Raw genomic sequence first — 72,089 nt, forward strand, 5'->3', positions numbered from 1 at the left:
AATGAGTTAATATATGTAAAAGCACTTAACGCCACGCTTGGTACCTAATATGTGCTATGGATGTTTTACCGGCTATAATCATAGTAATCAATAGCAAAAAACCTAAAACCAAAAGCCTGTCGGTTTGTCTTCACACATAGGAAGAAGGGGCTGGAGGGATCCGGTCTAATCCACAGGCACACTGCCAGAAACAAGGGACTCCCAAGGGAAAACGGGATGTGCAAGCAGAAGAGAGACAGAAGGACCGTGGAGCTACCTGCTGGGACAAGAATAGTGCAGGTTCACAGGCTAAGAACGACGAGGGTTGGGCGAGTTTAGAATGAGCAGATCCACGAAGGGTTCGAATTATACATGTCTATGGATCTCTATGCACTGCTCCGGGAAACAGGAGCAAGAGAGGCAGGCCTAAAATGCCGTCGCGGATGAAGCGGGCCAGAACTTCACTGCTCCCGCTCAGACCGAGGGCCCCAGGTGTCGCGCGGGTCGAAGCCCTAACCTCCGGGGACCCCAGACCCCAGCCAGTGACCCAAACCCCACAACTCGCGGCCAGCACAGCCTTCTCGTCTCCGTCGCCACTGTCGCCGCAACTTCCGGCGCACCTCGGCCTCGCGAGGGCGCTCGCGCCCGGCGACGGCCGAAACTGGCTCCTCGCGGCCTCCGTCGCCGGACTTTCGTCAATGTTGTCACCGTCTTTTCCTCCTTTCCCCCCGTTCCCTTTTACTTCCGGGGTTGCTCTGGATCCTCTGGTTCCGTAACAACATCCCGTTGGCTTCCCTCAGGCGGCGGGACCAGTGCAGCCGCCGCCTCCCAGGTGCGCCCGCCGGTCAGGGCCCTTGCCCTCCCCGGCACAGGCCGCCATGGCCACCAACCCACAGCCGCAGCTGCCTTCCATATGCTGCTGCCTCCTCTGCCGCAGCTGCAGAGCACTGGCTGCCGCTGCTGCTGGCTCCTGGGCTGGCCTCCTTCTGGCGCGGGCGGTGCGCGCGGGCGCTGGGGACCCGTGGCTATGATCGTGAACCACCCTGGGCAGCCAGCTCTTCGACCAGTTCCGCAGAGACTGCCTGGCCGACGTGGACACCAAGGTTCGGAGCCGCCGGATTTGGGGGTCTGCGAGGGAAGGGGAGGACCCAAGGGCGCGCTTCTTTTGCTGTGGCTTCCTTTTGGAGCTGCAGCTGTGTGCCACACGCTGTGTAAAGCACAGCGTGTTCATTCGTTAGCATGTCCATTGGTTCGTTTTACCGACTAGTGTTTAAGTACCTACTACGTGCCAGTCACGGTTTCGGCGCAGTGATTACGCCGGTCTGGTGAGCAAGACTAAGGCATTGTTCTTACAGGAACTGGTTTGGAAATAGTAGCGCTAACAGTGGCTAGTTTTGTATTCATTCTCATATCTGATGATTTTACTTTGTATCGAAGTTATGTTTGCCTTCTTTCTTGAAGGTTTCTGGGCGGTAAGGGCCATGAACCTTTATCCTTTGGAGAAATCACAAAATGGTAATTGAATCAAGTTATGTGCAATATGCTTTGCTGGACATCGTGGGGGTGGGAGCGCCAAGGTAAGGAGGCAAACCTGAGAAAGGACTTTAGTATGGTTTCTAGCAGTGACTACCTGATTTAGGTAACTTAGGCCATGTCACCATTCTAAGGTAAGAAGGGACAGGAAGGTAGGGTAGAGAGAACCGAGTCATGCAGTGGAGAAAAGATGCAGGAGAGGTGACAGCAGATACTGAAGTGGAGAAAGGACAGGAAAGAACAGATTCAGGAGAGTAATGTAGAGAAGGGAAAGGTCAGCAGCGAGGTTCCCTGTCCAAAACGAGAGGCTGGAAAGGGGAATGGATTTTGTACCAAATGTCAGAGTGAAAGAGAAATTAGCAGGAACAAATAAACTTAGCTGGATTGGCAAAGAATTAGCCAAAGACACCAGGAAAGGGCAGTCAGTGAGGTGGTGGGAAAACCACAGTAGAGTCTAGATTTCTGGAAGCAGAAAGCATGTTGGAAAATTAACTGGTTTGTAGGGGTTGCTTTTGTCTGCTTGTTAAATCTGGTTGGGTCCATTGGTAGGAGTTTTGATGAAATGAGGGTTTACTTTTTTTTTCTTTTTTCTTTTCTTTTTTTTTTTTTTTTGAGACGGAGTCTCATTCTGTGGCCAGACTGGAATGCAGTGGCGCGATCTCGGCTCACTGCAACCCCCGCCTCCCGGGTTCAAGCGACTCTCCTGTCTCAGCCTCCCAAGTAGCTGGGATTACAAGCGCGCGCCACCACGCCCCACTAATTTTTGTATTTTCAGTAGAAACGAGGTTTCACCATGTTGGCCAGGATGGTCTCCCATCTCCTGACCTCGTGATTCGCCCAATAGGCGTGAGCCACCGCGCCGGCCGAGGGTTTTCTCATAGTATGTTTAGTTGTTGTGAGGAGCCTTGTTTCTTTGAGAAATGCATGTTTACAACATCTGCAGATTCTTCTAAATCTTTCAGGTGAACTACACACAGTTCCACTATCTCTTCTGGGGAAACTCTCTTGAATATCCTGGTACATCTTTCTCTATAAGGACTCATACTGGGCCCACTATGTAAAATGTGTTTTTTCAGAATATTGGAGGTTTTGCACCACAGAGAATTCAATTCACTTGGGAGTGTTCATCTATTTAGGAAGTATGGTTTTTTTACTTTTGTCTTCAGGAATATGCACTGCTACCTTTTAGAAATAATGCCTATTGCCTTTATTATTTTTGTTATTTAGTGGGAAAAGGTTAGACATGGCCAGGTAAATGTTACCAAATAAAGGTAGTTATTCGTATTCAACAAATAGAATTTTTACTTTGCTGTACTCGGAAACCCATGAATCTGTGTGTTATCATTATGTATACAAATTAAAAATTGTAATGTACTGCTGCAATGTCTAAGGCTCAACTTTTTTATTCTATTCCCACAAAATGTTATTGGTATGTGTCTATAATATCCCTGCCAGATCCTTCAAAGTAAAGGATTAAAACCGTTTTTGGAGGGAAGGAGGGAAGCACAGTAGCTCTGATCATCTAATGAAAGTTAGGACCTTCTCTCGAGAAAAATGCACAAATAACACATTAAAACGCTGTTTTTCTGCTTGAAAATGGTCAGCTATAGACAATTTCATGAGAATCAATCTAATAATGTATACAGTTTCAGGGATCTCAGAAACCATGGAATAAGAACCCATTTTAATGTTCTTAGCCTCTTTTTTGAGGTCAAGAAATGAATGATATTGTTACAACAAAGCTCTTCCATTCCCAGGCACAGTACTTGTTTATATGAACAGGTTTTCTCAGGGCACATGACTATAACAATTAGAAATAGGAATAGAATTGATGATCAACCCTACTTCTAGTAATAAGACATATTCAGCCACAGATGTAGGAACTTTAAAAAGCGGTGGCTAACGCCTGTAATCCCAACACTTTGGGAGGCTGAGGCGGGCAGATCATTTGAGGTCAGGAGTTCAAGGCCAGCCTGACCAAAATGGTGAAACCCCATCTCTACTAAAAATACAAAAAAAAAATTAGCCATGTGTGGTGGCGGGCACCTATAATCCCAGCTACTCGGGAGGCTGAGGCAGGAGAATTGCTTGAAGCCGGGAGACAGAGGTTGCAGTGAGCCAAGATTGCGCCACTGCACTCCAGCCTGGGAGACAGAGCAAGACTTGGTCTAAAAAAAGCAATTTTTTAAAAAGCAACAATAATTTTTCAATACAATTACAAATACTATTTAATAATTATGAAAATTTCTAATATTTATGTTGCTTTGAGAAATTAGAACTGAAATGACACCCTCCTAGACAAAAAAGAACACTCGTTATGGTTGAAGTTGTCGCTCAGACGCTAGCTTAAACTTTCCCACAAAATCTCTCTCTCCCCCCGCTTGCCCCCAACATCTGTACCTGCTCCTGGTTATGTTACAGGTTAGGTTCTGGTGCTTCCTTCCCCCCATGACTCTCTCCTTCTCTTCCACTCCCTTAATTAGCAATTAGTAGATTTTAATTTGATTTAAAAGATTTGTTCTCGTTGAATACCATTTTATACTTCATTTTCTTATTTGGAAAAAAAAAGTTATTCCCCCCCTGCTTCCCAAAAAGCCAAAGTTTTTTTCATCAGAACATAACATTCATATCAATGTGATGAGTGGGCCAAAGTAGAAGATTCCCTATTCATGCAAAGAACCATCACTTTAATGGAATCCTTGAGTTTCATCTGCCACTTGAACCTCAAAGACTGACCTGCTTTCTGTCAAAAAGTCTTAACTTGTAGCATATAGAGTTATAGTGGATTATGTCAGTCACATACATATTTAAGAATCAAGACATTTGTTACCTGCCAGGTGCTATCTAAGAGCAAAACTGTCGTCCAGTTTAGTGTTTAAACCAGGATGAGAAGTACCAAAGTCTGCTGCTACACTGGAAGACCATAGAACCCCCCTCCTAACTGTCCAGGGTCATTGATAGTCCTTAACCAGGAGAGAGATCTGACTGTAGCAGACCAAATCAACCCTTCCCACCCAAAGAAATGGTACCACGGGCAACCCTAAGCTCCAACTACTACGAAGACAACTCCACTATAGACTACCAGTTTCCAGATCTCTGGAGCAAGCTTAGTGGTTACAAAGCCATTCTGTCTCCTTTGCACTGATTAGCATCTGGAGAGTGTGAGGAGGGATGATCAAGAGGCCCTTCAGGGAGTTCACCAACCAGGTAAATATGACACCTCTTTTTTCAAGTAACAAAGTCTGATTTTTTTGAACATTTTCTTAGTTATAAATGGCCCCTGGTCAATTTATTCACCCAACAAACATTCATTCAACAACTCTTATGTACCAGTCATTTTTTTAGGTGCCAGGGATACAGCAGTGAACCAAACATCCCTCTGTTATGGAGCTTACATCCTAGTGGAAAACAAAATAGACAACAAATAATGTATGATAGATCTATGGAAAAAAGCAAGATGAGGATAGATGGGCTTACTGTTTTATTTTGAGTAAGCTGTTCAGGGTAGGTTTCAATGCGATGATACCTGAGCCATCTGTGAAGGAATTGAAGGGGCAATGCAGCTGTCTGGGGCTTTAGCATTCCAAGAAGAAAGCATAGCAAGTATAGAAGACCTGAGACCCGCTAAGGGGAAAGTGACAAGAGGTGAGGTAGGTATGCCTTCACAGATCTGGCAGGTCTTGGGAGCCATCAGAAGAGTTTGGCTTTTACTCGAGCTCAGAACCCATTAGCAGGTTTTGAGCAAAAGAAGGACATGATCTGACTTCCATTTCAGATGGGTTGGCCATGTGTAATGGCTTCCCCTTTCATGCTAAGTTGTGATTTGAATGGGTCAGTGAATTACATGGTTACCCTATTTTTAGACTTACTTTGCTGTAGGTAAGGATAGAAGCATGAGAGCAGTTATTATAATTCAGATAGGAGATGAGAATGCCTTGGAACAGAATGGGGTCAGTATAGTTAGTGGGAAGTGGTCAGATTCTGGGAGTATTTTCATGCTAATGTTGAGAGAATTTGCTAATGGTTTGCAAGTGAAGTAGAAGACAAAGGGGGGACTCAAGGATAACTCCAAGGCTTTTCACCAAAGCACTGGAAAAGGAAGAAAGGGTATAAATATTTGTAATTGTGTGTGTGTGTGTGTGTGTGTGTGTGTGTGTATATGTACATGTGGGTACATATATGTTCGTAGGAGAATACTTCTCAATGAATACTTAATATTTCTCTAGTCACTCAACTTTTTACTTAAAGGAGAACTTGAAAACAAGGAAAATTACATGTTGAGTAGTTCAAATTTGAACTTGTTACGGGAAGACTAGACTAGAATGCCAAATGCATTGTGATGTTAAAGCCTAATGAATATGTGTTAGATTTGAGAATACTGGAAAGAAGAATTAGGCTTTAGAATCATTGGGGAGAAAGAATTAGTTAAGAATTAGTTTTAGGGCTGGGTATGGTGGCTGACATCTGTAATCCCAGCACTTTGGGAGGTCAAGGCAGATGGATCACTTCAGGTTAGGAGTTTGAGGCCAACATGGCCAATATAGCAAGACGTTGTCTCTACTAAAAATACAAAAATTAGCCAGGTGCGGTGGCACATGCCTGTAGTCCCAGCTAATCGGGAGCCTGAGGCACTAGAATCACTCAAGCCGGAAGGTGGAGGTTCCAGTGAGCCGAGATCACACCACTGCACTCCAGCATGGGCAACTGAGCAAGATTCTGCCAAAAAAAAAAAAATTAATTTTAGTTCATATTGATTTTGGATAAATGGACAGGCAGGTGGGAAATGATCATGAAACTACCTTGTAGGATAGAAAATAAGTATCAGCAAAGGCCTGAAAATTGGAACTGATGTAAGGGCATCAGAGGGATAAAATCTTTATCATTCTGTGTTAGAGATGGTTACCCATTCAGCTAATGGACTGTATTTTAATTGCTCATTTGCCAAGCAGTGTGATACGCTACATGAAAACAAAGAGTAAGAGAGGTAGAGGAGGAGGCTTACACTTCAATGGAGGATAAATATGCCTTGCTCCCGAAAATACAATGTAGTACAAGAATTGCTCGAATGGTAAAATGTATAGAAAACAGTAGGAGCGTGGATGAAGAGCCCATAAGTGTCAAGATGATTTCACAGATTAGGGTGAGCTCTGGAAGGTGAGAAATTTGTCAGATGGACAACCAGAGGGAATGGTAGTTGCAGGATGGTAGGTGCAGAGATGAGAGTTTATCACTGGAGTATAAACTTTGAAGCTAAAAGGAGGCAAATGGCAGAAGGTGAGGCTGTACAGTGCTTGCTTAGTATCAGTCAGGAACACTCAAACTCATCCCCATTGAAAGCTATACAGAAGAAAGGTAGAAAGAACATCAGTGGTGGGGGACAGCCTCTAGAAATGGAGTGCAGTCCTGAGTGTGTGGTCACGTATTCCTTCCAGGCAGTGCCCCTTCAAGTAGAGATGATATAATATGTGTTCCCCTCCATGCTCGCCTCAGGGAGCACATCAAGGGTTCTTCTCGGACTCAGCACTGTTGACATTTGGGACTGGATAGTTCTTTTCCTGTCAGGGGATTGTCCTGTGCATTGTAGGAGATTCAGTAGCATCCTTACCCTTGACCCACTAGATGCCGATAGCACTCTCATCAGTTGTAACAACCTAAAATGTCTCCAGACGTTGCCAAGTGTCCCTTGGGGGATGGGACTGAAATCCTTCTTGGTAGAGAACCATTGCCTTACCTCACATTTAATGCCTAGTTCAAGTAGTTGCCCCTCAGTAATTTCTCTTGGGTCTACGCCATTAGCTGGTTTCTGCCACCCCAGTACAGACTGTCCTCACTGTAGTTATTGCATGCTTTCCTAAAAGTATTTTGTGTCTGTTTACTCTTGCGCTGTAGGATGATTAACCATCAAAAAGCTTAGCTGTTTTATCACTCTGCCCATATGTGCAGTGGGCTCCCATTCTCTACCCCATAATTCCAAACTTCTTGTACAAGTACCCAAAGCCTTTTAGCACCTGGCCCCAACCTCTCTGTCTTAACCTCATTTCTCTGCTTTTTGTATTCTCTTCTGTAGCCAAATTGGACCACCGATTTGGGGGCTCACTAAATGCTCCTGGCCTCCAGTTCTCTCATCCACTTGCTCTTTGTTTACATTGACTGTATGAGCAAAGCCAGCCATTCCCATTCCCAGCTACCTTGTGCAATTGATTTTTCCAGCTCAAATGGCACATTTTTAATGAAGGCATGCTTCCTCAGATCTTCTCCTTTTTTTACTCCAAATCATCTAATAATAACACTTGTTTGTGTCTTATTTTCCAGTCCTCTGTCTATAAATAAGAGGTGTATCCTTCTTCTTTGTATTCCTCATATCTCCAAACACCTTGTCTTACACAAAATCAGTAGTATATGAATGAGTGTAAGTTATCTTGAAGCAGAATTGTCAGAAACTGTGAAACTTTGTTATCCCATGGTAAAAATAATTTTCTGAGAGGTGAATATTGATACTGTATAACACTGAAGATTTAACCTTCGTTTTTTTCTCTCTAGCCTGCCTATCAGAATCTGAGACAGCGTGTTGACAACTTTGTTGCAAATCACTTGGCAACTCACACATGGAGTCCCCATCTCAATAAGAACCAGCTAAGAAACAACATTAGACAACAAGTCCTCAAGTAAGTGTCAGAAATAAGAGTTCTGGGCAGGTTTTAAAATGTCCTAACCTACTTTGCCTGAAAGCGGAGAAATTACATACAAGTTTGTTCACCTAATGATGTTGACAATTTTACTTGATTTGGTGTGGCTATTTCCTGTGATGTAGCACATTTTGGATTTGGGTCTAATCACTTCACATTTTCTTATACATTTTAACAGTCTGATTGTTCCTGTAGACCTTTGGAAATATTTGAAAGAAGGAAATAACAATATGACTTTCTAAAAAATCTAGATGTAATATTAACAGATGATATACACAGTTGCCTTCACAACTATTTTCTTGACCCTAAGAGAGCAAGCAGGCTTTATTATTCTTATTTTACAAATAAAGACATTAAAGATTACTGAAATTAAAATATTTTCTCTTGATTTGAGGCCATGTCTTCTTTTAATACAGTGCCCCCATCTTTTGCATTTGACTATGACTTTTAACTGCTACTTATGGATGATATAGCTCCCCACCTCCCCTCAAAGTGTTGGACCTGTCAGAGCCATTTTGAGTGAACATAAGGTAATGAGAATTAGAAGAACTGGAATATTTGGAGCATCCTTAGAAAACTAGATTTACAGTCTTCTACTTTTTTTTTTGTGAGACGGAGTCTCGCTCTGTCGCCCGGGCTGGAGTGCAGTGGCCGGATCTCAGCTCACTGCAAGCTCCGCCTCCCGGGTTTACGCCATTCTCCTGCCTCAGCCTCCCAAGTAACTGGGACTACAGGCGCCCGCCATCTCGCCCGGCTAGTTTTTTGTATTTTTTAGTAGAGACGGGGTTTCACCATGTTCGCCAGGATGGTCTCGATCTTCTGACCTCGTGATCCACCCGTCTCGGCCTCCCAAAGTCCTGGGATTACAGGCTTGAGCCACCGCGCCTGGCCCTTTTTTTTTTTTTTTAAACGAAACAAAACAAAAAAGGGTCTCATTCTGTTCCCCAGGCTGGAATGCGGTGGCGTGATGATAGCTTATTTCTGCCTCAGTCTCCTGGGCTCAAGCAGACCTCTCAACGTCATCATCCTGAGCACCTGCCACCATGCCCAGCTTCTCGTTGTATTTTTTTGTAGAGACGGTGTCTCATTATGTTGCCCAGACTGGTCTCCAACTCAGGCTCAAGGGATCTTCTCTCCTTGGCTTCTAAAAGTGCTGGGATTCCAGGCATGGGCCACCTCGCCTGGCCACTACTTGTTCTTGAATGTAAATATTTGCAAAGACAAGAAAGCCTTCTACCCCTGCTGTACCCCTCAGAAAAAGGGTGACTAAGTTATTTAGAGAGCATCCAGTCTCCCTGACTTGACAAGTATTTATGTTCAAGTACATCTTTGAGAATGAAGTGTAGCTTTTAAACAGTTCAACCAATCTGTTTTATACCTGCCACCTGTTAATTTCCTTCTGTCCCATAGGAACCTCTGGAAAGCCTATCTAGTCTGATAGTTTCAACTAACAGGAAGTCCCACAAATCAAAATTCACAACCTGACTAAAAGACAAACCTATTTAGCCACAGGTAATACTAGAAACCAGGAGCCTAGGGGCTCAGACAGTGTCTCCTTGTGCATAAGAGAAGAGGGAAATTCACAATAGCTTTTTTGTCTACATTTTAAAGGATGTCAGAGGAACCTGTAAAAGAGTCTAGGTGAGATCAAAAGATGCCATTAGAAGGCTACATAATAATACCTGGTAGGAAAAGGTCAAAGCTGTTTCTAGAAAAAGTAGAAACAAAAGAGATCTGTTGGGTGACAGGCCTGCTGCCTGTGTTTCCACAAAGGCCTTCAAAGAGAACAGTGACCAAAATAACTTAGAACTGGGGGATAAGGGAGTGGAGGTAGGGTAGAGCACCCCTTCACACACACTTATACAGAGCTCTACTGATTACTTTCATTCAATGATTTGCATAGCCACCTCCCTGTTCACAAATGATCGCATTGCTTTAAAAGCATATTTTTTGGGAGTCTGGCATTTTTTTTTTTCATATATTGACACTCGGATTGAAGGCAAACTTCTTAGAATTGCATTTACTTTTATAGCGTACAAAATCTATAAGGTAAGGGAGCAGTCATTCTGTTCTTTTATTTAAGTGACCTAAGTTTTACACATGTGAAAATTAAGTGACATGCGCATCCGTGTGAAGAGACCACCAAACAGGCTTTATGTGAGCAATAAAGCTTTTTAATCACCTGGGTGCAGGCGGGCTGAGTCCGAAAAGGGAGTCAGCGAACGGAGATAAGGGTGTGGCCATTTTATAGGATTTGGGTAGGCAAAGGAAAATTACAGTCAAAGGGGGGTTGTTCTCTGGCGGGCAGGAGTGGAGGTTACAAGGTGCTCAGTGGGGGAGCTTTGTGAGCCAGATTGAGCCAGGAAAAGGACTTTCACAAGGTAATGTCATCGCTTAAGGCAAAGACTGGCCATTTTCACTTCTTTTGTGGTGGAATGTCATCAGTTAAGGCGGGGCAGGGCATTTGCACTTCTTTTGTGATTCTTCAGTTACTTCAGGCCATATGAGTGTATACGTGCAAGTCACAGGGGATACAATGGCTTGGCTTGGGCTCCGAGGCCTGACATTAAGCACTTAAAATTACTGCTGTACCAGTAAGACATTGTGATCACAAAATCATGTTTGGTGCGAGGTAAGGAGTTCTTGTGGCTGTGTCAGTGATTAAATGCTGGAGCAATTTGCCTATGAGTAATGAGGAATCTCTTTTTCTGGAGCCATTTTGAAAGAGGGAAGACAGCTGCCTTCTCTTGGATAATTTAGGCATTGCTTTTCCTGGGACATTTGTAAATTTTCTTCTAGCTGTATTTATTTTTTTAAATGAACTATTTTCATTTAATATCCATTAGTAACATTTTATGATACTGATAATAACATTTTAAAGCTTCCTTAAAAATGTTATTTAGTTGTGTTCACTCTGAAGGTATAGGGGTGGACTAGCCCCTGTAAATAAATATAATTTCAAACAGTTTTTCGTACGTATGCTTTGAGACATACTCACTTGACTCCATTAGGTTGAGCTATCTGCACTTGCCATTTTTGTAAGACAAAAATGGTCAAATATCAGCAATTTCAGATGGTTCAACTTAATAGCTGATCTGCTGACTCAGTAGGAGGGAAAATTTTATTCTACTTAAGCTTTTATTTGTACAACAGAATCGGAAAATCCTAGATAACTGAATAATGATCTTAGCTAAACATAATTTGAAAAGAAGACAAGGAAGTGACTTTAACCAGAAAACTGCCAGCTGTTGGCATTTTGACTTTGCCCTTGACCGAGGGCTGTAGCTTCTCCCCACTTGGGTGAGGCAGTTATGGCCGCTACGTGCAGTATGATCATTAGTACTGGACTCCATTTTTCTATAAGATACCAGAGCTGACCTCTGTGTGAGAAAGGACTAAAGTAGAAGTGTTTTGTTTGTTTGCAGGACAAGAGGCTAGAACATAGGCAGACAGAAAGAGACTGAAGCAAAAATTTGGGAGTGGATTGTTTTAATTTTTTTTTTTTTGTACTTTTTTTTCTTTTTCTTTTTCTTTTTGAGACAGAGTCTCGCTCTGTTGCCAGGGTGGAGTGCAGTGGTGCCATCTCGACTCACTGCAATCTCTGCCTTCTGGGTTCCAGCGATTCTCCTGCCTCAGCCTCCCAAGTAGCTGGGATTGCAGGCACAGCCAGCTAATTTTTGTATTTTTAGTAGAGATGGGGTTTCACCATGTTGGCCAGAATGGGTCTGGATCTCCTGACCTTGTGATCTGCCCACCTTGGCCTCCCAGAGTGCTGGGATTACAGGCATGAGCCACCATGCCCGGCCCTTTTTGTACCTTTTTACTTGTACCCTAAAACCTTTTTTAAGATTACTTTTTCTTATTTCTTTTCTACCTACTACATTTTAAATACACCTCTAAGATGTAACAATGTTTGCAAGATTTGCATTTTTTTTTAATCTTAGAACTTTAAAAAGCAGATAACCTACTTTGTGCCGAATTAGCTCAATTTTTCTCTATGGCCCACATAAGTAGAATTATAGTTTCACAAGGCGACAAGGTGCCTCCAGAAATGAAAAACTAATCCATCCTGCACTCCAGATGGAACTGCACTCAAAAATAGCATTTGTAAAGTGTAAGGAAAGATGGCTCCTCATCCATTCCATAGAGAGAAATTGAGGCTTAGAAGCTAGAAATGACTAGCACTTTGATCTTCCAGCCCTATCCCGGGTACCTTGACTTGTCCACTTCTTTTTTAGGAAGATAATATTTAAGTGTGTTTCTTAAAATAAATTCATGTTCTCTTATTTTACTGAGATGCCTTTGTGCAGAAGCACATTTCATAGCTAGTTGTCCTTATCTCTCTTTTGTCTCTTGTATATGATATTTCTTTAATTCCATGTACCTTTCTTCCCCTTCTCTTCTGTAGAAATCAAGACTTGGTTCAAATGTCTTCTCCTTTTTGAAGCACTCCTAAATTATCTTGGACATATCTAATAATTTCTTATTCCTCTAATAAGCAAATAATTTCTTATTCCTCTCTTTTCCTATAGTACATGATGTGTACTAGTGCCTGTCATCTCATGTCTTAATTGTGTATACATCCCCATCCAGAACAGGGACCAGGTCAGTTTGTAGCTGTCAGTGGCCAGCATAGTACCTGTTATATAGAAGACACTTATAATTGTTGAATGAATGAATCATCCAGTTTTTATAGCAGGAAGATAATAGAAAGCCAGAAGTCTTGTTTCTCCAAATATTTTCTCTAAAGTTTCCCTTCTTTTATTTTGTAATTTGATGAAATTATATTTTGTGTGTGTGTTGTTTGTTGTTTTTCTGGGGACTCTAATGCTTATAAAAAGCTTACATTTTTTTCTGTTAAAAAAAAAAGTTATGGAGACCATAGGTTTGTTTTATCCCCAGAACTCAGCTTTTTAATGAGCTTATTCCTATATGCCATGAGCAGAGCAGGGGTGAGATAAGCATCACTTCTATACTGGACCCTAGGTAGTGTACTGTGTCTAGTTCTAAGGGTGTTTTGTTTTGTCTGTTTCAGTATTTGCACTAGTGAAACAGTAGTAGAAAAGTTTACAGACTTTTATAGTATGGTATATCTAAAGCTAGTATAGCATGAAACTTAGTTTCCATTGTCTATCTATATCCAAGAAAATGGATTGGGACAATTTAAGTTGGATGGATGGATGGATGGATGGATAGATAGATGATAGATAGATAGATAGATGGATAGATAGATAGATAGATAGAGTGTTATTTTAAAGTAATTAATGCAAATAATATATTATTTTTTCACGTTTCCATAATTTATCTTGTGTTTCAGATCAGGAATGTTGGAGTCTGGTATTGACCGAATTATTTCTCAGGTTGTGGATCCAAAGATCAACCACACATTCAGACCTCAGGTGGAGAAAGCTGTGCATGAGTTTTTGGCCACGCTGAATCACAAAGAGGAAGCAAGTGGCAACACAGCTCCCGATGATGAGAAACCAGACTCTTCCCTTATTACACAAGGTGCTTTGCTTTTACTCTTGGTCAGTTCCGTTGTTTTTCTTCTTGAACTGAATATCAAGTTAGGGAGACTTGGCTCTTTAACACATTTTTTTAATTTGGCTATTCCAGTGAAATTGTACTTACTTTAAATATCTCCTAAGTTCCTCAATTGTCATAACATTTCATTTTTTAGATTAATAAAAATAATAAGCATATTATTAATGGGGTGTGTGAGTATGATAATAGAAGGAATAACTAAAATAATTAGAGAATATAGTCTTTTTCTAGGAGGTAGACAATTCCTCAGATTTGCATGGTGCTCTTCCTAAGATAATATATTAGAGAGAGAGATAATTCAGAATATGGTATATACTAGTACTGGTACCTGGAAGTCTGAAAGAATATACAGATGGTCTGCACAGCCTATGCATCGTATAAAGATGACAGTGGTATGTGGTATTGATTTAGCAGAGGTATCTTCCTTCTGATTAAATGTATTCTAAAACTTCTCTTTTTCTTTAAGGTGTTCCTGCTCCTGGGCCCAGTGCTAATGTAGCCAATGATGCCATGTCGATACTGGAAACCATCACTTCTCTTAACCAAGAAGCCAGTGCTGCTAGGGCTTCAACAGAAACATCAAATGCCAAGACCAGTGAGAGGGCATCAAAAAAACTTCCATCTCAGCCAACCACTGATACTGGTACTGACAAAGAAAGAACTTCAGAGGACATGGCTGATAAAGAAAAATCTACAGCTGACTCTGGAGGTGAAGGACTGGAAGCAGCCCCAAAGTCTGAAGAATTTAGCGACCTTCCCTGTCCAGTTGAAGAAATTAAAAATTACACAAAAGAGCATAATAATTTAATTCTGCTAAATAAGGATGTTCAACAGGAAAGCAGTGAGCAAAAAAATAAATCAACAGACAAAGGTGAAAAGAAGCCAGACAGCAATGAGAAAGGAGAAAGAAAGAAAGAAAAGAAGGAAAAGACTGAAAAGAAATTTGATCACTCAAAAAAGAGTGAAGATACACAGAAAGTTAAAGATGAAAAACAAGCAAAAGAAAAGGAAGTAGAGAGTTTAAAACTTCCTTCAGACAAGAACAGTAATAAAGCTAAAACTGTTGAAGGGACAAAAGAAGGTATATAAAAACTTACAAACATCTACAAAGTTTAAAGAACAGTATTTTGGGATCAGGGAAGTATCAAATTTGCCTTCATATTTTAATAAGTTTAATACTTTTGGAAACTTAAATCCCCTTTGCTTAAGAAAAAAACAAATATTTGTATTTTTGTATACTAATATATCTGTTCACAGAGTAAATTAACAGAAATTATGAATTTATAATTTGTCTTATAATTTATTCACATACATTATTTTAAGCAACTTAATTCATAGTTGGATATCCTAATCTTTATTAGGTAGTAAATACTTCAGTTACTTAAAATTCATTTTTTTATTATATCATACATTGTAAATTAATAGTTCAGTTATTTTCACAGAAGTCTACTTTGCCTTTGTATTTTCTGTAAACCGCTCTGCCTTGTTTGATAGTTTGACACGTATTTAAAGCAGAAAATTTTAAATGTAATTTAGTAATTGAGCTCTGAATATGTTCTTATAACGAGATGATTTTTTTTTCTGTTTTATTTTCCTCTTGAAGATTTATCTTTGATAGATTCTGATGTGGATGGACTTACAGACATCACAGTTAGCTCTGTTCATACCAGTGACCTTTCATCTTTTGAAGAAGATACTGAAGAGGAAGTTGTAATGTCTGATAGCATGGAAGAAGGAGAGATTACGTCAGATGGTAAAGCATTTTACATAATAATGCCTCTGAAGCATCCTGTCAAGCATTATTTGTATATTCTAACGGCTATATCCTGAAAAACTGTGTGGTATAATAGCAAGAGCATGGGATTTTGTAGTTGGAAGATTTGTTTCTGAGTCCCAGCTCCAAAGTTGTCTGTCTGGGCAAGCTTGGTAAGTTACTAAATCTCAACAACCTTTGGTTCTTCATTCTTTAACTCTATCCCCTAGTATGATTATTAACTTAAAATGTAGAGGAGATAAATATATGAAGATGCTTTTTATTTGTGTGTGTCACATTTGGGGGCAGCATAGTCCACAACACTGCCCTCAATTAATGGCACCAGTTGCAATGCAAGTTCAGGGTTCCCCAAGACCACCTTTAGATTTGATAATTTGCTAAAAGGGCTCATAGAACTTACTGAAAGGTGGTATACTCACAGCTATGGTTGTTTACAGTTAAGGTACTCAGATTAAAATCAGCCAAGGGAAGAGGCACATAGGGCAGAGTCCAGGAAAGTTTCAAACTTCCAATTGTTCCCCCTTGAATTACTTCCTCTGCATTGATGTCTGACGACATATGCAGAATATTGCCAATCAGGGAAGTTCACCAGAGCCTTGGGATCCAAAGTTGTCACCAAGACTCTAGCATGTAGTCAGAGTTGGCTGCCCACATGGCTGATCTGAGTCTCTAACCCCTCTAGAGGTCAAACTCATACTCCATGACCCACCACTCCAACCCTAAATCACATTGTTAGACTGTTTAGCTTGGCTCAAGAGCCTTTGGCACTCTGAAACACTCCAGTCAGGCCTAGCATTCCAGAGGCTTAGAGATTACCTCCCAGAAACTAATGGTAAAGGCCAGACCTCTCTGGGCAAGGCTGAATTCTTTGTAATAGTTTGTTTTTCAGAAAACCCCTCCTGAGCACTTACTATCTTCCAGGCACTGTGCTAAGGACGTTCGTGTAATAACTCCTGTAGTCCTCAGAACAACCCCAGGAAGTAGGTATAGGCAAGGAGACAAAGTCAGAGAGACCATGTCTTGTCCAGTCATGTAGCTAGTGAGCACTAGTGCAGATTTCAAACCTGAGTCTGTGCTTCTTACCGATATCTTATGCTGCTCTTACCACCTGATTAAATTCTGTTTAGGAGTAATAAAAATACTGAGTTTTATTTGCAATTGCCTGTAGAGAACATCTTATAAATTTGTTGCTAGCTTTCAGATAGGCTACCTAGAGAGAAAATCATAGAGGAGAAAAAGTATAAGCTTGTAACACCATAGATGAATGTGTCAGTCCCTCCCATTTTTTTTTCTTCAATTTCACAAACTAAAAAAAGCAGCAGCAGCACTTCCTAATTGTCATATGTGTCCTCATGAGGTCAGCTCTGTGTTACCTCTGTAGGAAGAGTGCTCCCTATCCTGTGAACACTCCACTTTCTCTACCCTAACTAAAGTTAATTCTTGATGCCTTTTTGGGTCTTCTTAAGTTTTTTCCTGGTAAGACTAGATTTTATATGTATGGAATTTTAAAAGTAAGAAGATGGCTATTTTAAGAGTACATAGTAGGAAATGAAAACCTTGTTTACCTTTTTTTCTTCTTCCTGTGTCAAAGCAAAACAGATTACCTTCCAGTTATTGATCCAGTTATTGATTCAATCCAGTTATTGATTCCCGCCTCTTCCCTAAATGAGAAATTCAGAGGTGGTCATTAAAATCTCAAGTTTACTTTAAAGTACAGCTTCCAGTGGATTTGTTGAACTTAACAATGGTAAAGCATAAATATCAAGTCCAGTGAAAAATAAGAATTGTTTGTCCAGAGAACACTGAGGCACAGATGGAGGCTTTTAGGCTGAGATAGCTCCAGTGCCTTGGGTTCCTACTAAAGGCAAACTGAAGCTCAGTCTAAATAGTAAAACAGAGATTAAACGTAGCTCGATCAGAAACCTCCAATTAACTTCTAACTAGGGACTTTCCACCAGATCATAGTCACATAAGGCACATACCTAGCTGTAGCCAATCCAGTCATGTATTTCGTCTGCTTTTGTGTTCAGCCTGTAAAAGCCCACTGCTTGTGTTGCCGAAGCAGAGCTCTCAGAACCTCTCCTCGTTCTGACGCCTGATTCATGAATCATTCTTTGCTCCAAAAAACTCTGTTAAATTTAATTTGTCTGAAATTTTCCTTTTAACAGCATAAATAACTATAATGTCTAATTTTTCTTTGTCTTATTTATGTGTGAGAAGCTGATAAGAAATAAAAATATGAATTATAGCCTTTAAAAGTCAATTTCTGAAATTTTCACATCCTAATATTTCCCCTTTTGGACCTCCAATTGATCTTGCCTTTGCTGCTTGTACAGCATAATGTTGATTTTATGCTAATTCACAGACATACTCCTCTTTCTATTAACTTTCTTACAGATGAAGAGAAGAACAAACAGAATAAAACAAAAACTCAAACTAGTGATTCTAGTGAAGGAAAAACAAAAAGTGTACGGCATGCGTATGTCCACAAACCGTATCTTTACTCAAAGTACTATAGTGATTCTGATGATGAGCTTACTGTAGAACAACGACGACAGTCCATTGTAAGTCCACTTTGTTCTGTTATTTTAACCTACTACATCAAGTTAACAAACTTAAATAGTCTATCTGCAAGGTACTGGTGTGCATATGAAGCAGAGACATACAGGATTTGCCTGTAGGAACCTTGTCATTTAACTAGGTAGAGTAGATGTAAACATGTGACAGAGATGTTTGTGTCATCATTACTAATACAAGCGAATATCCCTTATCCGAAATGGGTGGGACCAGAGGTGTTGCAAATTTTGGAATTTTTCACAATTTGGAATATTTGCATATACATAGTGAGAAATCTTAGAGATGGAACCCAAGTCTAAACATAAAATTCATTTGTGTGTCTTATATACCTATGCACATAGCCTGCCAATTATTCTATACAATGTTTTTCATAATTTGGTGCATGAAACAAAGTTTTGACTACAGTTTGACTGCCACCTGTCACATGAAGTCAGGTGTGGAATTTTCAACTTGCGACAGCATGTCAGTGCTAAAGAGTTCACATTTTCAGATGATGGTTGCTCAACCTATAGTAGTGAAACTGGCAACAACCTAAATGCTTCACAGTACGGAAATGTTTAAACCAAGTGTAGATCCAATCCTGCAAGGATATGGTATGCAGCTGTTAACATGCTATTGAGATGGAAATGCTATTCACCTATTTCTTGGATTCGAAAATATTTCTAATTATAAAATGTACCACTGAATTAATAACTGCTTTTTAAAGAAAATTACTACCTTATTGTTATATATGTATGTTAGTTTTAAGATAGCTTACAATTTTAGAAACATTAAAGTATGAAAAGTTGTAAAATGTGAAAAGTTCAGAATCAGGAAATATTGTTACATAGGAAAATGATTTGAAGAAACTGCCCCAAAATGCTAGTGGTGATCAGCTTTGCCTTCAGGCTTATCTCTTGAAAAGGTTACTTGGTTAGAAGTTATGCACCTGCTTAGGATTTTTGGCACTCCGGGCCAGAAAAGAGTAGTGGGAGTAGCACAATGATTGTGAATTCTTCCTGCTGTAAAAGACAACAGCTGCAAGTTCCAAGTCCCTTGGGTCCCAAGCGTATAACCATCAAGTCATATATGTTGTAGAACTAGCCTATCACTTGAATTTTTATTTCAACTGTTTTCTATAATAGTTGGAAAGTTATAAACACCTACCTATATATACTTAATGTTCATAGATATTTTCACAGCTGTCTTTTTAATTGAAACAACCAGCTTATTTAATCACTTTTTCCCAAAATAATACCTTTCCCATTCTTTAAACTAATGGCATTCTGAAAGAGTAATGGCAAATTTTCATAACTGTTTATTTTATTCTGGTAACTTTCAGATTGAAACATACACATATGTATGTATACACATACAGATAAATGTGTGTATATATATGTAGTGTATGTGCATTTTTTCAGAGTCCATTAATTTGTAAGAACATCTGAAGGGTAAACTAAAATTTTTTAAAAATACAGTTTTTCAGTGTGTTTCTGCCTTTGCCTAATAATCTGTTAGGATATTTTGTGGTTTTAGGCCAAAGAAAAAGAAGAGAGGCTTTTAAGAAGGCAAATTAATAGAGAGAAACTTGAAGAAAAACGAAAACAGAAAGCAGAAAAGACAAAGTCTTCAAAAACCAAGAGTCAAGGTATACATGTTAACTTTTAATATTTTAAACTATCTTATATATTTCATTATTTTCCAGGTACTCTTATGTTACTGATGAGACATGGATATAAAATAAAAGGATCTATTCTCAAATGTGGAAGATTTCCTTGGGTTTTAATCTCATATGTTTATTCATTTTTCTTTTTTATTATATTGCTAAATCTTAATTAAACATTTTATCAGATACCAGCTTACGCAACTCGTTTGTTAGCGGTTTATTTTTCTGTAATGATTTGATTATCACTGGAAAGTAGATTGTTAACAATGAGTTATCAACCCTTGCTGGTGATTAATGAAATTAATCTATGCTTATGTTAACTAAAATGTCAAACATTTACCTGTAATATTGCATTGAACAAAATTGTATTCCCTCTGGGCACTAATCCTATGTAATATATGAATTCACACATACATACACTTATGTGATCATTTGAAATAGGAAAGATAAGACTTCTTCATCCAAAATATTATGTCTGTTCCAGCACAGCTTAAGAATATTAAAGCCATTTTGGCTTTAACGATGATTAGAAAAATCTTAATGAAAAATTAATATTACACTGTTTATAAAACTTTTCTGAAATACATTTTATTGATTGCTTCTTTTCTAGGCAGGAGTAGTGTGGACTTAGAGGAATCATCAACAAAGAGTTTGGAACCTAAAGCCCCCAGAATTAAAGAAGTCCTTAAAGAACGGAAAGTTTTAGAAAAAAAAGTAGCCTTAAGCAAAAAGAGAAAAAAAGATTCAAGGTACATATTTTATCTGGTCATGTTTCCCTTGTAACACTCCCCTGGGTGCTTTCAGAAGAGAGGCGTTGAAGTGACACTAAAGAGTTGTACTTAGGATGTGTATGTTACTGCATATTTATGAAGGACCTTAGGGTTTCGTATTTAGCATCAAAATGTTAATATCTATAACATTTCTAAGTAGTGTATCTTAATTTTTTTGGGTGTCTCAGATCTTTTTGATAATTTGATGAGAGCTTTAGACCCTCTCCCCTGAAAAATGTACGTGCATAAGCTAACAATTATCCCTAGAGTTTCAGAGTTTATGGATCCTCTAGAAGTTATCTAGAAGTATTCCTCTTGTTGGGGTTCAGTAACCACTTGTTTACAATTATTATTTCCAGTCTTTCCAGCTTTTAGTTTTACCAGTATTCCATGATTTTCCCCCAACCCAGAATCTGAGCCAGATTCCTTGTTAACACTGCATTATCATGGTTAACTTTTTAAGAATTAGAAAGCTAAAGAGACTCTTGAGGGTAGCTATGAAGTCTTGTGAGCCATGGCTGCAATTTGTTTATTCCATCAAGTTGCATTTATGTAAATTTATCACAGACTTCAAGATAACTGATTTGATAATTTACAGAACTTGGAAGAGTAGTAAGCTCTCAAATTTCTTACTGTTATTGCATCTCATCCTTATTGAGCTGAATAAATAAGACTTCCCTCTTTACTCAAAAGATAGTAATTTTGAAGTGTAATTATAGCCCATAAAACATTCATCTTTAAGCAACAAATTAGGAATTTTTGTTTCGGCTGCACTTTCCTTTAGCACCAAGAACTGTGCATGCCATATTTGGGATTGTGCTCTCCTTTGTTGACCAATAATTGATAGGATTTAAATTGAAATGTAACAAGTCTCCATTTATCGATTAAGTGTATAAATTATAGTAAACGGCTGGGCGCTGTGGCTCACGCCTTTAATCCCAGCACTTTGGGAGGCAGGGGCGGGTGGATCACATGAGGTCAGGAGTTTGAGACCAGCCTGACCAACATGGTGAAACTCTGTCTGTACTAAAAATACAAAATTAGCCAGGCATTGTGGTGCATGCCTGTAATCCCAGCTACTTGGAAGGCTGAGGCAGGAGAATTACTTGAACTCAGGAGCGGAGATTGCAGCGAGCCAAGATTGCGTGATTGCACTCCAGCCTGGGCAACAAGAGCAAGACTCCACCTTAAAAATTAATAATAATAAAATAAGATAAATAAAAATTATAGTAAAGGAAAGCTTTTTATTGTTTTCAACCTTCCTGAAAAATTTTCACATTTGATCCATGCTTTATATTTGACTTTCACCCTTAGGAATGTTGAAGAGAACTCCAAAAAGAAACAGCAATCTGAAGAAGATTCCAAAGAAACCTTTAAAACAAGTGAGGTATGTCTTAATAAAACCTCATTTCAAATGCTGTTTTGTTAGATATAGGCTGTTTATTCCTTTGGAATAAAACTCAGCATGTCATTTGACTTTTTTCAAGTTAAATAAAAAGTCACTTACATTCAGCATTTTTGAAACCCCATTTTGTTATGTCCCAAATTGCCCATTTTGTTGAGTTGATTTATATATTTGTCTTTTATCTAGGTAATAGCTATTTTTCTTCTCTTTTCCCATTTCTTATAATTGCAATAACAAAAATGCCAGTAATGACAAAAAAAAAGAAAAAGGGGGGCTAAAATTAAAATCTAAAATCCCCCCACTATAACAAATTATCCTTTTTATTCCCTTTAATTCCTTATCCACAGGTCCACATAATTTTTTAGAGTACAAGTAATCTGGCAAACTGTTTTTAACATTTTACTCATTTCATGTCACCTTCTAGGCTTCCTAATTATTTAATGATTGTGTAGTGTTACATTTAATGTAGATACCATAATTTATTTAAGTATGTCCTTATATTTTAGCGCTTAGGTTGTTTCCAAGGTTTGATCATTTTGAACAGTAAAAGCAATGTACAATGTTTTCTTCCCCCTTTCAGGATTATTTTCGTGGGACAAACTTTTGCTTGCAAAATTATTATTTACAAAGCCACATTATCTATAGTTCTGTAGCTAAAATATCTTATTATTTCCAGAGGGAAAAAGCAATAGTTTAGTGATTATTTGTTTATCATCAGCACACATAAATTTATTTACTCAGAAATTAAAGGCGTATTTAGAAATATATAGTGTTGGTTTAATGACATATTTTTAAAGATTTAACTTTGTGATAATTCTCTATAAAAAATTATCTCATAAGATTGTATTCACATTGTTTAGAATTAGTTTTTTATTGTGAAGTTAGGTTGCACAAACTCCTGTTAGTTCTTTGAGTAATTTAATTTTAAGCTATTTAATAAGGTCTTGTTATGACCTGGACCCTATTATTAGTAGAAGCATATTAATCTTTGTGTTGACATTTTTTTTTTTGAGACGGAGTCTCGCGCTGTGTCACCCAGGCTGGAGTGCAGTGGCGCGATCTCGGCTCACTGCAAGCTCCGCCTCCCAGGTTCAGGCCATTCTCCTGCCTCAGCCTCCGAGTAGCTGGGACTACAGGCGCCCGCCACCACGCCCGGCTAGTTTTTTGTATTTTTAGTAGAGATGGGGTTTCACCATGTTAGCCAGGATGGTCTCGATCTCCTGACCTTGTGATCCGCCCGCCTCGGCCTCCCAAAGTGCTGGGATTACAGGCTTGAGCCACAGCGCCCGGCCTGTGTTGACATTTAAGGAGATGCAGTGTTAAACTGACCTAGAGGCACAAAGGTCTGTCTAAGAACTTTGGCCCATTATTTGCATAAGAATAATTATAGCAAGTAGTCAGTGGGTCTTTATTGAAGTAGATTTAGTCAACATCCCCTCATTAATATTAATCACCTACTTAGGGCCAAACCACAGGGCCAGGAGGAAGGTTTAGATGCTCTTGTCTCAGTATCTTTTTTGAATACATAAACATATGCATATGTTATATATGATATGGTTACTATGAGTTATTGCATACATTTGAAGCTTCGTGTATAGAATGTTGTACAAGTAGCCTAAATTCATGAGGTTTCCATACATATTTCAGGTTTCTAAATCAAACTATAGGAAATCTATATTTCAGTGTATTTCAATTTTAAATTGCCTTCATGTATTATGTTTTTGACTGTAAAGGACATTGGACTGTCATTTATTTAGCTTGTATTTATTATTGAGTACTGAGCATTAGTGAGCTCTAGTGATTCAGAATTGAAGAATTCATAGACAAATCAGTGCCTGTGGTATACTGGAAGGAGTACTAGACATGGAATGAAATAATCTAAACTCATTTCTAACACACCTACTTGAGGCCTGAGTGTCAAGTTATAGAATTATGCTGAGCTTCAATTTCCTGATGGTTTAATGGCATATTTTTAAGTATTTAACTTTATTTTGTGATAAATCTCTATGAGAAATAATCTCATAAAATTGTGTTCATATTATTTAGAATTAGTTTTTTTATTGTGAAATGTGGTTGTTGTAAACTCCTGTTAGTTCTTTGAGGAATTTAGCTTTTTAAAATCAAGTTAATAATATCTATTTTTTAAAATCAGGTGAGTTTTTGACACCTACACAGGCTGCTTGCAAGAATTAAGTGAGATGTTACATATGTGACAGCACTCAACATATTAAGTGCACCCAAATGTTACATTTGAATCTAAAAATTGATTTTGGTAGTTCTCATATTTTAATCTTTGTTTTCTTTCAGCATTGTGAAAAGGAAAAAATGTCTTCTTCAAAAGAGCTGAAGCATGTTCATGCAAAAAGTGAACCAAGTAAACCTGCCCGGAGACTTTCAGAGTCTTTGCATGTAGTTGATGAAAACAAAAATGAATCCAGAGTAGAAAGAGAACATAAAAGACGGACATCTACCCCTATTATCATGGAGGGGGCACAGGAAGAGACTGACACAAGAGATGCAAAAAGGCAAGTAGAACGTGCAGAAATTTGCACCGAAGAGCCCCAGAAACAGAAAAGCGTACCTAAAAATGAAAAACATCTAAAGAAAGATGATTCTGAAACACCACATTTGAAAAGCCTACTTAAGAAAGAGGTGAAATCCTCCAAGGAGAAGCCTGAAAGAGAGAAAACTCCATCGGAAGACAAATTGCCTGTGAAACATAAATATAAAGGTGATTGTATGCATAAAACAGGTGATGAGACTGAGCTTCACTCTTCTGAGAAAGGTTTAAAGGTAGAGGAAAATATTCAAAAGCAAAGTCAACAAACAAAGCTTTCTTCAGATGATAAAGCCGAACGAAAAAGTAAACATAGGAATGAAAGGAAATTATCAGTATTAGGCAAAGATGGAAAGCCAGTTTCTGAATATATTATAAAAACAGATGAGAATGTTCGTAAAGAAAACAACAAAAAAGAGAGACGCTTGTCAGCCGAAAAAACTAAGGCAGAGCACAAATCAAGAAGGTCAAGTGATTCTAAAATTCAGAAAGATTCTCTGGGTTCCAAGCAACATGGTATCGCATTACAGAGAAGAAGTGAAAGTTATTCGGAAGATAAATGTGATATGGACTCCACTAACATGGATAGTAATTTGAAACCAGAAGAGTTTGTTCACAAGGAGAAACGACGAACAAAGAGCTTGTTAGAAGAGAAACTTATGTTGAAGTCTAAATCAAAAAGTCAAGGCAAACAGTTAAAAGTTGGAGAAACAGAATTACAAGAAGGTGTCACAAAACAGGCAACCACTCCAAAACCAGACAAGGAGAAGAACACAGAAGAAAATGACTCAGAAAAACAGCGAAAGTCTAAAGTTGAAGACAAACCTTTTGAAGAAACTGGTGTTGAACCTGCATTAGAGGCTGCTTCTTCTTCAGCACATAGTACACAGAAGGATTCTAGTCACAGAACCAAGTTACCATTAGCAAAGGAGAAATATAAGAGTGATAAAGACTCCACTTCCACTAGGCTTGAGAGAAAGTTGTCAGATGGCCACAAAAGCAGAAGCTTGAAACATAGTAGTAAAGACATAAAAAAGAAGGAAGAAAATAAGGCAGATGACAAGGATGGTAAAGAAATTGACAGTAATCATGAAAAGGCCAGAGGTAATAGTTCACTCATGGAAAAGAAATTAAGTAGAAGATTGTGTGAAAATCGGAGAGGAAGCTTGTCACAAGAAATGACTAAAGGAGAAGAAAAGCTAGCAACAAACACTTTGAGCACTCCCAGCGGTTCTTCCCTTCAGAGACCAAAAAAGAGTGGTGATACGACATTGATCCCTGAACAAGAGCCAATGGAAATTGATTTTGAGCCAGGTGTTGAAAATGTGTTTGAAGTATCTAAAACCCAAGACAGCCGCAATAATAATTCTCAGCAAGACATTGACTCTGAAAATATGAAACAAAAAACTTCTGCCACAGTTCTAAAGGACGAATTGAGAACTTGCACAGCAGATTCAAAAACAACAGCTCCAGCTTATAAGCCAGGCCGTGGAACAGGAGTTAATAGTAATTCTGAAAAGCATACCGACCATAGAAGCACCCTGACCAAGAAAATGCATATCCAAAGTGCTGTGTCCAAACTCAACCCTGGGGAGAAAGAACCCATTCATAGAGGAACTAATGAAGTGAATATAGATTGTGAAACTGTTCATAGAATGTTACTGAGTGCCCCATCAGAAAATGATAGGGTACAGAAGAATTTGAAAAACACAGCTGCTGAAGAACATGTTGCTCAAGGAGATGCTGCTCTTGAACATTCCACAAATTTAGACTCCTCTCCATCCTTAAGTTTAGTGACTGTTGTGCCTCTGAGGGAATCTTATGATCCAGATGTAGTTCCTGTGTTTGACAAAAGAACTGTTTTAGAAGGTGGCACAGCCAGCACCTCCCCTGTAGATCACTCTGCTCTCTCTAATCAAAGTCTCACTGTTAGGGAATCAGAAGTCCTTAAGACAAGTGACAGCAAAGAAGGTGGTGAAGGTTTCACAGTAGATACACCAGCAAAAGCAAGCATTGCTAGCAAAAGACACATTCCGGAAGGTCACCAGGCTACTTTATTGGATGGTAAACAAGGAAAGGTAATCATGCCTCTTGCAAGCAAGTTAACGGGCATGATTGTGGAAAATGAGAATGTTACCAAAGAAGGTGGTTTAGTGGACATGGCCAAGAAAGAAAGTGACTTAAATGCAGAGCCCAATTTAAAGCAGACAGTTAAAGCAACAGTAGAGAATGGCAAGAAGGATGGCATTGCTGTTGATCATGTTGTAGGCATGAGTACAGAAAAATATGCTGAACCTGTCAAACTTAAGCATAAAAGAGGCCCAGGTAAAGTGAAAGACATATCAATTGATGTTGAAAGAAGGAATGAAAACAGTGAGGTAGACACCAGTGCTGGAAGTGGCTCTGCACCCTCTGTTTTGCACCAAAGGAATGGACAAACTGAGGATGTGGCAACTGGGCCTGGGAGAGCAGAAAAGACTTCTGTTGCCACTAGTACTGAAGGGAAGGACAAAGATGTCACCTTAAGTCCAGTGAAGGCTGGGCCTGCCACAACTACTTCTTCAGAAACAAGAGAGAGTGAGGTGGCTTTACCCTGCACCAGCATTGAGGCAGATGAAGGCCTCATTATGGGAACACATTCCAGAAATAATCCTCTTCATGTTGGTGCAGAAGCCAGTGAATGCACTGTTTTTGCTGCAGCTGAAGAAGGCGGGGCTGTTGTCACAGAAGGATTTGCTGAAAGTGAAACCTTCCTCACAAGCACTAAGGAAGGGGAAAGTGGGGAATGTGCTGTGGCTGAATCTGAGGACAGAGCAGCAGACCTGCTGGCTGTACATGCAGTTAAAATCGAAGCCAATGTAAATAGCGTTGTGACAGAGGAAAAGGATGATGCTGTAACCAGTGCAGGCTCTGAAGAAAAATGTGATGGTTCTTCAAGTAGAGACTCAGAAATAGTTGAAGGAACTATTACTTTTATTAGTGAAGTTGAAAGTGATGGAGCAGTTACAAGTGCTGGGACAGAAATAAGAGCAGGATCTATAAGCAGTGAAGAGGTGGATGGCTCCCAGGGAAATATGAGAATGGGTCCCAAAAAAGAAACAGAGGGCACTGTGACATGTACAGGAGCAGAAGGCAGAAGTGATAACTTTGTGATCTGCTCAGTAACCAGAGCAGGGCCCCGGGAGGAACGCATGGTTACAGGTGCAGGTGTTGCCCTGGGAGATAATGATGCACCACCAGGAACAAGTGCCAGTCAAGAAGGAGATGGTTCTGTGAATGATGGTACAGAAGGTGAGAGTGCAGTCACCAGCACGGGAATAACAGAAGATGGAGAGGGGCCAGCAAGTTGCACAGGTTCAGAAGATAGCAGTGAAGGTTTTGCTATAAGTTCTGAATCAGAAGAAAATGGAGAGAGTGCGATGGACAGCACAGTAGCCAAAGAAGGCACTAATGTACCATTAGTTGCTGCTGGTCCTTGTGATGATGAAGGCATTGTGACTAGCACAGGCGCAAAAGAGGAAGACGAGGAAGGGGAGGGTGTTGTGACTAGTACTGGAAGAGGAAATGAAATTGGGCATGCTTCAACTTGTACAGGGTTAGGAGAAGAAAGTGAAGGGGTATTGATTTGTGAAAGTGCAGAAGGGGACAGTCAGATTGGTACTGTGGTAGAGCATGTGGAAGCTGAGGCTGGAGCTGCCATCATGAATGCAAATGAAAATAATGTTGACAGCATGAGTGGCACAGAGAAAGAAAGTAAAGACACAGATATCTGCTCCAGTGCAAAAGGGATTGTAGAAAGCAGTGTGACCAGTGCAGTCTCAGGAAAGGATGAAGTGACACCAGTTCCAGGAGGTTGTGAGGGTCCTATGACTAGTGCTGCATCTGATCAAAGTGACAGTCAGCTCGAAAAAGTTGAAGATACCACTATTTCCACTGGCCTGGTGGGGGGTAGTTACGATATTCTTATATCTGGTGAAGTCCCAGAATGTGAAGTTGCCCACACATCACCAAGTGAAAAAGAAGATGAGGACATCATCACCTCTGTAGAAAATGAAGAGTGTGATGGTCTCATGGCAACTACAGCCAGTGATGATATTACCAACCAGAATAGCTTAGCTGGGGGTAAAGATCAACGCAAAGGCTTAATGATTTCCACCAGTACCACAAATGATTACACCCCTCAGGTAAGCGCAATTACAGATGTGGAAGGAGGTCACTCAAATGCTCTGAGAACTGAAGAAAACATGGAAGGTACCAGAGTAAACACAGAAGAATTTGAAGCCCCCATGCCCAGTGCAGTCTCAGGAGATAACAGCCAACTCACTGTCAGTAGAAATGAAGAGAAAGATGAGTGTGCCATGATTTCCACAAGCATAGGGGAAGAATTTGAAGTGCCTATCTCCAGTGCAACAACCATCAAGTGTGCTGAAAGTCTCCAGCCAGTTGCTGCAGCAGTGGAAGAAAGGGCTACAGGTCCAGTCTTGATAAGCACCGCTGACTTTGAGGGGCCTATGCCCAGTGCATCCCCAGAAGCTGAAAGTCCTCTTGCCTCAACCAGCAAGGAGGAGAAGGATGAATGTGCTCTCATTTCCACTAGCATAGCAGAAGAATGTGAGGCTTCTGTTTCCGGTGTACTCGTTGAAAGTGAAAATGAGCGAGCTGGTACAGTCATGGAAGAAAAAGACGGGAGTGCCATCATCTCCACGAGCTCGGTGGAAGACTGTGAGGGCCCAGTGTCCAGTGCTGTCCCTCAGGAGGAAGGCCATGCCTCAGTCACACCAGCAGAGGAGATGGGTGACACTGCCATGATTTCCACAAGCACCTCTGAAGGGTGTGAAGCAGTCATGATTGGTGCTGTCCTCCAGGATGAAGATCGGCTGACCATCACAAGAGTGGAAGACTTGAGCGATGCTGCCATCATCTCCACCAGCACAGCAGAATGTGTGTCAATTTCTGCCAGCATCGACAGACATGAAGAGAACCAGCTGACTGCAGACAACCCAGAAGGAAATGGTGACCTGTCAGCCACAGAAGTGAGCAAGCACAAGGTCCCCATGCCCAGCCTAATTGCTGAGAATAACTGTCGGTGTCCTGGGCCAGTCAGGGAAGGCAAAGAACCAGGTCCCGTGTTGACCGTGAGCACTGAGGAGGGGCACAACTTGCCATCAGTCCACAAACCCTCTGCAGGGCAAGGCCATCCAAGTGCTGTTTGTGCAGAAAAGGAAGAGAAGTATGGCAAGGAGTGCCCCGAAGTAGGACCATTTGTAGGAAGAGGAGAGCAAGAGAGCACTTCACACCTCATAAATGCAGAAGAGAAGAATGTATTGTTGAACTCCCTTCAGAAAGAAGATAAGAGCCCAGAGACAGGGACAGCAGGGGGCAGTAGCACAGCAAGTTATTCAGCAGGAAGGGGCTTAGAGGGGAATGCTAACTCACCTGCCCACCTGAGAGGACCAGAACAGACGTCTGGGCAGATGGTTAAGGATCCCTCTGTCAGTGTTCACTATTTGGCAGCAGTAAATACCGGTGCTATAAAAGCTGATGACATGCCACCTGTCCAAGGCACAGCGGCTGAGCATTCCTTTCTTCCTCCTGAGCAACAGGGGCCTGAAGACAGCTTGAAAACTGGTACCACCAAATGTATTACTGGCCAACAATCAAAAATTGCTCCTTCCCACACAATGATCCTTCCAGCTACCTACAGTGTAGCTCTGTTAGCTCCTAAATGTGAGCAGGACTTGACTGTAAGGAGTGATTATAGTGGCAAATGGACTGATCAAGCATCTGCTGAGAAAACAGGAGATGGTAACAGCACAAGGAAATCATTCCCTGAGGAAGGAGATGTAATGGTTACTGTGTCTTCTGAAGAAAATGTGTGTGACATAGGTGAGAATCTGTACCTAATTGCAAATTTTAACATTTTACAAGGATGATTGTACAACAGAGTGCGTTTAGGACAGTCTTCCAAAAGATGGTTTTGGTTCCAGAAAGATGAAATATCTATAAATTTTTTTCTCATATCATAATGTTGCAAAATAACTCATCAAACTTGAAGGTCAAACTTCTCTAAAAGGTACTTGTGTTTAAAAGTTTAAAACCTTTGGCCCATTTCTCATGTGTGGGGAGAGAAAAAGCAGGAGGCTGAGGCATGGGAAGTCCACATGTTATTTACATGACTGCTGCAACTTACTAAACCTCTTTGACCTACAGGTTTCTTGTCAATCAAAAGGAAGAGTACCCTACCACAACCCAATGAAAGCAATATATATATTTTTTACCACCCTCATTTTACAAATGAGGAAATACGGTCAGAAAATTTAAATAGCGTTGATGGTCCTCGGGTGACTTTTAGAAGAAAAAAAGCTTCCGAGCCTCCATTTCTTGTATAAAATGGGGATAATAAGATGGGATCACAATACAAAGGCAAACATGATTCCAACCCTCATCTGATTAGAGGTTTGCAGTACGTATTTGTTCAGTCTGCTGGTTCCTTTGAATCAAGGGAGCACATTATTCTTTTTAACTGAGCCTATTTTTCAGGTGAAATGAGTTTCTAGTTTAGAATATATTTGAAAGTGAAAGGAAACATTTTTCCCTGCTGATAGATTTTGGACAGTGCTGGTCTGTTAGAAATAGTTAATGACTTTCAAGGATATTATATCAGTCATGCCTTACACCATCCAACTTCAGATACTTTAAGTGGACAGTGACACTTTAAAGCGTGACAATTGCCTAGAATGGTATTAAGCACAGGATGCTGTAAGAACCAAAGGGTCCTTATGCGCTGGACTTGAAGGGGCAGAGGAATTCTTTTCCACTCTGACTGTATAAATTGTAGCATCCTGGACTTTTAACTGAAACAGACCTTAGCCATCAGCTAACCCAGTCTCAGGAAACTGAGGCCAATAGATTTAGTCTTGTTCATTACAGAGACTTAGGAGAGTTTAAGAAATGCTCCAAGGGTTGGAACAAGTAACTTTACAAGTTTCTGTTGAATTTAGCCTAGAGTAAATTGAATGCTTCAGAAGTTTTTATGACTCAATCATTGCTACAATTACTCATCCCTCTTTTTTTCCTGAAGAAGTGAAAATAGAAGGGTTTCTACAGAAGCTTCTACACAATCTACAGAAGGATATAGGAAAGAGGCAAGACCAGAGTAGAATCTCTCCACCTGACAAAATTTTATTTTCTTTTTGTCTACCTCACAGTTTAACTTTGTGTTCAATATTTGTGTTCAATGTGAAGCAAGTAAAGTGAATCTGTTAATAAATCACCTTTACTGAGAATAGACCTTAGTGACTCAGAATATTTTTAAGGACAAAATTGATGGAGATCGCTGCAGAAAAATACTTGGAAATGAAGATGTCTCCACAGATAATACTTTTGTCATTCTTTCTGGGCAGTTATCTTACTGTGCAAACAAGAATTTCACTCACCCAAAATGAGCAAGTAATCCCTGCCTTTCATCCAGATTCTTTTTATACAACATATTCCTTTTGGTCATTTTCTACTGACAGCAAAATAAACCAGAAAAGGAAGGTGGCACGGCATGTCAGATAACCACATTCCATTACTTTTGACCCCGGATGTATTTTGCAAGCAAATTCTTAAATTGTACTAAATGGCTTGAATTTTATTAGGCAATGAAGAGTCTCCATTGAATGTTTTGGGAGGATTGGAACTGAAAGCCAACTTGAAAATGGAGGTATGGCTTATAATTCAGCTGTGCTGAACTGTAAGTGATTAAATACTGTTTCATCACATATACACGTATTTATACTTATGTGATATATAGCTCCTGTTCTCATTGTACTTATGACACTTAGTTGTGTTATTGTCATATCCTGTGGGGGAGAAAGTTAAGAACCTCAGTAATCTTAGTAAATAGTGCCATCATCAGTTCCATTTACTCAAGCCAGAAACACAAGAGTCACCATAGGTTTCTCCGTCATCCCACATTTGATTTATCGCCATTTCTTACAGGTTCCATTTCCAAAATATAACATGAGTCCATCTATTTCTGTTTCTACAGTCACCACCTTAGGCTAAGCCACTACTTCAGTAGCCTCTCCATTAGGCTTATTTTGCTCCAGCCCTCCTCCAGTGTGTTTCACACTGCAGGTAGTCTTTAGAAACATAACTTAGGCCCTGTCATAGCTCTGCTTAAAATTTGTGGTGGCTTCCCATCATGCTTAGAATAAAATCTGCTTTTTTTTTTTTTTTTTTTTTAAGCATGGCTTTGGTGCTTACACAATTTAGTCTCCATATCCTCTTTCTAGCCTGATCTCAAGGCACCATCCAAGTATATGTGACAAGACGGCAGTGAACATGGGGGTTATGAACACCACAGAGGAAACACAACTTGCCCAATAGGAGCAAGGGGCAGGCAGACAGGAGGGCTTGCAAGGAGGACACTGAAATAGAATTTTGAAAGTAGAGTGGAAATTTCCCAGAAGAGAAAGAAAGAGCCTTCCAAGCAAAGAGAATGTTGTGTTCTAGACCCAGAGACAGGAGGGCACGTGGTGTGTCTCAGGCACTGCAGTGGTTCACGGTGAGCTGTGGTGAGACTTAAGCCTGGAAGGCAGTGGGAGCCCATCAGGAAGAGTCCTGTGTGGTGTGCTGAGTTGGGGGTTTTACCTTTAAAGCAATAGAAGACCCATTGATGGATGAAATACAAAATTAAATTGATTTTTTTACTTGCTTGGTTTTTAAAGTTTGATGTATTTAAGTGTTGTGTACTCTTAAAAGTAGGCTTTTATATTGTTTCAGGATGCTAGGGTTTTTTGTTTAATTCACTTGAGGTTAGTCTTCTTGTTAAAACCCCAGTTAACTTATTTTTACGGTGCTTTGGATTTTTTAGGCTTATGTGCCTTCAGAGGAAGAGAAAAATCGTGAAATTCTGGCACCACCAGAAAGTCTGTGTGGGGGAAAGCCAAGTGGAACAGGTGAGCTCCTTAGAGTGGTTGTCGACATTGTTTTTGTTTTTGCCTTGCATGTGGTTTTACCTTTCTAAAAATCAATAGTTGATGCATAATAACATACAGTCTATATTAATTTGCCTCTCACTTTTTAAAATAGATTAGGGAGAATTCTTTACTATCTTATTTTTAACATACACTTTTCCTCATGAAATGTCAATCAACATTACGTAGGGTAATTGTTTAAATCTGATTACCTCCAAATAATAATGCAAAATGAAAGTTGTTTTGGAGCAAACACTTGCTCTATCCCAGCAGTGTTTCTCCATACCCCTACCTGTCTCCAGACACTATTGCAGCTCACTTCCAAAAGGCTAGTCTGAGCCTAAGGACCCACTTTACACCATTTGCTCTTGTCTCTTGCTCAGGCTTTTGCCCCAGTGGCTGCACAGAAACTACTCTCAGCTTATATAACCTCTTCTCAGTCTCTCTGTGCAACATTCTTCATTGTGGACTACAGATTTTAAGGGAGAGCCTCAGTATCAGAAAGGATAAAGGCAGGAGCTCTTAAATGTTTTGGTCTCAAGGACCAAAACTTACTGAAAAATTAGCGACAACCCCAAAGAGATTTTGTTATATGGCTTATACCTGTTGACATTTGCCAAATAGGCAATTAAAATTGAGAAAAGTAAATATTAAGTCACTATTAATTCAATGTAATTAACTCATTATAAGTTAACAACTCTATTTTCATGAAAAATAGCTAGATTTTCCAAAACAACACAATTAAGTGATAAAAGTGACCTTGTTTTGCATTTTTGCAAATCCCTTTAGGTCTGACTTAATAAAAAACAGCAGTTTCTCATATCTGTTTTCACATTCAGTCCTGTTGCTATTTATTGTTTTGGTTAAAGTAAATGAAGAAAATCCAACATTACAGATAGATGGTTGGGTTTTTGTTTTTGTTTTGTTTTGTTTTAGTTTTGTTTTGTTTTGTTTTGTTTTTTGTTTTGTTTTGTTTGAGACGGAGTCTCACTCTGTTGCCAGGTTGGAGTACAGTGGCGCAATCTCGGCTCACTGCAACCTCCGACTCTCTGGTTCAAGCTATTCTCCTGCCTCAGCCTCCTGAGTAGCTGGGATTACAGGCACACACCACCATGCCCAGCTAATTTTTGTATTTTTAGCAGAGACGGGGTTTCACCATATTGGCCAGGATGGGTCTCGATCTCCTGACCTTGTGATCCACCCGCCTTGGCCTCCCAAACTGCTGGGATTACAGGCGTGAGCCACCGCACCCAGCCGATGGTTGGGTTTTAGTAGCCTTTTCAAATAATTATGGGTACATCTTGGCCTGTGGAAAATTCCACTGAGCACTCATGAGTCTGTAAAACAAATAATGTTAGTTTGGCCCTTGTGAATTCCTTGACGGAAAGCCTCAGGAATTCCCCAGAGAGGCTGGACCATACTGGCTTAGGGAAATGGAAATGAGAAGAACTGTGACAGTGAGGAATTATTTCTAATTTGTATTGCAAACATGATTGCGTATTTTCTTCTGATTCCCACAATATTTTTTTTAAGTACTAGGAACTATAGAGTATGTGACCAAATTTAAGCCGGTCCCCCATTTTTTTCCACAATGTTAAAATGTCCATGCAAGTCAAGTGGAATAAACAGTCAGGGTGATTTTGGTTGTAAGCTAATTACTGTGACCAGAGGAATGTAGCTTACTAGTTGACTTAAGTCAGGTGCTGTGTTCCTGGATCTACTTGGTATTCCAGACCACAGTCTGGGCTCTTGGGAAAGATGCCAGGAAGGCAACTGTAATGTCTACTGTAGTTGGATTGGCTCTTTAAATTATTTCCCTGACAAACATCAAGTCTGCTACCTGTGAGTACTAGGGAAATCAACATGGAAATGACAGATGGAAATAAGTCATTCACTGAAATCAACCTGCAAATAAGGTACTATAATGAAGATACTTACTTGACTGTGGGAGTCAGCTTCCCTGATGTAAGACCTCAGGGAAGACTTGTGTTGGCTCAATCAGTCTCTTCCTTCACCCCTCTCCTTTAATTATAGAAAGTAAGATATACAGAAATGCATAAAATGTTTCCCACTCCCTATGAGTAACCACCTTCAGTACAATAAAATTATATTGTTCTAGAATTTTTTTTCACTGGACCATATATTGCAGGCACCCATCATTACTTTATCAGCATATACAGATCCACTTCTTTGTTTTAATAGCTAAATAATCGTCCCTAATACCAGTTTTAGATATTTTAGTGGTCTCAGGGTTTCTACTGTTACAGGGCTGCAACAAACTTCCATAATGCATATCACTACATGTGTTTTACCAGGTATTTTCATAAAATTGGATTGGGGGAGGGAGGGTCAAAGAATGTGCAGGTTGAGTATCCCTAATCCAAAAGGTTTGGGATCAGAAGTATTTAGAATTTAAGATTTCTTAGGATTTAGGAATATGTGCATTACACCTCATTGAGCATCCCATATCTAAAAATTCAGTCTGAAAGTTCCAGCGAGCCTTTCCTTTGAGAGTCATGTTGGCACTCAAAGAATTTCAGATTTTTGGAGCATTTCAGAGTTCTCATTTTTTAATTTGGGATGCTTAACCTGTATACATTTTGAATTTTTATAAGTGCTTGTTACTCATTTGGGGCTAAATATTGAGTAATGAGTAGGTATGCATTAGGTGTACAAGGCAAAGAGAAGGGCAGTAGATGTGGAGTGATTCAGATTAAGTGAATAGTGCATATAAATCTCACCCATGACTTATCTGGGGAGGTTTGGGGAGTGGGAGCAGTTGAGGACCTTCTTACACAAAACCATCTGAAAGGGTCTCGAAGTCTTGTAAGAAGTGTCAGCCAGTCCTCGAAGACCACACCAAGACTTAGTAAGTCATTTATGCTGGCATGTTAAAACCCTGAAGATGACTAATCTATTCAAAACTTGGACAGATACATTAGTTAAAATGTGCATGGGTGTTTTATACTACAAATAATTAACGTCTCATTTGTTAATTGTCAAGAAGCTAACATTTTTGGATTCTGAAGTCCATTGTTCCCACAGCTATATTTCAGATAGCTTTACTGTGTTTAGGTACAGTTCAGTAAGAGATCTACTTACGTAAAAGGAAGTTGTTTAAAAGAAAAATGTGTGTTCTGTCATTGTTGAGTAGAAACAGTAGACTTTGTACTTCATGTTTCCAAAGAATATAAACAGACCATTGCTGTTTGAGGGGATAGGATCTAACTTTTCATTTGACGCTATTATTTTAAATGAACCAGTGTTATACTGCAGCTTAACAGCTACATTAAGGTCTTTTACTTTTTTTCTAAGCTTCAGATCACCAACATAGTTAAATCATAAATTAAATAGCGATTTAATATACCACTGCTATTATTATAAAAATGCAGTCAACATTAATTTCTGTTGTCTTTTTCTGGTAGTATTTTCTGGTAGTACAACATGGATTGATTGTGGGAAATAAGTGGTCAGAATGTTATAATTTATGAAGGCAACTAAGCCACTTGGTGACATAGGATAGGTTCCCCATCTTAAAAGTCTTCAAATTTATTTCTCTACATTTCAGAAACAATACTCAGTTTCTTTACATCTCATTTTTGTTTTTGAACAGCTGAACTCCAGAAGGAGCCTGTGTTAGTGAATGAATCACTAAATGTAAGTCACTGTAATGATTTTGATTTTTGTGGTTATTGGATTTTTTTTTTTTATTTTTTGGAGAGCTATTGAGGAGGAGCCATCTGGAGGGGTTACGTGTATATTTCTGTAGGAGCCAGGAGGCATTTGGTAATGTACTCTTCATTTGAGTTCGGCATCCTGACAGCATCTTTCACTAGCTCTTTTCCATGTTCACCTATACTCACTGACGAAGAACTCTGAACTTTCTATTGTTTATTATTATAACAGGATTGAAAATTGGATTTTGATGTCTTAAATCATCCTGGTGCTATAGACAAAATAGATTTTAGTTTGAGAATTAAATTTCACTTTATGTTTTTAGACAACTTTTCTCAACATACTAACCTGTAACTGCTATGTGTCTGTATTTTTTTTCCCAGATGTGGCTCTCATAATCCCTTTCATTCTTGAAAGAGTCTTCTTTTGGGCTTTCTGTCTTAATGTATTTATAAGGAACCTCGTATTGTACCAGGAGTGAACATTTTATAAAATGTTTCCAAATGTGCAGACAACTGCATTCTTTCCAATGCCCCTAGAGGAATTGGGGTACTATCAGTGAACCGTGGAATCAGAGTACTTCCTCATCAACCACCCTATTTTGTAGCTAGAAATTCATACACCATATGCTGAATAAGAAGAAAGAGAAAAGCACCACTTGGTGTGGTTCAAGTTTGCCATCCAAGAGTTAAAAATATTTTGACTGGGCACAGTGGCATGGCCTGTAGTCCCAGCTACTGAGGAAGTTGAGGTGGGAGGATCACTTGAGCCCAGGAGTTTGGGTCCAACCTGGGCAACATAGCAAGACCCTGTCTCTAAAAATAATTTTTTTTTAATAAAATAAATTTTAAAAGTTAAAAAGACTTTAAATGGGGTTGAAGCTTACTGAGCCAGGTGGCATGTTCTCCATCCTACCTCAGTCCCCCGAGTCCACCAACAGCTATCTTTTCCCCAGTCGAGCATAAATGTCCTTTCCAAATGTGTACAAAAGCCTGTGACCAGGACTTAGGATATTATAGGATATTTCTCTTATTTATTCTTACTCATTTGCCATTGGCTGCTTTAAGGACAGGAAGAATAAGCACAATAATTTGTTAAACTGAAACCTTTTCAAAAAGAAGATGCTGCATGCTTCTGAGCTTCTGGGTGAAATTAAAAAGAATATGTACCCCAATTCCTTTTGGCATTTGTACAAATAGCCAAGTTATGTGAATTACCTTCTCTCCTCTCTCTTTTAGCCTTTAAATTTTTTGTGAGACTATCCATAAATATCTTTTATATTATATATTTAGGTTGAAAATTCAGACTTCAGAACAAATGAAGAAATACATAGCAAATCTTATAACAAAGGAGGTAAGTTAATGAATTTCATAGCCATAGATTTAATATTAATTATAGTTGCCATTTATTGAGTGTGGTCTGTATACCAGGCCTTGTGTTAATTATTTTACATATTTTTCTCTCATTTAATTCATAGTAATTCAGTAAAGTGATAGTTAACAGCATCACTCCTGTAGTTGAGGAAAACGAGTCTTAGGCCAGGTGACTTCTTCCAAACCATAGAGCTTAAAAGTGATGTCTCACTTTAAATAGCTACTAGAACTTTGCCATTAATCTCACAGTTGACTCAATCCAACATGAATACAAAACACATAGTCCCCTGTGGATTGCAAGTACCCAACTGTGAAATGTGTTAACTTCTGACAGACAGTTTAGGATGGTGGCATATCAAGGATGTCACATTTTTGTGGGTCTTCTCCCAGAGGTGAGGTCTGGTGGCCATACAACCTGTGCAGGCTGCCAACTCTGGACAGATAATTCCCTTCTCAAACAGAACATAGAATTTTCTTGATGCTTACTAATTTTGTTAATTTTCTATTGTAAGAGTGGGAAAAGAGGCTTATTTACTTATACAGTTATTTTTATAACATATACCATATTTCAAACAAAAGTAAAGTGGTAATAAACACCCATGTGACCCCTAACTTCGTTTTGCCCTATCTTACAATTTAGTATATTTGCTTCACATACCTTTTAAAAAATATTAGTTATGGTGGAATCCTCATTTACCCCTTCCCAATCCCAATCTCTTTCCCTTTAATCCCACTCCAAAAGGAACCACTATTATGCATTAGTTATATATAGGTCCATAAACAACATGTAACATATGTTGCCTTCATTAGATAAATATGTGGTCTCACATTACATAAACCCTCCCCACCTTATTTGCTCATTCAGCAGTTTGAGATTTTGTTCTGTTGATTTGTGTTAACTCTAATTATTTTCACTGCTTTCGAATATACCACAGTTAGTATTTTTTGCTTCATTTGTACATTATTTTGCACATGTAGGTATTTTGAAGCTTTTCCCAATTACAAAGAGTGCTACTGTGTATGTTCTCCTACCTTTCCCAGTGTATATGTAGTGTACTTGTATTTCTGGGTATGGAATTGCTCAGTTATAGGCACCTCTTCAACTTTACTGCATGTGCTAAATTGACCCCAAGTAGTGTACCAGTTGTCACTCCATACCATCTCCTGTATTTGGTATTTGACTGGTGAATGTTTGTTAGCCTGATGATTATGATGCAGTGATTCATTGTTTTCATTGATGCTTCTTAATACTGTGTTGCTACACAAACTGGGGGGAAGGGCCTTGAAGTCTTCTGTGTAAAGTCCAGTGTTGTTACCCCCGACATGTTACTGACCTCCTTGAACCCTGTTCCCTCACATCTACAAGTGGAGGAAGAAAGAGAACTTAACTGACGGAGTTGTGTGGAGGATCCCATCAAAAATCATTTGTGAACTATCTACCACAATGCCTTGTATATAGCTGGTACTCAGTAAAGTTACTCACTCAGTTTTCTCCCAGCCCCCTAACACACACCTACAATAAGTATTGGAATATAAAAATATTTAAGATTTTTTTTTCTTTTTTGTATTTATTACTCAGAGATACCCAGTGATAGAAAAGACAACGCAGAAGCCATAAGCAGTCACAGTGTTGAGGCAGATCCTAAAGAGGTGCGTTTTAATAAACTCAAGTGTTTGATATTTTATACATAATATTTTCACTGTGCACAAAGAAGGGCTTTAGAAAGGCTTTACTTCTTTGTATAAATTAAATATTAATGGGTATACTGAGAGTTCCACATGTCACTTTTACCTGTATATGCCCTTTCAATGTTTAGGCAAATAGCAGTTCTCAGGACTGTCTGGAAGTGCCCATGTTGTACAGTCAGAATGGTTTTTCATGCACCTTTCATCAACCATAAGAAGTCCATGTTTAATCAGCCACTAAGCAGAAAAATACTACTAATTATGACATGCCATCAGTTGTAAGATATATATAGCTTGACTACAGAGATAGTGAAATGATAAATAATTTTTTAAACATGTGTTTTAGAATTATTGAAATACAGTATGTAGCTAGAAATAGCATGTTCTGTATGAATTTACATTCAAACCCAGAAAAAAGACTAAAGCTTACAAAATTAGTCTAATCCAAATCTAAATATCAAGTGTTCTAGATTTTTTTTTTTTTTTTTTTTTTTTTTTTTTTTTGAGATGGAGTCTTGCTCTGTCGCCCAGGCTGGAGTGCAGTGGCATGAACGCTGCTCACTGCAAGCTCCGCCTCCCGGGTTCACACCATTCTCCTGCCTCAGCCTCCAAGTAGCTGGGACTACAGGCACCCACCACCATGTCTGGCTAATTTTTTTCTCTATTTTTAGTAGAGATGGTTTTTCACCATGTTGGCTAGGATGGTCTTGATCTCCTGACCTCGTGATCCACCCGCCTTGGCTTCCCAAAGTGCTGGGATTACAGGCGTGAACCACCGCGCCCGGCCAAATGTTCTAGATTTTTTAAAAATGTGTATATCAACTTATTCCAAAGGTTAGAAACTAATACAGTGTGCCCCCATTTCAGTTTATTTGAATCAAGATTCTATGGCCTTTGATGTAGTCATTCTTAATTCCAGGTTGAAGAGGAAGAAAGGCATATGCCTAAAAGAAAAAGAAAGAAGCATTATCTCTCTTCAGAAGATGAACTGGGTATTTATATATGTTTCTGTTTTAGACATCTGTGAAAAATCATATTATTTTTATATCCAAAAGAGTGAGCCAAAAACATAGAGAATTTTTGAGGATAGTAACTGTCTACTTCACAAGTCTTGAGGCTAATTTGTTTCTAGACTGGCTTGATACCTCCAGGGTCCTTTCTGGACCTCAGTCTAGAAACTAGATTGTTTCCTGCAGAAGACCCAACCCCTGGATCTCAAAGATAGACTCTCTCTGGAACCACACCCCGGGGCCCAGCCAGGTGCCACTGCAGTCTGTATTTTGTATCATAAGCAGATGCCCTACAGAGCTAGTGAAGCGCTTTAGTCCCAAAGTGCCTCTAACACGCCTTCTGTGCTTCATACTATTGATTTTCTCATGGTCTGTAATGGTGCCCTCTAGTAGAACAACAGTAATAGAAGTGTTGTACATTCATTTTGTCTAATACAGAAGCTACTAGCCACATGTCACTGTTGAGCACTTGAGAGTGGTCAGTGGAAACAAAAGACTGAATTTTTAATTGTTTTTAAATTATTTTGTATTTCAGTAGCCACTTGTGGTTAGTGACTATCATGTTGAACAGTGCACTGACCTTTAATACTTGACATAAAGGAGAAGTTCAATACTTATTGAATGACTACATGAGAAAGAATGAAGAGTGAAGAATGAAATATTTATATTTTATATTATTTGGTAGCAATTTAATGAGTTCCTGATGTATTCAGGTACTATCTATGGTACATTATACACATTCCCATTTAATCTTTACAATAAACTTGTAAGTTAGGTGGTGTTGTCATCTTATAAATAAAGAGATTAAGGTTCTGAAACATTAGGATTTTATCTTCACCACATAAATCTGATTCCAAAGCCCATGGTCTCAATTACTATGCTATACCTCTTACGTGGTAACTCATTTAGAAAGTTAAAGTATCTCTGGAAACTATACACTAAGCCCCTTCCCACAGAACCCACTACTTCATTGGTGTCATGTGAACATATGGGGATTTTTGTGTTTTGTTTTATTTTTACTTTGCCAGGGCAAAAGGCAAGTGTTCAGTGCTCATATCACATGATATTATAAATATAGAGTAACTTTTGGCTTCTCTGTATCACAGGCCTAAGAAAGAAGGCTCAAACAGCCTTAAAATAGAACTATGTATTTCATTTTTCATTTAGCTTTTGTTCATTTGTGATTCTTTCTAAACTGATTTACAGATGATAATCCAGATGTCCTGGATTCCAGAATAGAAACAGCACAAAGGCAGTGTTCTGAAACTGAGCCACATGACACAAAGGTATTTTTCCCACATATTAAAGTTTTGGGTGGGGGTAGGGAGGCCTAATTACAGCATTGTGAATACTTATTATAATATTTTTTTCATTTTAGTATCCCCCTTTATATGTCTCTAATAATAATCACTTTATTATAAAAGGTGTATATTTTTAGTCTCCTCCCCAAAATCAAATGTTGCACTTTATAATTCTTAAACTGCAAGATTGTCTTATTACAATTTAAATATAACATTGCTTAGGTTTTTGTTCAGTAGTATTGATTTCTTAAGGTGTCTAAATGTTTTCTTCCAAAGTAGAATGTGCTTTATCACAGATATACTTGCACCAAAATATTGAAATACAGTCACATATATTTAAATATTAGTCCTTTACTCTCTAGCTTACCTCCTGTATTGGTCTGTTCTCATGCTGCTAATAAAGACATACCTGAGACTGGGTAATTTATAAAGGAAAGAGGTTTAATTGACTCACAGTTCCACATGGCTGGGGAGGCCTCACAATCATGGTGGAAGGCAAAGTAGGAGCAAAGTCACGTCTTAACATAACGACAGGCAAGAGGGCATGTGCAGGGGAACTCCTCTTTATAAAAGCATCAGATCTCATGAGAGTTATTCACTGTCAGGAGAACAGCACAGGACAAACCTGCCCCCCTGATTCAATTACCTCCCACTGCATCCTTCCCACTACAAGTGGGGATGATGGGACCTGTAATTCAAAATGAGATTTGAGTGGGGTCGCAGCCAAACCATATCACCTCCTACCTTTAAAATCTGGGTACTCTAAGGATTGGCCTTACCCATTGCCTTTTTTCCTGTGGTCTTATTTTCATCTTATGACTCACAGAACCTCCTCACAAATTTTTATTTGTGCTCTGCTGTCTCTTTTGTTGTAGGCCCAGATTTTTTCATTCCCTACTAGATACCTCTTGGGTGTTCTTCCATTTCTGAGGCTCAGTACTTTAAAATTTCTCATTGTCTGTCTAAACTAGTTCCATCTTTTCCTCTCTCTTTCCCTAATTTAGAGAACTGATTTCCAGTTCTCTAAAACCAGACTTTGGTCTCTTTTTTCCCCCAGTAACTGAAGAACTAAATAAAAAGTAGGAAAAGATTTAATAACCTAAGAGGGAAAGTGGCATATTGTCATGAATTTTAGTTGGTTGTGACCAAAGGAAGAAACAGGCTCTTAAGCTATGCCTCACCCTGCCCTGTCCAAAATCAAAAATCCTGAGACGATACTTCTAAATTTGAAGAAAAGTAGATTGAAGGGGTATTGTTTTATTTTCTCTTAAATTTCATGATTTTTTAATGTTAAATTTAAATAAAATCTAATGTAACTATTTTCATTAAGCAGTTTTATAGACACGGTATTTTCAGTTACTACAAAAGAATCCTTTCTTACATGGAAAGCTGTCTGCAATAGCATTTATTTGATGTCATCTTAATATTAGTAATTTTTGGACAGTAAATTGGGAGTGATTTCCTCATTTCTGTTAACGTTTTCTGTGTAGTAAATATGTACCATTTTATAAAAGCAATAAAGTCATTATTCTGAAATGTGTATAGGAAGACCAAAAGAAGACCAAAATTGAGTAAGTGAAAAAATTCCAGGCACTGGAAAAATAAAAGCAGGAAATAAAAAGTGAGTTGCATGCATGTCATCAGGATCTGATTAAGTGCTTACAGGACCAAGTGTTGGTTCTGAAAGAGCCAATTCAGAAACAGAAATGCAGTTCATCCAGTGGTTTGAAGACTTTTGTGCAGGACATCTTCAGCCCCCGCTATATGAAACAGATATAAGTGTAGATGTTCTGGCTGAAATGAGGGAGAAGACCTCAAACACTTCTGCCTGCTCCTAAACCCGCTCCAGCACACACACACACACACACACACACACACACACACACACACACTCTCTCTCTCTCTCTCTCTCTCTCCCCCCCTCCCTCTCCCTCTCCCTCTCCCTCTCCCTCTCCCTCTCCCTCTCCCCACCCCGCGTCACACACGTGCTGCCTCGCTCCCTCTCACACACACATTCTCTCTCATTCTCTCTCTCTCTCTCTCTCTCTCTCTCACACACACACACACACACACACACACAGAGCACTTGAAGAGGTCCTGCGCTGAAAATGGCAGTGCAGCATGAGGGTCTCAGTGAAGCCTCAATGTTGATGTGTTGATAAGGTCAGAGCAAATAAGTTTCTCCTTGGCTTTCCCAAGTGAGTGGACTTTCCATCCTCTAAATTAGCACTCTCCCAAGGTACCACAAGCCCTCAGAATGTGAGAAGAAATGGTAGAACTACCATTTATATATGCCTTTTATCTAAAAATCTTAAAAATTAATCTCTACTAATATTTACTGTGTAGATTGGCCCTGATGCTATCACTGAAAGTGAGCTCTCCTCTGACGTCACCTGTTAGTCTTGTAATCGCACGTCTTGGACCTAGTTATGTAGTACTGTCAGAGTACCTTAAGGGAAGCTGGGAGTCCCACAACACAGAGGACTTGACATTGAGACCCTCACTTATTTGTTCACTTTCAGCATTTTATGACTTAATAGCTTACAGATGCTCAACTAAATGAATTTGCAGAGTTTGTTTACCTTGTTTTAATTGAACTGACCCTCCCAAAACAGACACTGGTTTCAGATTTCTGCAAAAATAACCACAACAAAAAACCCCATAAGACACAGAGAGTATTTGTAATGCAGATACAAACAAATAACAAGAGAAATGGCTGAACTGACACTTCTTTTACTAGGAAGTAACAGAAGCTCTGTGTCATCCTCATTGTTAGGTAAAAAAGAATGAAGATCTAATCATATCTGACATGAAGTGGGTCAGAAATTCCAGTGTTTCAGAAGACTGTGTGAAATGTGGATTTGCTTTTATATCCATCCCCTTCCAGTCCCTGAAAGGCTATATCAAAACCCAATGACATTGAATTCTTCCAAGTAGGGAAGTCAGGGGTGAGGGCATTTCATTATAGATCCCTTTAAATTTTGAACCACGAGAATAATACTCAAAAATAAGTAAAATTAAAATTAATGGAAATGAGGATTTACAGTTGTTTATAATGGGCCGTTAAAGTAAAATTAATGCTTACTTTAGTTTCCTATTTCACCTTGATCTTATTCTACTTTATATATTTTTGTTTATATACTGTATTAGTATTATAGTATAAACGATTTGGCATTTCATGCTGAGAACTTTCTTGCTACTACGGGGGGATAATTTAATTGCTGAAAGATCACTGCTCCAATTCAGCCCATCTGGATACCCATAAATTCCCTTTGGCACCTCCCAAATTATTGCTTCCCCACATCTGCCCCCTCCATCACCCCACAAAGATAAATATCTGTTGCCAATATCTGTCCATTTTTCCTTTGGAGTTTGTCTTAAAAAGACAAAATCCAAGCGGAGGGAGGAGAAGAGCAATTTCTATTTTGCAGGAAAGAAAATGGCCTTGATATTTTATACTTGAACCTTATCTCATGCTTTTCTGTTCTCAATGTTTTTTTTTATAGTCTCACTAGCAGCAATAATAGTTACATTTCAAAAACATTTTCCAAAAAACTATGCTAAAAAAGAGGGAGTTTTTTTGAAATAGAAAGGCATACTTGGGTGGGGAGGATGAATGGATGAAGGCTTCAGTTTGAAGAAGCTTCTGGTCTTTTTCAACTTCTCTATAGGAAGAGAACTCCAGAGATTTGGAAGAATTATCTAAAACCAGTTCTGAGACAAATAGCACTGCCTCAAGGGTCATGGAAGAAAAAGGTGAGTAAAACATCTGCTTAGGTAAATTGACTGAACCTTCAAAGCAGCCATCGTATCTCTCAACAACCGAAACATCTATTCTGCTCATTTACTTTCCCTGTATAATAAAGTGCCTCATGCTTAAGATTAGGGATCATTTTTAATTTGGATCCTGCTATACCCAAAATGTGCTGTTTACTAGTCACCCCAAGTCAGGCTTACTAATTTTGATGGTAGAAACATGAAAATGGAGTGTGTGTTCATGTGTGGCTACAGCTATGTAGGTCACTTGGGTAAAGATGGGGAAGGCTGACCGTGGTCACTAGCAGTAGACAAAGCTCTTCCTTTTCTACAGATGAATATAGCAGCAGTGAAACTACTGGTGAAAAGCCAGAGCAGAACGATGATGACACCATAAAATCTCAGGAGGTGAGATGTGCTTTTCATATTTATTTGTTCACAATTATTTAAGCACTAAAACCAAATTAAATTCATTAAATACTGTTACCTTGAGTTTTTCTTAAGTACTTTGAAGGAGCGCGGGGTTTTTTTAGTGCAATGGGGCACCATTTCATACAGTGCATTTTATCAGTGTCATTTTGATTAATTTTGTTGTCTTCATCTTTGTTTCTTCAAAACATTTGTATGAGACCCACTTATGTCATAGCCAGAAAGGATCAGCTCAGTGCTCTACATCAGTGTCAACGTCAGGTTCCTGGCCTAACATTGGAGGCTGTCTGAGCCATGGAGTCCAGCTAGGATGAAATGGGAACAGCAGCAGGTTGTGCAAAAGGCATGCAGGGAATACTCTAGGGGACCTAGTTCATGAGCCAAGGTCATGGATTCCTGGAGGCTGCAGGCACAGACAGCATCCCAGCCCTGCCCACTGTAACCCATAGATTTTCAGGGAGCCCGTGGAGCAGAGAATTGCAGTGGCTTGAGACTGAGCACCATAAATCAAGAGACACAGCCTGTGCACTAGCCAGATCTAGATAACCATCGCCAAGTTTGCCCATTTTAAATCTTTCGTTGTTGTTCTCACTTCTGTATGTATGATATATTCAGTGGACTCCTTTATTTTTTATAAGGGTTACCATTTGGTCACAACTAACTTGGGCTAAATCCCAATTAAATGGACATACATATTTATTACAGAAGTAAAAGGTAACACTTTGATTACTTCATTGTCTCAAAATCATCACGGCTCCTTTAATTTATGACAGTTAGTGATATTTATCAGGTTGAAGGAACTACAGTGAGATAAGTAAATAAAACACTAAGCCCTACATCACATATTTTTAAAGTGACAAAGCTAGGATTTGAGCTCTCTTAGACAGGAACTCTAAGTCTGATTTTTGAGAAAACTTTGTATAATAAAGGATTAATTTTTTTTTTAATTGCTGTTGTTTTTTATTTCCCCCTTAGGAAGATCAGCCAATAATTATTAAAAGGAAAAGAGGAAGACCTCGCAAATACCCTGTAGAAACAACGTTAAAAATGAGTAGGTACTTGGTGTGTTTTCAGTTCACACACAAGAAATTTTCGAACCGATTTTCTAAGAGAATTTTTTTTTTTTTTTAGAAGACGACTCCAAAACAGATACTGGCATTGCCACTGTAAGTAATTGCAAAACACGACAATTTTAAATACTTGCTCTTAACCTGAAAAGGGTATTATGCACTATCTAGTATTTTGAACTTTATTTTTTAAGTACTTGAAAAGCTTTAAAAGAGTTTCTTAAATAAAATACTGAGTAACCATTCAAATATTTTGATTACTAGTATCTTTGTGTAAACAGAGTTATATTAGTTGTTCTTCATTCTTATTCCATTCTAACTCATGAGTTTGATTATTTAAAAATTATCTAGGGATTTATCTTCCTGCGACTACCCGTGGTTAAAATACACAAATTAGCTATTTTATATGATTTTGAGATAGTGGCTTCTTTAGAGAGACTTGTGAGTTGTCTTGCCATCTTACTACTTTCTATGGAATTCTTTTTGACCTAAAATATACACTGATTTCAGTGCAGGAAAATCCTCAGTGATATTTTATGTTTGAACGTTCTTTATCTTTGACCCTGATGTATATACCCACCAAAATCATTGTATCAGGATTCCATCGCATGCATTTCAATGGATTATTATAAGAAGAGCATTATAAGGAGAACAGACGTGTGTTCACTGACCTAACAAAAGAACATGGGATTCAAGCCTCAGTTTTGCCACTTACCCCGAGACCTGTGACTTAGGGTCAGTCATGGACCCTCTGGTGACTCAGTTTCCTTGAATGTAAAGTGGTATGATGCCTGCAGTACTTATCTCATAGAATTATTATAAGACAAAACTAGATAAGCACATGTGAATGCATTTACCAACATGTAAAATGGTTTGTCTTGGGGAATATTAACCACAGTGGCCATGCTGCATTGCCTCACTTCTCATCCTCTAGCGTTGCAAAAGGGAAGTTACTTATTGGAAAGTCTGTATTTAGAAGCTCAGGCATCCATGTTTGGCTAGGTATACTTAATTATAGAAAATAGGTCTCAAATATGCCTATGTAAATAAAGATCCTATACCACTTTTATATCATTGATTGCATTTCTATGTGATGATTATAAACTGCTGATTTTAATTTTTTTGTTGTTGTTTATTTAAACATAGGTAGAACAATCTCCACCTAGCAGCAAACTGAAAGTAATGCCAACAGGTATGTACCTATAGCATTCCTCTGTGTGTTGATCTGAGGGAGGGGCAGGAGAGGCTGGCTCTTGGAGAACGTTTGGGACTTCCATTCTGCTTCTCATTGAAGTGGGTGGCCCCCTTGGTAAAAACAGTTGTCCTTGTATCTGGGAGAGACTATTGACTTACGGAGTCCAGGACTCAAGAATTGAAATTGTTTTGACTCTTTTTCTCCTCATTCCAAGGAGAAAAATATATTCCAAAATGTTGATAATGATTAGCTCTGGAGGGTGGAATAATGGGAGCATTCCATATTATTTGTCACTATTGCATGCATTTTCCAGATATTTTTTGCAATGTGTGTGTATCCATTTTGTGGTCTAAAATTTTTTACATAAAAGCAAGAGGAGCCATTAGTGAGCTTTGAAGTGCTGATATCAACAACAAAGGTTAATGTGACAGCTATTTTGTATCAAATAAATAGCATGGTCAGATTGATAAAGTATATATTCTGATCAGCAAATAAAGCAAATAGGTAATATAAAATTTTTTCCACGTTTATGTGTGATCGTACTTCATTTTTTCTTGTGTCTTGGTAAATTAAGGTTTGTTTATTTTTTAAAAGAGGGAGGAGATTCTGCACATTTGGTCTTCACCAGTTTGTATTAATAATTTTGTAGTATTTTGAATCCATACAAGAAGAAATCTTTGTAACTTGAGTGCCCTTTAAGGACGCTAATTAAAGCTGTGTGATTCAGAATGTTTTCTGAATGTGGGTAAAATGATGACCATTTTAAGACAGTCCTCTTTGTTGACCTTTCTATTGGGTTAACTTTTTCATTTTCATTGGTATTTTAAACCTGCAAAAAACAATGACTACTACAGTCACCAAAAAGAAGTACCTTTGAGTTTTTGAGTGCCTGATGAACATCCCCATAATCTCAGCTTGAACTAGTGCATTGAACTAATCTTTACTTTTCTTACCATGAAACAGTCTCAGAAAATTGTAACATCTGCAGAAAGCAAATGCATAAAGAATGTATGTATGCACCCTACAAACAGGTCATAAGATGTACTTTTTTAACTACCATGATGTCTTTGGAGTCAAAAGAGTTCTACCTGTCACTCTACTTGTTAGTTATGTGACTCTGAACAAATTACATAAATCAAGTTACTCAAGCCTGGTTTGTTCAGACTATAAGCTAGGATCATAATACTTGTAGAGCTACATTGAAATTGAAAAGTCCATATTAGCCAAGTGTGGTGGCTGACACCTGTAATCTCAGCACTTTCCGAGGCCTCCACAGGAGAATCACTGGAGCCCAGGAGTTGGAGGCTGCAGTAAACTATGATTGCACCACTGCACTCTAGCCTGGGCAACAGAGCAAGACCCTGTCTCATAAAAATAAAAGTACCAGTTATATATCCTTATTCGAAATGCCTAGGACATCAGAAGTGTTTCAGATTTTGAATTTATTCAGATTTTGGAATATTTGCATTTCCCAGTTGAGCATTCCTAATCAGAATTCAGAATGCTCCAGTGGCATTTCCTTTGAGGGTCATGTTGGTGCTCAAAAAGTTCTGGATTCTAGAACATTTTAAATTTTGGATCGTCAGATTAGGGATGCTCTGCCTGTATATCATTCCAACTTGCAGTTACTGGTACATATTGTGGGCTCCTTATATGCCCCTTTTTTATTCTTTCTTTGGGGTCAGAACATTTAAGCTGAAAGGGATCATAAAAGTAGTCTAACCCAGCCAGGCATGGTGGCTCAGAGGCCTGTAATCCCAGCACTTTGGGAGGCCGAGACGGGTGGATCACCCGAGGTCAGCAGTTCAAGACTAGCCTGGCCAACATGGTGAACCCCTGTCTCTACTAAAAATACAAAAAACTAGCTGGGTGTGGTGGTTGGCACCTGTAATCCCAGCTACTCGGGAGGCTGAGGCAGGAGAATTGCTTGAACCCAGGAGGCGGAGGCTGCAGTGAGCCAAGATCACGCCACTGCACTCCAGCCTGAGTGACTGAGTGAAACTCTGTCTTAGAAAAAAAAAGTAGTCTAATCCAACTTCCTATTTTGTAGCTGAAAAAAACTGAGGGTCAGCAAATAAAATAAAACCTGAAATGAAAACTTAGGTTTTGTAACTCACAATCCAGTGTGATCTCTGCTAGGTATTCTGATTCTATCTTTGCTTGACTGATAACAAAATAATAAGTGTATAACAGTGTATTAATTAATACTGATACACAGATAAGCCAGACTGACTGTTGAAATTTAAATTTACAGTAATAAAATATTAATGCAGAGATTTCCTTTTCTTAAAGATGAATCCAATAAAGAAACAGCTAACCTACAAGAAAGAAGTATAAGCAATGTAAGTGTTAAATTTCTTATCAAGATATGTTTACAAATCAACTTAAATGCTCAACTGACCATCCTTTGAACTGTAATTTTATTGCTTCTAGGATGATGGTGAAGAAAAAACAGTAGCAAGTGTGCGTCGGAGAGGAAGAAAACCCAAACGTTCTCTTACTGTGTCAGATGATGCAGGTATGCTTCTAGCAAATTCTTAATAAGTCTTATTGTTTCAAAATCACCTTTTTTAAGAGTTTTTCTTTGAATGAGGAAAAATCCAATGGGATACAGCTAATATTAATATTACATAAATATGTGTGAAATAGGTCTAATCCCATGTCAGAAATGGTACATCCCAGATGCTTTTCTGAGTACATGTGAATTTTTTATGAACGCTGGCTGTGAACTGCATATGTAAACTATCCAAAATGTGTTTGAGATTAAGTTAAACAGTTGTGATCTGCAAGTGCTGAAACAAAAAGGAAGTGGAAAACCACTTCTCTGCCTCCAAGTCCCTAATATCCTAAGTTCTAAACTCCATGACTCTCTCCCTTGGATCTTTGGGAATTGTATAATCCAGGTGTTACCCTTCTATTTGAACAGAATCCTCAGAGCCAGAAAGAAAACGCCAGAAATCAGTTTCTGAACCAGCAGAGGACAAGAAAGAGCAGGAGTCTGATGAGGAAGAGGAAGAAGAGGAAGAGGATGAGCCTTCAGGAGCCACCACAAGATCCACCACCAGATCAGAGGCTCAGAGGTAATGGGGGCAGCACAGAGCTGCCAGAGACCTTCACCAGCTTCTCCATCTGAAAACTGCTCTGGGTTTCCTGGGATTCTCTTTGAACTGAATCATTCATACTTCAGTGGAAGTGTTTCCCTTTCATTTTTATTGTTAGTGGGCACATAGTTCTTGGAGAACACATTTTCTGTCCTAAACCATTTTAGGGGATTGCTTCAGAGTCTTTACCAGGTTTTAAACGTCTATTTGGTGGAACCCATTCAATTCTTTACAAATATTTTTTGAGCATCTACCATCCTTCAGACGTTGTATTGAGCACCATTCATGAATATGGACATACATAAAACATCATCCCTGCTCTCAGCATACTTATTTCAACCCAGAAAGCAGGAGGAACCAGGCCCATGCACCGCCGTCATCACATGCATCTCACCAGTGCTATGCAATAGGTTGATCATAGGAAAGTGCCCAAATTTGACCAATTTTGAGGTACATAATTTCATATATTTCCCAAAATGTGTTCTCTCAAGCCCTATCATAGCCAGAAACCTCTAAGAAAAAGAGTACCATGGTCAGATGAGTTTGGGAATGACAGTGAATTCTCTCTCCTTCTCAGTTACATGTTCATTAAAACATTGAGGGTTTGGCAAACTCCAGGGCTCGGCGCAGTGGCTCACGCCTGTAATCCCAGCACTTTGGGAGGCCAAGGTGGGTGAATCATGAGGTCAGGAGATCAAGACCATCCTGGCCAACACAGTGAAACCCTGTCTGTACTAAAATGCAAAAAATTAGCCAGGCATGGTGGCTCGCGCCTGTAGTCCCAGCGGGAGGCTGAGGCAGGGGAATCGCTTAAACCTGGGAGGCGGAGGTTGCCATGAGCCGAGATGGCTCCACTGCACTCCAGCCTGGTGATACAGCGAGACTCCATCTCAAAAAAAAAAGGGTTTGGCAAACTCCTAAAGGAAAGAAGCCGGTTGAACTTTGTTTAAACAAGCATTATTTGCTGATACCCCTTTTCTGTTGTTGGCCTATATCATTATAACTGTTCATCCAGTATTCCTTTTCCCATGGCACATTTGAGAAATGGTACATAACTGTGTAGTCTCATCCTAACCGTTAATAATTTTCCCAAACATGAATATTTTCCAGGCTGAGCATGGTAGCTCATGCTTGTAATCCCAACACTCTGGGAGACGAAGATGGGAGAATCACTTGAGCCCAGGAGTTTGAGACCAGCCTGGGCAACACAGGGAGACCCCATCTCTACAAAAAAATCTTGAAAATTAGCTGGGCGTGGTGGCATGAGCCTGTAGTCCCAGCTGCTTGGGAGGCTGAAATAGGAGGATCACTTGAGCCCAGGAGGTTGAGGCTGCAGTGAGCTGTGATCACACCACTGCACCGTAGCCTGGGTGACAGTGAGACTCTGTCTCTGAAAAAATGTATATTTTTTAAATTTTTAATTAATGTGATTTATAAGATGTTAATCTTGGTATCATCTTATTTAATTTCATTATTCAAGATCAAAAAGTTCAGGAAGATTTATTTCAAAAATAACACTAATAAGATTTATTTCAAAAATAACACTAATATGATAACACCATAATATGATAGTATCTTGTGTTTACATAAAGACTTAAAATCAGGGCTGGGTGCAGTGGCTTACACCTGTAATCCCAGCACTTTGGGAGGCTGAGGCCAGCGGATCATGAGGTCAGGAGTTCGAGACCAGCCTGGTCAATATGGTAAAACCCTGTCTCTACTAAAAATATAAAAAATCAGCCAGGCGTGGTGGCATGTGCCTGTAATCCCAGCTACTCGGGAGGCTGAGGCAGGAGAATCAGTTGAACTCGGGAGGCGGAGGTTGCAGTAAGCCGAGATCACGCCATTGCACTCCAGCCTGGGTGACAGAGTGAGACTCCATCTCAAAAAAAAACTTAAAATCAACTTGTTTCTAATTCCTCCAAACTTAACACATTATTAGCCATTTGTGCCATGGTTTGATTTCTCAAAGAATCAGATTTTAGAGCCAAAGGATTCTAGAAGCTCACACGGCGAAAGTTATAAGGTGGTCTCATATTTGTTTTTTTAGGTGGAGCAACTCAGATAAATAGAAAAGAAGTCACAGAATCCAAATTGCTGCTGCTAGGAGAGGGTGAGGGTGCTGGAGCCCAAAACCCATGCATTTGGGTATAGCATCCATCCCACCAGAATACTGCTTCCCTCTAAAACCGTTGTGGAAAGTAGGGCTCAACTCAGAGAACGTTCCATAGGCCTTCTAGCCGTCCAGTGAGTGTCTAGAAATTGCTGTCCGATTTGCCTTCTATAAATTCTTTAAAAATCTTATTTGATGTATCTGGTTCTGTAATCACTTGGATTATTAAAGTTCTTCTTCATGCACTTTATAATATAAACTTTTGATTTACAAATGAGTTCTTTTCTCTCTAGTTTGGATTCCTTGGCATTGGTTGATCAGTCCCAGGGCTCTGATGTTTTCATAATTTCACAAATTGTCTGGGTTGGGTGGGCTCTTAGTGATCATGTAGTACCACTAGCCAGTCATGCCTGAGTCACTGCACCTGCATCTCCTCTGAAAGGGTCTTCCTGCTTTTGCATGGACCTCAGTGGCCACATCCTCCTCAGCATTCTCTGACTTGTGTTCAGTAGAAGCCGGCCTCCCTATGGCTTCTACTCTTGATTCTAGTTCTACTTTCAGAACCTTCTGTCTAATTTTCCCTTACATATTTGAGGGCAGCTTCCAGGTCTTCTCTGCTTGCTTCTTGAGCCCTTTCATCATCCCTGTTTGTGCTCCTCAATTACTTTTATCCTCTTTTAGACGCAAATATGCAGCTGGGCGCAGTGGCTCATGCCTGTAATCCCAGTTACTCAGGAGGCTGAGGCAGGAAGACCGCTTGAGGCTGGGAGTTCGAGACCAGCCTAAGCAACATAACAAGACGCTGTGTCTTAAAAAAAAAAAAAAAAATTAATAAAAAATAAAAGAGGCCACGCACTGTGGCTCATGCCTGTAATCCCAGCAGTTTGGGAGTCCAAGGCTGGTGGATCACTTGAGGCCAGGAGTTCAAGACCAGCCTGGCCAACATGGTGAAACCTCATCTAAAAGAACAAAAAATAGCCGAGCGTCATGGCAGACTCCTATAATCCCAGCTACTTGGGAAGCTAAGGCAGGAGAATTGCTTGAACCCGGGAGGTGGATGTTGCAGTGAAAAGAGATTGTAGCACTGCACTCCAGCCTGGGTGACAGAGCGAGGCTCTTTCTCAAAAGAAAGAAAGAGAGAGAGAAAGGAAAGGAAAGAAAAAGGAAGGAAAGGAAGGAAGGGAAAGGAAGGAAAGAGAAAGAAGCAAACTCTGTATACCAAGTGTGGTCTAATGAATCCAGAAGAGGACTGTTTTACCTTATTTTCTGGATATTTTTCTTCAGTGTGCATCCTCATTACTGAGCCTCAAATTGAAAAACACACCAGCTAAACAAGTTCCTTTTTCAGAGTTTTTACTGGTTAATCAGAGTTCCTTATCAAATTCTTGTACAGTTGACTACTTGGGCCTTAACACTTAGCTTCGTGAATTGTACTGTCATTAATCTTGGCCCTTTATTCTACCCTGATGAGCTCTTTTGTAGTCTTTATTTTGTCAGCCAGTATATTTTCTATTTTTCACAGATACATCTCTTTTCTAAATCACAATAAAATACCACGCATAGTAAGAGCAAAGATAGGTCACACAAGCAGAGGTAGTTGTAGATGACATTAAGATCGACTTATCAGCAGTGGTCAGGAAAACCAACCATTTTTCTGATTTGAGTTCCTGTTGTTCTGACTTGCCCACAAGGAGCCTCATACTTCCTAAATAGTTCCAGGGACTGGAGTATTCAGTGCTACCATTGCCCAGTGTTTCTATAATCTGTTTCAGAAAGCAACATAGCAAGCCATCTGCACGTGCAACATCCAAACTTGGCAGCCCAGACACAGTTTCTCCTAGAAATCGCCACAAATTAGCAAAAGAGAAGTTACCTACCAGCGAAAAAGTTAGTAACTCTCCCCCATTAGGAAGGTAAGTCCCTGCTTACACTTCAAGTAATTTTTAACCCCCTAAGACTATTTTTGGTGCAATAATGCTTTCTTCCTAATTTCCTTTAAGATTTTGTCTCACCAAATAACTGTTTTTGGGGATCATTGGTTTCCAAGAAGAATAGGAAGGGCTGCAGAAGGTGTCTCTGTGGCCTCACCAGTCTGGCCTTGCCGCAGTGGATTGCCACACAGGCTTGTCCTTGACACCTATGAGCCATATCTGCCTTCTCCCATTCGCCAAGACCAAAGGCAAGGCAGTGTGGTAAAGCATATAACAGCCCAGAATCATTTCTGTGCTAGGTAGAGCATTGGAGAGGTGATGAGGTGATAAAAGCTTCCTCTTTCAGGCACAGCCCCTGCCAGCTTACACCTTTCACTGCAGCCTTACTAGTCTTACTGCCTCCCAAAGGTGGTCCTAAGCCTTCCTTTCTTGCCTTTGCTTGAGCTAGTGAGGAGTGCACCAGCACCTCCAATAAGTCAGATCCTTTCCATCCTGCTTCAGCCCGTTTTCATCTCTTCTTCTTGCTGCGCTTCTGGTCAGTACTGGGCACTTGAGATGCCACATAGCATTGGTTTGGTATATTCCTTTTATTTACCCCTCTGAGCTCTAGCTTTCTTTCTTCAGATAGGAACTTGTCATATTTTCTATACGTTATCATATTCCATAGTAAAAGACTCTTCACTGTACACAAAAACCGTTTTGACCTCTTACCACATTTTCATCTTCACAGCATACTTGCATGTATGTGCTGTTTTCCCCACGTTCTAGAAACGAAAGCAAACTATAGCGCTAGGCACTTTCACAAATATGCTTTCATTTAACTCTCATTGAGTGAATTGTAACAGTTACTTTTATTTTATATGTGAGGGACAGAATCTCAGGAAGGTTTGCATGCATACTACTCAAAATTGAACATGCAGTCGAATCACTTGAGGCTCTTTGTAAAATGCAGATCCAGAGTCTGTAAGTCTAGAGTGGGGCCTGTGAGTTGGCATTTCCAACAAGCTCCTCAGTGACCAGTGCCCCTGGTCACAGACCACATTCTGGGTGAACTGGAAGGGCCTGGATAAGCTACGAAGCTCACATGGCTGGGGAGAAGCAGCCTGACTCAGAGCTTCTGTTAGCTGCCATTTGGCCCCCAGCACAATGCTGCGCACGGCACCTTTACTGAAGAGGTGTTCATTGAGTGGCTGGTGGCTTTCCATGGAAACGGTTTAAAATGGATTATCAACAAACACATTTTCAGTCATTGTCAACACATGCCAGAACCACATCATCTGCAACAATTTTTGACTCAATTTGAGTTTATTTACTTTTGCTGTCAAACAATAAATGAAAGACGTGTCTTCATATCAGTAGAGTCCCGTTTCTCCGTCTCCTGCAATTTTGGTTTTCCAAGCCTTTTATTCATTGACAGGACATTTACTGCCTGCTTGCCATGTTTTGGGCATTTCTCTAGGCACTGGAGTTAGAAAAATGAATAAATCTCAGCAGCTGCCCTAGAAAATCATTGGGTCTAATGGGAGAGATATATGTATATAAGACTTTCAAACTTTTTTGGCAACAACCCACTATGAGAATGTTTTGCAATACAGCTGGTGCTCACATTCCTGCTACTGTAACTGGAACAAAATTTTCATGAGTCAAATTTAGTAGATGTGATACAAGTGGTATTTTCTGTTCTGTCCTATTAATATCTTGTTTTAAAATATTGATTGTAACTTGTAGTTACAAAATATTGATTGTAACTTGTAGAAACACAGCAGATAAATTACAATGATAAATGCTGTGGTAAAGACCTAAAGTCTTCATGTCAATAAAGTCGCATTTCTCTGTGGGGGATTCCAAAGATAGGGCATCTTGCTCTGTGATGTGTAAGGTGCAGGACTACAGTCCCAGATGGTGCACAAGTAGAAGGCAGAATTATAAAAGGCTCTGTGTGGGAGGCCGAGACGGGTGGATCACAAGGTCAGGAGATCTAGACCATCCTGGCTAACAGGGTGAAACCCTGTCTCTGCTAAAAAATACAAAAAACCAGCCGGGCGAGGTGGCAGGCGCCTGTAGTCCCAGCTACTCGGGAGGCTGAGGTGGGAGAATGGCGTAAACCCGGGAGGCGGAGCTTGCAGTGAGCTGAGATCTGGCCACTGCACTCCAGCCTGGGCAACAGAGTGAGACTCCGTCTCAAAAAAAAAAAAAAAAAAGGCTCTGTGTTCTATGCTCTGGATGATTTTCTCCTGAAAGCATCAGAGACCCAAGAGGAACTACTTCATATATCTCCTGGACAGTAACATGATTAATTGGAGTTTCCAACAAATAATTTTAATCACAGACTGTATCAACAGGGTATGCTGGTTACAGGGAGATTGGTTAGAATGTTCTTCTGAAATTCCTGTGCCTTTTTTAACACAGCTATTTTCTGTAATCCTGTGCTACGAAGTATGATTTTGCACTTGGTCCAACCTAGGTTGAAATCCTGCTGTGTTCTTGCTAATTGTTTGAACTTAGAACAGTTTCTATATTGGTGGGACCTGCTGTTGATGTCTTTGTTTTATAGATGAAAGAACTAGGGCCCAGAGAAGGCAGTGGACTTGAGCACCATCAGCACCTAGAGTGTGGTAGAGCTGGAACCAGAGCACAGGCTTCACACTTCTCTTCCAGTGTCCTGTGTTTGTGTGTGAGTTTGACAGCAAAGAACCAGTTAGCTCGAGCTCTTCGCGAAATAGCTCCTTTTTGTGTATAAATTTTACTGGGTTTTTCTTTTCTTAGCTGTCAAGTTCAAAACTCTTCCATTTTCTTAAGGAACTCCCAAGTTATTTGAAGCAACTGCTTTTAAACCTCACCATTGCTTTGACTTTGCTTAATGCAGATCAAAGACACAGCTGTCCCCTTCTATCAAGCGCAAGAGAGAAGTCAGCCCTCCTGGGGCCCGAACAAGAGGCCAGCAAAGGGTGGAGGAAGCCCCTGTGAAAAAAGCGAAGCGATAATCCTGACCACTGCTGCCCTAGGCTTATGGAGGAACACAGTGGAGAGGAAAGAGACATGACTCGGTGGCCATAGGCTTCTCTTTAACCAGGAAAAAGATATGCATGTGCTGTAAGTCCCTAGGTGCAAGCTTTTTCTTGTTATGTTTTAAACAGCTTTATAAACTATTGTTCATAGAAGATATTATGTACATTTATTTCAGATAAAGGACAATAAGTTTACTTTGTATCTGAACTCAAAACAAAGTAGTTGTATATTTTAACATTCAAAATTGGGATTTCCCAATGTGACACATCATGAATGCAAACCCCTCCAGCCCATCAGACACCAGGCTGCCTACTGGTAATCTGTGTATAGTATATAAACATGTAAAAATAGGTTGTATTTTACTCTATGTATGATGCTAATCAATGAACACTATTTATTTTACAGAGAAAACTTATCTGTGAACTTTACTATATATCTGTTTATTTTACTTTATTATTATTTTTTTTTAAATAAAAAAGGGTTTTAAATGCTATGCAGTCATTAGTAGAAAATTTTTTAGGACTCTGCCTGCCCTGTAACTATCTTAATATGATCTGGCAGAAACTCGCATGTATCCAAGTAAAGTAGTTTAGCTAAAGAAAGTTTCTCCATTGCTTTTCTGTTCACAGTCGTGGCTCTGTTTTTTAAGAATGTAACGTTTTTAGATTATACTTGCATCTGTGACTTTACTACCAGCCCCATTGACATAAAACAGGTTCTGGTTCAGGTAAAGTTGCATCAGTCACCTGCAGCAGAAACCCTCTCTGCTGGTGTTCATTCCCCTTCTCTGTGCTGTTCTGAAGCTTCTACCAATACTCTTTCCATATTGTCTTTTTCAGTGAAGAGAAATGCATTCAAGATTAGGTCCCTCCTGTCTATCCAGTTTCAGGATTTTATGTTGTTTTATACACAGTTGTTTCAGTATAGAAACTGGCTTTATTGCCAGGTGTTTTTTTAAACATGTTTTAACTCTCATATGAGCAAACTGTCCAACTTCAGTTTTTCATAAGATTAAACTTCTTACGATCAAATTTGTCTCTTGCAATGATGTGATGAGTTGCCAAATAATTGAGATTATTTTTAAATGTTTTGTTCATATTCTTGTTTTATAATTAAAATTTACATTCAGTGTGTATGGGTTTTTTTTTTTATTTTTATTTTGACTCTTAATGTCAGGTGGATATTTCTGTCATTTTACATGGTTTCTTACTGAGATTTTATATATAAATTATAAAATGTTTACCAAAATTTGAGTGGTAAGAATTTTATTTGTGTGTTTTAAAATTTGTCTGCATGAAAACCATTTCTTCTCTCTAAATAATTGGTCTTACCTATATCGTTCCATGTTCACATTCAAATTTGAGTCAGTGATGGCGTTTCTCAGTAGAACTGAACTCGGTAGAACTGAACTCTGTAGAATTGAACTCTGTAGAACTGAACTTGGAAGAACTGAACTTTAGATCCAGAAAGGCCCTTAGAGACGAGGAATATGAGAGTTTCTCATTTTTATGTATATGGATGACTTTTAACCAAAGCTCAAAAATCTAAAGTGATTTGTCTTAAAAGTAAGAAATGCAAATCAAAGCCACAGTGAGGCACCAGTTAGAATGGCTTTTATTAAAAAGTCAAAAAATAACAGGTGTTGGTGAGAAAAGGGAACTCTTATACACTGTTGGTAGGACTGTAAATTAGTTCAGTTCTTGTGGAAAGTAGTTTGGAGATTTCTCAAAGTTAAAATGAATTACCATTTGACCCAGCAATCCCATTACCAGGTATATGCCCAAAGGAAAGTAAATTGTTCTTCCAAAAAGACATCTGCACTTAGATGTTTATGACAGCACTACTCACAATAACAAAGACAAGGAATCAACCTAGGTGCCCGTCAACGGTGGATTGGATAAAGGAAATGTGGAGCATACACACCATGGAATTCTCTGTAGCCATAAAAAGGAACGAAATCATGTCCTTTACAGCAACACTGATGGAGCTGCAGGCCATTATTCTAAGTAAATGCACGCAGGAACAGAAAACCAAATCTAAAATACAAAATACAAGTAAAAAATGTAAAAAGTAAAAGGGTAGAAGCTGAACTAGTTTCCAAGGTTCCTGACTCCTTTGGTCATAGCCTTTGCACCAGTCAGTTTTAGACTGGTTCACCAGCAGTGCATTCTGAAAACGCAGTCTTACTGTGACACTGATGTTACTCAGTTTAGTAATGGCTGCTGTTGGCATGACCCTATAGGGACCGGGTAGTTGGAGTGTGCAGAAATGCTGCCTCTCGATAAAACTGGAAATAGTGGAAATACGTGAAGAATTTTATGATAGGGAAGTCAGCTAAACCACATACCTTCCAATGATTCTAATACAAGACTTCGGAAATAGGTGGAAGCAATTCTTAGTCATCACAATGATTTGCTACTAAAAGTATTGAGCAGAAGGAAGGAGGTCAGGAATGCAAAACATACTGCAATTTACAGGACAGTCCCTGACTCCAAAAAAAAAATATCCAGCCTAAAATCCAGTAGTTTCCACTAACTCACTGAGAAGCACTTGCAGACCATCTCCAAATTTGACATTTCCCAGGCCTTGGCTTGGTTACCACTGCCACTGCCTCACTGCTTCTCCATGAACAACCTGAACAAGAGCCCACCTGCTTTCCCATCCCAGAGCTGAGACAAGGCTAGGAGGATCACACAAGACTTAGTGAAGGCAGCAGAGCGCCCTGTGGCTGAGGACGATGTGACTCAAAAAGCTGGTTCCTCTTCAGTTGAAGTTGGTCATCCACAACCACAATCCTTCCCTGCCTACTTCAGGCCTCTTTCCTCAGGGTGGTACCACTTGACCCCTACCACCTAGACTTTACTTAAATACTAGTCTACTAACAGGTTTACCATAACCACACCAATTAGGAATGGTCATCAGGTGACACTCCTCTTCCCAATGAGATCTCATGGCAAGCTGGTGGCAACACAGACTGAACACTTTGTCTTCTAACCCCCAGGGCAGAGTTATTTATATGAAAGCCCATGGGAGGGAGGTATTGATCTTTCCACCTCAACAGCAGCCTCACTGCTCTTAGGACCATAATATATCAGAGCTTTTCCCCAAACATCTCTGTCAGTGATTAAAACCTAAGTGATTTGAGGTCAGAGGGAGATAGTTCTAACTAGAAGAAATGCTAGAAAAGTTTGCTTTTTAATTTATTATTATTTTTTTGGGGGGGGGATGTCTTGTTTATCATTTGTACAACAGCACCTGATATTTACTAAGATTACTGTGTAGCCATCTTTGTATGATTAAATCAAGAACAAGATACTTTTCAGAATACACTGACAGATACTGTTCTCAGGGGAAGAAAATAGTTCTAGAACCAGCACTTTTCCCACTGAAACTGCTGTGCTGGGAAAGGACACATTTGTTGAGCTACTACTCTGCCCAACACTAGGGACTCCAATGTTGGCTCAAGTCTCAAGGGCACAACCACATGAAGCAAACAGCTGGGCTGCACTAGCAGTGTCACAGAACAGCAAGTGGGAGAAGAATACCTTCCTTAGAGAAGTAGAACAAAGGACTAACTCCTGGCAGATGAAGGGAGTTTACTTTTAAAAGTCTAAAATGGAGTTTCAAGCAAGGTTGGAACCTAAAGAGAGTATTTTGGAAGCTGATGAGCGGGGACGACTGGAGACAATAATGGATGCCATTTTTACCACTAAGTCAACCTTTCAGAGACTTCCTGGAGGAAGATACAGATAATACTATCAATATATATTGGCATTACACAAAACAGTAGTTCCAAGAGATGCTTCCTCACACAATAGCCCTTCTTGGAAGCTCATTGTGCACAGTAAAAAATATAAATTCTAAGAAATTATGAGAGGAATCAGATTAATTTGTTGAACCTAGAATTTTCCAAGGTTATTATTAAACCTTTAGAGTACCTGCTTTCTTTCCCTAAACCACACACACAGAAACTTAATTTAACGCCCATGGAAATTGATGTTGCACAAAACTTTGAAAACCCTGAAGAGTTTCAGAATAGCCCTGTGAAAGAGTATCATACACCCAATGTCATAGTTGGGAGAATTTAAGCACAGGGCCATTACATAACTTGCTTAAGAACACACATATGAAGCATAACTAGTATTAGAACCAAGATCTTGTTCAAAGATTTCCTCCACTTCATTCACCTAGCTAGTGCCCACAACAGATCTAAGTGGAAACAGCTTTCCCTTGACATTCTCTTGAAGTATGTCTGATTTAAAAAAAAAAGAAAGACAAGAAAAATAGCAGTGGGCATGGTGGCTCACGCCTGCAATCCCAGTACTTTGGGAAGCCAAGGCGAGAGGATCACTTGAGGTCAGGAGTTCGAGACCAGCCTGGTCAACATGCAAAAACCCCATTTCTACTGAAAATACAAAAATTAGCCAGGCGTGGTTGTGCATGTCTGTAATCCCAGCTACCTGGAAGGCTAAGATGGGAGGATTGCTTGAACCCAGGAGGCAGAGGTTGCGGTGAGCTGAGATTGCTCCACTGCACTCCAGCCTGGGAGACAGAGGGAGACTCCATCTCAAAAAAACAAAACAAAACAAATGTTATAAAATCTTAATTTTTCTTTATTATATGAGCAATGTTTCTATTGTAGAAAATTAAAAATAAACAATAAAGAGGAAAAAAATCACTGGTAATCCCAAAGTCAGATATCACTATTAACAGTCTGATGTGTAATTCTTCCAGGTCTTTTTCTATTTACCTGTACTCAAAACTCATATACTACAAATCATTGAATCTAAAACGCTATTGACTATAAAATGTCCATGCACCATTACTTTGTATACTATTAGGAAAGAGAAACACCATAACACAAAAATTAATGATGTTCTTAATGGCATGCATGAATCAGTTATATTAGCTTGTTGCTTTAAAATGTCTCTCCTCAATTACAAAGAATTTGGTGATTTCTCTACCTTTAGCTGTATGATTTGTCATGTATGAGGCAATTCTTTGCACATGTGTCAGGAACAAAATATAACAACATCACCTACTTGTAGATATCTTCCTTTCTTAAGTCACAGAAAGCACTTGGTTGTTGCTTTCTGAGGAAACATAGAATCAGTTATTTCTCTTTTCCAACACTGAATATTTGCCTTATTGATATAAAATGTATCTTTCAGTCCTTGGTTCCTGTGCCCTTCCGAATATATAGTAACTGTTTTGATGCCAAGTCATACTCCAACCTTTTAAAAAAACTTTAAATGGTGTTTAATTGGCCGGGCGCGGTGGCTCAAGCCTGTAATCCCAGCACTTTGGGAGGCCGAGACGGGCGGATCACGAGGTCAGGAGATCGAGACCATCCTGGCTAACACGGTGAAACCCCGTCTCTACTAAAAAATACAAAAAACTAGCCGGGCGAGGTGGCGGGCGCCTGTAGTCCCAGCTACTGGGGAGGCTGAGGCAGGAGAATGGCGTAAACCCGGGAGGCGGAGCTTGCAGTGAGCTGAGATCTGGCCACTGCACTCCAGCCTGGGCGACAGAGCGAGACTCTGTCTCAAAAAAAAAAAAAAAAAAAAAGAAATCAAAGGATCTAGAACCAATGATATACATAATTCAGTTGAAGCGATATGTGAATAGTTAAGAACAACATGAAGCATGGCAATGACAACTATATCATAATTGTAACTCATTCAATAGCAATTTCAAGACACATTCTAACTTCAGAGCTGTTAAAATATAGGGGAAAAAAAGCATGCCTTTGAATTAATGAAATAGTAGATTCTTTTTTACAAAAATGAGATTTTACATATCCACCCTTTTGCCCTTTTAAAACATGTCCATTCCTTATCCCAACTGTACCACTCTTTTTCCCCCTCAAGATTACCATCATTCTAAATAAAGGTTTATTATTTTATAGCTTTTATCAGTTTTACTACATATGTATATATCCCTAACAGTATATTCAGTTTTATTTTTTTATTTTTTATTTTTTTGCTTTCCAAATAGAATCATTCTATGGATCATTTGAGACTTGCTTTTGTCTTCTACATTATGTTTTAAAATTCATCTATGTTAATATGTATAGCTCGAGTTGGATTCATTTTCACTGCTATATAGTATTCCATTGAAGGAATATACATTATCTCAGTATACTAAGCCATTCACCTCTTACTGGTCCTTGGGTTATTCACAGATTTATTTGCTTTATTTTAAACATTTTTATGAAGCTTCTCTATGGTAGAGTTTCCTAAACTTATGAATTTTGTTGTACATATAGAAAGTGGTATTTGTAGGCACAGGATGTAAGTGGAAGGACCAGGTTGGTTGCTGCCTAAAGAGAGTATCAGCCTGTTAACCAGAAAAGCAGACTACTTAGCTACTTTGAAGCTAGGGAATTAATATATCTTTACACTTGTATCCATTCTTTGCACTAAGATATATACAGCTTTCTGCTCCACAGTACAACTGCTAATTCCTAGGATAAGCATCTTTTCAGTTTTAGAAAATAATGCCAAAATTTTTCCCAGATGCTTGTATCATATTGTACTCATACCAGTACTGTTTAAAAATTACTTCTCTTTCTGACATTGAGTAGTACAGGACTTCTTGCTTTTCGCCTGTCTAGTAGGGATAATATATCCCATTGTGGCCTTTATTTGCATTGGTTACAAGAAGATTGAGCATGCTTTCATGTGCTTATTTTCCAACCTTATTTCCTCTTCTGTGAAATGCCTGTTCATGGTTTTTGTCTATTTTTCCATTTGGTTATTTGTGTTTTTCTTATCAACTTTTAGGAGTTCTTTATATATCTTTATATATTCAGGATATTAATCCTTCACGTATATGTGTTGCAAACATATCTCTCCCCCAAACACACACACACACACACACACACACACACACACACACACACACACACACACACACACACGGCTTATGTTTTCACTTTCTTTATGGTACTTTTTGATGAACAGTTTTAATTTTTAATGTAATTGATATAAATTTAGTCTTGTGGCCAGCTTTTTTTGAGTCCTAAAGACTTAAAAGATCAAATAGATATTCTAAAAGTTTTAATGTTTTGCCTCACATTTAGTAGATAAAGAGGAAATGAAGAGCTTTGGCAGCAAGCCAAGTATATAAAAGAATCTAGGTCAAACTCTCCCATGTACCCCTAGATTTTAAAAGATGGTCCAAAGCCAGAAGGCATCTTGCTGAAGACAACTCTCCACCTGTTTCTTGAGTCCTCCTGATGCAGTCTGAACTGGCTGCCATCTCATCCTCTAACCATTGTCCTAGGGTTACCCTTCACTTCTCTTCCCATTGGATCTCCTAATACCTGTATCCTATGTCTTCCTCTTGCTTGTGTACTCCTGTATTTTGCTGAAGCACCTATAGCATTCTGAGCAAAAGTTATGCAATACCATAAAGGATCAACTGTTAAATCAGACAGTGCTCAGAAGCACCTATAGCATTCTGAGCAAAGGTCTATGCAATACCATAAAGGATCAACTGTTAAATCAGACTCTTGAATCAGAGATCTTACCCAGCATGAAGCTTTACAAATAATTTCAAGGATATAAGTATGTGCTAGACACTTGTGCTAGACACAAGTGAAGCACGCAGGTCCAGGCTAGCCAACTTATTCCCAGGCCCTTTCTCATCAGGACACATGTGCCTAGATTAACACATGAGGTCTCAAAAAAAAAAAAAAAAAAAAAAAAATCTGCAGCTCCATTACTTAGAAGAAAGTCGTTTCAGTCATGGAACTTCTGTATTCAGATGGCTACATAACTTGTGTGATATTTTCCAGGGAGCCATGTCCCACATATCAATAGATTCTAAGGGATTTTATTTGGTTTTTTGTTGCCATAAGCAATTCTGGATAGACCAGGTATATCTTGCTAAAAGCATTTCATAAGTGCCAACTCTCCTCCTAGTAAACACCATTAGCTGTTTTCCTGGAAGTCTATCATTATTAGCAAGTTTACAAGGATTCGAAACTAAAGGTCACCTTTCTTTCAGAGGGGTGTGCCCCTGGTATTGGATGCAAGGCCTGATTCTAACTATATTCATGTTACCATATTATAGGAAATAAATTTTGGACCTTGTTTCAGTTACGGTCCAGTCAGTTATTAGAAACTGCACCAGCTATTTGAATAAATAACTGCTGTTTATTTTAATGTGTCCCCCAAAGTTCATATGTTGGGAACTTAATCCCCAATGCAACAGTGTTGAGAGGTGGGACATTTAAGAGGTGATTAAGTCATGAGGGCAATGGACTAATGTCATTAACATGGAAGTAGTTTCGTTATTGTGAGAGTGGGTTTGTTATAAAAGTGAGTTCAGCCCCCTCTTGCTAGCTCATGCTCTCTTTCCTTTCTGCCTCCCACTTTCCATCAAGAGATGACTCAGCAAAGAGGTCCTTGACAGATGCCAACCCTTTGATCTTGAACTTCCCAGCCTCCAGGAACAATAAGTAAATCTCTCTTCTTTCCACATTACCCAGTCTGTGGTATTCTATTATAGCAGCACAAAATGGACTAAGACAATAATTTAATGGGAACTAGTTAAACAGCTATTAGAGAACTAAGAGGGAAAAAGGTAACACTGATATAATACAGAGTTATTTCTGAAAGCAACCAGGACTATCTCCAGGCTTGGAGAACAGAAGGACAAAAATTGAGGTTATTAGAAGTTTGAAGGAGAAGCCATGCAGGGCTGGGATTAGAACCTGAGGAGAGATGCTACCCAGATAGTTCTGGTATCTTTGAGAGAGGACAACGTGGCTTGTCCTAGGAGACTGGGTGGAAACTTGGAAACTGGAACCAAGTGCCACTGCCATCATCTACCGTTACTGAGATAAAGAAGTATTGCTGGAGTGATGGTAACAAAAGAGTAACCAAACAAGAAATAAGACCTCTTTTCAACCTCCGCCTTCTGGACTTCGGTTAGCATCCCCTATTGACTGAACTTAACAGTGGGCCTGCTAGCTAGGGAGAAATCTGGCTTGCAAAATCCCAATCCTAGCACCACAAAGCAGAATATAGAAGAGTTTGGAGTTAAGAGACAACAGCTTAACAATCAGCACAACCACAATTCTGACTCTTCTCATCTATCCCATCTTTCAATACATATTTCAACTTCAATATAACAAGAACAACCTGTGGCGGCTGGGCGCGGTGGCTCACGCCTGTAATCCCAGCACTTTGGGAGGCCAAGATGGGTGGATAATGAGGTCAAGAGATCGAGACCATCCTGGCCAACATGGTGAAACACCATCTCTACTAAAAATACGAAAAGTAACCAGGCGTGGTGGTGTGCGCCTGTAGTCCCAGCTACTTGCGGGGCTGAGGCAGGAGAATTGCTTGAACCTGGGAGGCAGAGCTTGCAGTGAGCCTAGATCATGCTACTGCACTCCAGCCTGGTGACAGAGAAAGACTCCATCTAAAAAAAAAAAAAAAAGGAAAGAAAAGAACAATCTTTGGCTAGTGGATATCGCTTATTCTTTAGTAAACCCAGCAGTGCACATTAAGTATGCAATTCAAGTATGTAATTAATCCAGCATCTGGGTGTCTCGCTGCAGTAGGGTCATTGTAAGTACCTAATATTGCCATGCTATCTAAAGTGGAAACTCCAAATATATTTTCCAAATCCTCCAGAAATCATTTGTGTCCTCATTTGCTCAGTTTACATCTGAAGGATCAGCTTCCCAATTAGCTTTTAGTTAATACATTCTCTATGACCACTAGTAGAATTTGTTCAATGCTGTTTTAAAAATGTCATTGATATGGTTTGGCTCTGTGTCCCCACACAAATCTCATCTAAAATTGTAATCCCCATAATCCCCACGTGTCAAGGGAAGAACCTGGTGGGAGGTGATTGGATCATGGAGGTGGTTTCCCCCCATGCTGTTCTCATAATAGTGCGTGAGTTCTCATGAGATCTGATGGTTTTATAAGTGTGTGACAGTTCCTCCTACACACGCTCTCTCACGCCTGCTGTCACATAAAACATGCCTGCCTCCCATTCTGCCGTGATTGTAAGATTCCTGAGGCCTCCCCAGTCATGCAGAACTGTGAGTCAACTAAAGCTCTTTCCTTTATCAATTACCCAGTTTCTGGTAGTATCTTTATAGCAGTGTGAAACAGGCTAATAAAGTTATCCTTTCCAAAACTAGTTGTTCTTATTTGAAGACACCAACTTGTCAGTCTTCAATGAGTCTTACTTAAAATAGTTAAACTGACTTTTTTTCCAGCCAAAAACAAATATTCAAGAAGAGCTTCCCTTTCCTTCTTTGAACATTGATGTTAATTTCATCCTTGTCATTTTGGGATTCTCCGGCTCTTCAAAAAATTATTTCCCAGTAAACACTGACAGAGTGTCAAAGGATATAAGTGATCATTTCCAATTCCTAAAAGAAAATTGATGGGAACCTACTGGGCCCCTACTTCCTTCTGACCTGAATGCGGATTGACTTTAGAGAGATGACTTGGACAGAGATGCCTTTGCTTGTCCTTTTGATGCTTCACTCACAACTCTTTTTGACTTTACAGGAAACACACGTCCCCATCCCCACTTCACCTGCATTTGTGTAAGGATTCCTCTGAAGGCTCCTCAGACTTCCTCCTTTGACAGTTCCCAGGACAGCTCCAACCCATCTGTTCATCTGACATTCCATTAAGCCCGTGTGTTACCACAATATCCTGTTTTTCCCTTCCTGTTTCTAGCCACACTTACTCAGATGAAATGACAGAGTTTGCTGCAAATTCCTCGACATAAATCTCTCCAGTGAGCTTTCTGCCCTTACCTTAAGCCTTTTTCTCTGAAAGCACAGCCCTCTGGCCGTTTCTTTTTCAAAACCCAGTCCAAAATATCCCATAATGGAAATAAACATCTCCAAGTTAGGTCCCAAAATACGATTTAACAACAACAAAAGAAACTAAAATACGCCATTTGTGCTAAAAGGCTGAGGGAACAGCAATGTTACTTAGAATGATGGTGAGTTAACACACATTATAGAGAGCTAGCTGTTTTAGCAGGGATCCTAACGTAGTGACCATGATCGGGGTGACTGGGAGCAAATCACTTGGCCTCTTCACATCTCAGAAATTCTGATAACAGCCCTGCTAATCTCATGGGGTTGTTGTTGAGGGTAAAATGAGACCATTCATTTAAGAAATATTTGCTAAGAATCTACCATGTGCCAGGCCCATTCTAGGCCCTAGGGATGTGACAATGAGTCATCTAAAACATTGCATTTATGAACTACCATCATATGGTTGCATGTAGATGTAGATTGGTTCTTCTCATTGCTATATAGTATCCTATTCTGTGAATATACCACACTTGATTTATCCATTCCACTGTTGAGCATTTGCCTAATTTCTAGGTTTGGAGCTACTGTCCAAAAAATGAGGCTATGAACATTCTGGCATATGTCTTTTGATGAACTTAGGTGTGCATTTCTGTTGTGTCAGTTCCCTTTTAATCTGGCTAATCATGTCAAAGGAAGGTCCAGGTTGAAGCTAGCATTCGGTAACATCTCTGTAGCCCTTGTCAATGTGTCCTTATAACAAATAACCGCCTTTTTGCTTTAGGCCTGAGTGGTTGCTGCCGAAATGGGCAAGTTCATGAAACCTGGGAAGGTGGTGCTTGTCCTGGCTGGACGCTACTCTGGACGCAAAGCCGTCATCGTGAAGAACATTGATGATGGCACCTCAGATCGCCCCTACAGCCATGCTCTGGTGGCTGGAATTGACCGCTACCCCCGCAAAGTGACAGCTGCCATGGGCAAGAAGAAGATCGCCAAGAGGTCAAAGATCAAGTCTTTTGTGAAAGTTTATAACTACAATCACCTAATGCCCACAAGGTACTCTGTGGATATCCCCTTGGACAAAACTGTTGTCAATAAAGATGTCTTCAGAGATCCTGCTCTTAAACGCAAGGCCCGACGAGAGGCCAAGGTCAAGTTTGAAGAGAGATACAAGACAGGCAAGAACAAGTGGTTCTTCCAGAAGCTGCGGTTTTAGATGCTTTGTTTTGGTCATTAAAAATTAAAAAGGAAAGAAAAAAAAAACAAAAACAAAAACAAAAAAAAAACAAATAACCAACTTCATGTCCAGAGCCTTCAGCATCACACTGTAGCCAGCTAGAGTTTGTAAACACTGTTTTATTTATTTATTTATTTATTTATTTTTGAGATAGGGTCTTACTCTGTCACCCAGACTAGAGTGCCATTGCTTGATCTTAGCTCACTGCAGCCTCCTGGGCTCAAGGGATCCTCTAATCTTAGTCTCCCGAGTAGCTGGGACTAAAGGCATGTGCCACCATGCCCGGCTAATTTTTTTTTTTTTTTTAGATTTAGGGTCTCGCTATGTTACCCAGGCTGGTCTCAAATTCCTGACTGCAGGCAATCCTCCCAATGTTCAGGGATTACAAGCGTGAGTCACCACACCCAGCCCCAAACATTGTTTCATCTGCATTTTGTTTTTCTTTTTAGAGTTGGGGGTCTCACTCTGTCATCCAGACTGGAGTACAATGGTGGGATCACAGCTCACTGCAGCCTCAACTTCCTGGACTCATGAAATCCTCCCATCTTAGCCTCCCAAGTATCCGGGACTATAGACACAGACCACCATGTCTGGCTAATTTTTATTTTTTTTAGAGATGGGGTCTTGCTCTGTTGCCCAGACTAGTATCCAATTCCTGGCCTCAAGATATCCTCTCGCCTCAGCTTCCTGAGTAGCTGGGACTACAGGCACAAACTGACTCCTTCAGTTTGCTTTATTTATAAGTTTAAATTACATATTGCAAGAGATTAATTGTGCTCCATTTATTTACATATTTATAAATATATCTACATTACTCATACGTTATTTATATTAAGTTTCCTTGAAAATAGGTTCTTATCACACTTAACAGCAAATTAGAGATGGCAGAAAAAAGAATTAGTAAACTTGAAAGTATATCAGGCCGGGCGCAGTGGCTCACGCCTGTAATCCCAGCACTTTGGGAGGCTG

General features: G+C 39.5%; 2 protein-coding genes across 13 annotated transcripts; both read left to right on the forward strand.

The window, feature by feature from the left end:
* Nucleotides 1–726: 726 nt before the first annotated feature.
* BOD1L1 (biorientation of chromosomes in cell division 1 like 1) lies at nucleotides 727–60,327 on the forward strand. Of its 12 annotated transcripts, none has more exons than XM_031664712.1 (27): nucleotides 727–1,082; nucleotides 8,053–8,177; nucleotides 13,516–13,706; nucleotides 14,209–14,823; nucleotides 15,346–15,495; nucleotides 17,914–18,080; nucleotides 19,609–19,720; nucleotides 20,349–20,487; nucleotides 21,823–21,895; nucleotides 24,221–30,356; nucleotides 32,111–32,175; nucleotides 33,331–33,415; nucleotides 37,047–37,090; nucleotides 38,401–38,461; nucleotides 40,061–40,131; nucleotides 41,087–41,159; nucleotides 42,384–42,463; nucleotides 46,150–46,234; nucleotides 46,569–46,642; nucleotides 47,639–47,714; nucleotides 47,795–47,829; nucleotides 48,877–48,922; nucleotides 51,218–51,267; nucleotides 51,359–51,443; nucleotides 51,852–52,005; nucleotides 55,912–56,052; nucleotides 58,937–60,327. In XM_031664712.1, the coding sequence occupies exons 3-27, from the start codon at nucleotides 13,523–13,525 to the stop codon at nucleotides 59,052–59,054; spliced, it is 8,919 nt and encodes a 2,972-aa protein (XP_031520572.1). In that variant the 5' UTR covers nucleotides 727–1,082; nucleotides 8,053–8,177; nucleotides 13,516–13,522; the 3' UTR covers nucleotides 59,055–60,327. The 12 variants fall into 12 exon arrangements, 10 of the variants coding, with proteins under 10 accessions (XP_031520572.1, XP_031520573.1, XP_021793997.2 ...); XM_017958572.3 differs by lacking the exon at nucleotides 727–1,082 and adding an exon at nucleotides 3,649–4,719 and having other exon boundaries at nucleotides 47,798–47,829; XR_004182845.1 differs by lacking the exons at nucleotides 727–1,082; nucleotides 58,937–60,327 and adding exons at nucleotides 3,650–4,719; nucleotides 54,077–54,273 and having other exon boundaries at nucleotides 55,912–56,021.
* A 10,310-nt stretch (nucleotides 60,328–70,637) lies between these two features.
* Nucleotides 70,638–71,146, forward strand: LOC101011406 (60S ribosomal protein L27). The gene has a single exon (XM_031664714.1). The coding sequence runs from the start codon at nucleotides 70,689–70,691 to the stop codon at nucleotides 71,097–71,099; it is 411 nt and encodes a 136-aa protein (XP_031520574.1). The 5' UTR covers nucleotides 70,638–70,688; the 3' UTR covers nucleotides 71,100–71,146.
* The last annotated feature ends 943 nt before the right edge of the window (nucleotides 71,147–72,089 follow it).

The sequence above is a fragment of the Papio anubis genome, chromosome 3 (genome assembly GCF_008728515.1).
Source record: "Papio anubis isolate 15944 chromosome 3, Panubis1.0, whole genome shotgun sequence".
In the NCBI taxonomy this organism is placed as follows: Eukaryota; Metazoa; Chordata; class Mammalia; order Primates; family Cercopithecidae; genus Papio; species Papio anubis.

Excerpts from the sequence above, each read along its gene's own strand:
- LOC101011406 (XM_031664714.1), top strand. The coding sequence starts at position 70,689 with ATGGGCAAGTTCATGAAACCTGGGAAGGTGGTGCTTGTCCTGGCTGGA.
- BOD1L1 (XM_031664710.1), top strand. The coding sequence starts at position 4,684 with ATGATCAAGAGGCCCTTCAGGGAGTTCACCAACCAG. Across the intron at positions 21,896-24,220 it reads AAACCTTTAAAACAAGTGAG|CATTGTGAAAAGGAAAAAAT; the intron begins GTATGTCTTAAT and ends GTTTTCTTTCAG. Across the intron at positions 47,830-48,876 it reads CAGATACTGGCATTGCCACT|GTAGAACAATCTCCACCTAG; the intron begins GTAAGTAATTGC and ends ATTTAAACATAG.